Source organism: Lygodium microphyllum, chromosome 25, assembly GCF_053477565.2.
Source record: "Lygodium microphyllum isolate KBCC chromosome 25, Lygodium_microphyllum_v1.1.10, whole genome shotgun sequence".
In the NCBI taxonomy this organism is placed as follows: domain Eukaryota; kingdom Viridiplantae; phylum Streptophyta; class Polypodiopsida; order Schizaeales; family Lygodiaceae; genus Lygodium; species Lygodium microphyllum.
Genome location: NC_141159.1, coordinates 24776933 through 24849021, shown reverse-complemented (window position 1 = coordinate 24849021; position 72089 = coordinate 24776933). Strand labels below are relative to the sequence as shown.

Sequence of the window (72089 nt, the reverse complement as noted above, 5' to 3'; positions counted from 1 at the left end):
CACTAGGAGATGCTGGCAATAAATGCAAATTTTGGACCATGCTTCCTTTCACATTCATGTTAGTCATAGCTATCCCTTGACTTCCATTGCCATTGGTCAATGCCAAATTATTTCCTAAAGCTAAACCCATATTAAGATTGGTTCAAGAAGCATATGCCGCTTGTAGTATGGATTCTACTTCTTGTGCTCGTCTAATGGCAATGTCTACATCCGGCAAAGTGGCACTACTCAACTGCACCTGAATGTTGAAATCTAGACCATGCAAAAAATATTGCAGCTGGGAAGCTAGTGGGATAGGAATAGAGGGTTGCAATTTACGAAAGACCTCTTTTAACTTCTTGGCATATGCTCGAATATCCTAATGTGGCTCTTGACGTGTCACATTTAGTACACAACCAATATTGACCATCCCTTTCAGGGGCAAACTCCCTTCGAAAGACTTTGAAAAATAAATCAATCATGGTTATGGTTCTGGCCTATAGGCCATGATACCATATGGTAGCTCTTCCTTTGAAAGTCATGTTAAAGAACATCATTAAATGTCCTTCATCTTGGATACGATAGTTGAGCATCAACTTTTGAAACTCCCTAATGTGGAGCTCTGCATCTTTCTCCACTAACCTATTAAAGATGGGTAAGGGGAAGACTAAAGCTAGCAAATGTGCCGTTCCGATAGGTATAGCAATAGGTTGTGCTGCCATGGTAACAACTGGATTCGTTGTGCAGGGGTTCGTCGAACAACCGGAACTAGAGTTCCACTCAAAGTGGAGGGACTAATTGGAGGGGCAGAAGAACTGGAGCTTCCTCCCCTTAATGGATATGTGCCAAGCTAGGGTTATTAAGACCCCGCCCTTGCAAAGATATTAGGACACTCCTTTGCGGAGAGTATCTTCTATTTATCTCAACCCACCGTCTAGCTCATTCAGCCCTTTCTTGCTTGCAAAGCTCCACATGACAATCTTGTGAGTCTAGCTCACTAATTTTTGGCATACACTAGAGAATAGGTCCCAATTAATCAAGGCACGGAAACCGTCGCTTGTACGTAGCTCCCAGAAAATGCACCATCTTTCGGGACCTAAAACGGGCCCGACACTGGCTATAGGCACTAGCCGAGACATCTATAACTCTCAAAATACAACCCCACACGGCCTCACGGCAAGGAGTGTCCAAGGGACACACTACCCTAATTGCTACTATAGATATCACATTTGTAGTAAAATGTAATCCAACGATTACCCTTCCCTACTCCTCAAAGGGAGATCCCACACATCTTGGTATAATACACCAATGTAACACAACATAGGAGGTAACCCCTCGGTTGAATGGCGTGGCCTTAGTGCAGCTCTTCTACACCAAGAGGATTGGCCCCTCGATGCACTACTCTAACACAAAGAGCATGCGAACAATCTCCACTCTTATATATTTTGAACAATCCAAGAGATTTGATCTTTCCTTACCAAGCTTGCCCCAAGAAACTGTTCATCTACCCTACAGCTTGGGTTTCCTTACACACTCCATGTAGATCAATGTTTGGAAGCAATTGCAATGCGTCCAGGTTTGATACCATGTTATGCTCAATGCAAATGTGGATGACCATTTTGCTCAAGCATTTTATCATTTCAAACCAACTAGAGGAAGTGCAAAAACAACCCTTCAATGATTTTCCAACTAAGTGTACGTGCGGCATTGATAAAGATTAGCACTGAATTTCTTCATGCTACTAGTCTCCTTAATTCAAACGATAATCCATCCTATATGTTTTGCATAAACCAAATAGATCAAAATTTGAATCATTTCAACAACTACCACTTTCACAAACCCTCTTCCCTCCTACCGTTTAAGTTTTGTATTCGTTGGGTAGATATAGGGTTTATTTTTATGTAATTTTTCATACAAAAATGGATAAAAACATACTATAACATAGAAACAAGGCTTGACTGAGGATTAATCCTCATACTCCAACCTTGTTATATGTTCAGAAATATAAAATGTATTTTTTCTAAAAAAATTAGGCACAAAAATTATTATTTTTTATTTTTTTCATTTATTTCTTTAAAAATGAGATATTTTATAATTATGAGTTCTTACTTATCAAGGACACTCAACATCATTTTTATATCCATTTCTATCCCATATGATCCCAAAACACTCAACAAAAATCCTAAATTCCATTATTTTCATAAAAACCGCAACTTGCAGATTTTGCATGTATTATGGTAAATTATTATACATTGTATTTTCTAATTTTCTTTCATATTTCAGAGAGAATGCAACATAGAAAATCAAGAACAATCAAAATCAAGCACTCTCTTCAATCATTTTCCATAAAACAAAAGAACCACTCACTTATGCATAGAAATTGTGATTCCGAGGCTCATATCTCATACACAGGAGGCCATTGATCTTCTTTGCCACTGACACACTTTCTTAGCCTGATCTACATTCTCCATCACTCCAACCTTGTCATTTGCTCCAGATTCTTCATCACAACCCTCCCCCTTCTCTCTTGAATTGATGCATACGAACAACTACAGAGAGGAGAGAGGAGAGAGGAGAGATAAAGACTAGAAAATCAGATTTCTTAATCCTCCATAAAAATCAGCAAAATCACAATCATCTCCTCTCTCTCTCTCTCTCTCTCTCTCTCTCTCTCTCTCTCTCTCTCTCTCTCTCTCTCTCTCTCTCTCTCTCTCTCTCTCTCTCTCTCTCTCTCTCTCTCTCTCTCTCTCTCTCTCTCTCTCTCTCTCTCTCTCTCTCTCTCTCTCTCTCTCTCTCTCTCAATTTCCCAAAATTGAAGCGTCATTGTGCAGATTTGGAGAGGGCGCAAAAAAATTTGTGTCCCCCCTATTTGTCACTTTTTTATTAGTTTTGGCTTTGTTTATAAATCCTAAGGTTAATAACCTTTAAAATAATAGATTCCATCTCTGCCATGTTCACACTGTCCCCAAGTGAAGATCTTGGTTTTGAGCAGGCAAACAAACTCGGATTTGAGATCCATTTGGACAGATGGCCTCACAGCATTGAAATCTATCAAGTTGGCCTTCGTCGTACACTTTTTGGCTCCCAGATCCAGTAGCTGCTTTATAATGCCGAACCTTGTAGGGATTAAATGGGGGGTCAATGACCTTCGATTGACAAACTGAGACTTGCGTTGGATTCTTAACTTTGAAATGCATCTAAGAAAACTCCAGTATCGGCCATCCACCACTACTATTTGACTTAATTAATAGGCCATGCCATACCAATAAGCCTACTCATACTTATGATATTCAAAGTTGAGCAGAGAGAGAGGATGTATAACAAGTACAATTTTTTCTTCCCCACTAAACTCAATAGGGACGCTAACAAGAACCCTATGACATTGGTGGCAGTAGACCTTAATATCCCAAGTAAAAGATTTGTCCTGCCACTCAGTGATATGATAATCTTTACTCCACCAAATCACTCGACCTTGGTGGTAACGCTGCTTTAAATACAGATGTTTAAGATAAGAAATGATTTCTGCCCATCTGATTGTCTTGGTACCCAGTATAGATTTAAGTTGAATCCTGAATGACCTACAAAGGCACCAAGTCCGATGTCGGCCCTTACACACAGTAAGGCTTCAAGTTATTGAAGTTCACTTTATTTTTAAACTCTACCCCTTGCAAATCCATTAAAAGGGTTGTAGAGCCATTCTTTCCTATACGAACAATCTTATATGGGCCATCCCATTTAGGTTCTAGCTTGTTAGGAAATAACTCGTGACGATCATCATAATATAGCACCAACTAACCCTTCATAAATGTATATCTTTTAGTTCGAAGGGTCATGGAGTGCTTTGATTCTCTTCTTCCCTATTTCTTGATGTAACAAAGCCTTCAATTGTATTTCATCAAGATGCCCAAGAGAAGTGAACCTTTCTTGCAATACTTCTACCTCACCCAATGAATGATGTAGAGCAAACCTCATAGTGGGTAGCCCGACTTACAATGGTAAGACACACTCCTCCCCATATACCAACTTGAATGGGGTGTGGCATGTTGCTCTCTTATATGTTGTGTTATATGCCTAGACAACCACATGAAGTTTCTTATCCCAATCACACTTACCCTAGGATATTGTCTTGGATCAAATCCCCACAAGCTATTTTTTAGTACTCTCTACTTGCCCATTTTCTTCATGATTATACGTGGTAGTTTTATTGTGTTAAATTTTTAGACTTGCTTCCGTCAAGGCTTCTATGACCTTGTTCAAAAAGTGTGCCCCACGATCAGACACTAACTCTTTCAGTGGACCGAAATAGCAAACAATTTGTTCCATGATAAAACTAGTTGTCTTCTTGGCATTATTTTTCACCGTGGCTCGAGCTTCGACCACTTTGCAAAGTATTCCGTGGCCACAATGATATAACGCTTCCGTGTAGTCGACAAAGATGTATAGATCCAATGAAATTGATGCTCCACTTCTCGAATGGTAGTATAGCCATGATAGGAGTCAGTGGGCGCTTCATATTCTCTCTATTGTCATGTCTCTGACATGTATCACATCTCTTAACATATGCAAAATCATCTTGGAAAATGGATGGCTACCAATATCTAGCTCTCAAAGCTTTTTGTGCAATCAAACATCCAGCAAAGTGCCCTCCACAAGCAAAGTCATGGCACTCCTCCAAGATAAACAAGACCTCGTCAAGTAGGACACATCGGTGATAAACATCATCCACACCTTGTCGGTATAGTGTTCCTATAATCAAGGCAGATTTCAAGGCTTGTTGCCTAATTTTTCTCTTTTCAGGCTTTGATAAAGTAGTTTCCAACCTCTCCTATGGATAGATAGTGCGTTATGGTAGCATACCAAGATGGGATGGAGGCCATATCAATTTTGAATAAAGCATCGAGGTTACTATTTTCAACCAAGACTTCCTTTGTCTCCCCGACATCCACAAGACATTCAATGATGCCCTGCAACTTCGGCAGCTTACTCCTAATTTCATACTCAAATTCTTGCAAGATGATTAGCCGTTTTGCTAGATGGTCAAGCGGTTTTAGCTTATCCATCAATAGTCTCAATCCCTTCACCTTCATATAAAATATCACCTTTTCATAGAGGATGTAATGTCTGAATTTCTTTGTTGCAAATACCATCCCAATGCACAACTTCTCCATGTAGGTATAGTTAATTTTGAATATCCCCAATTTACAGCTAGCAAATGCAATTGGATGATACCACTTCTTCTTCCAAATTTGGGCTAAACAACAACTAATGCTATGCATTGTGGCTATTGAAAATATATAGAAGACCTCACCCCTTTTGGGTGTTTTTAGGACTAACACTTTCACTAGTTCCTACTTTGCATCCTCAAAGGATACTTGACATGGGTCACTTCAAACAAACCAACAATTAAATGATAGTAGATTCATCAAATGGAAACGTCCTCTCTGCCTTTGCATTGATAAATCTTCAATATTATCCCACTAATAATAAAAAGCTATGTACTTCTTTAGGAGTATATGGAAAACTCATAGTGACAATAGCCTTTATTTTTTTAGGATCGATCTTGTAATACTAGGCCGAGCTAACCACATGGCACAATACCAATCCATAGGGCACTCCAAAGATGTGCTTTTTTGGATTAAGAGCAATACAAAACTTCCTGCAACACTCAAAATATTTTCTCAAAATAATTAGCTATCTCTCCCTTATGGTGGCTACCCCCATATCATCAATAAAAATTTTCAACTCCTTTAGGGAAATATCACCAAAAGTCTAATAAGTTGTACGATGCCAAGAACTTGATGCATTGCATAACCCAAATGCCATAACATGATATGCAAAGGTATCAAATAAACTAATATATGGCATTTTCAACTTATCTTCCTCTACAATATAGCCATTTGGTTATACCCACCAATGCAGTCCATAAATGAATAGATATCTCTACTTGCTAATTGATCCAGAATCTAGTCATTAAATGGCAGCAAATAGTAATCTTTGATCGTATGTTTATTGAGCTCCCTAAAATCTACCCAAAGTTGGATTTGATTATTCTTCTTTTTCCTGATAACTACAAATAAACACCACTTTATGTGTTATACATTAAATATTAGGCCATCCTTATGCAATTTTTGCACCTCCTCAAATAGTCTCCGTCCCTTAGCTCAAAAGGTATAAGCATAACTTTTTTTGTCACACAAGATGGCTACCTTCCTTCAAGGGAATAGTATACACAGTGAGAGTGGGAGGAATATCCTTCAGCTCATCATAGCTTAAGGTGAAAATGTCATAGAATTCTTGGATCAAGGACACATAGTCCTTCCTTTCTTCCAGACTGTGCATAGACCCTAATTTAATTGGTTGTGGATCATCCAACGTATTGAGGTCTAACTCAATCACATCCACGTCTCTTATTCTGTCTTCTTGAGCTTCTATCTGCTCATTTATAGTCACTTGGTAGACATCCTCTACAGTAGTGAACCCTTGATCCGGCACCTAGAAAAATTATGAATAATCCTCAACCATTGTGAAGTCCAACTTTCAAAGTAATTTGAATCCTCGTCATTCCCCGACCACTTAAAATTATCAGATCTGCATCCCAGGATTCCTTCTAGCTTTAAATTTTGCCTTAAATTCTCGTCATTTGATACTTGTCTAGCATTTCCCTCGTGTTTAAATTCCGCTCTCAAACATATTGTATATAGCCCCTCTTGATGTAGCTTATGCTACCCACAAGGGAGCCCAAGGCAATGATTATTGTGGCTAGGGGAAGACTTGGAGCAAGCCCCAACAAGTCTTTTATCACTGAGAAGGAGAAGAGCACTAAATCATACCTCTCTAGGCTAATCCATGGCTGCCATTAAAACTATGAAGAACTGAAGCTTTTCTCCACAAGCTGTAAAGCAATGTCGGGTTGAGCTCCTCAATGATGGTGCAATGGCTCTGATACCAATTGAAGGGAGTGGGCCCTGAAGTGGAAGCACAAAATGAAAGCGAGATCTATGGTGGAAGGAGCAAGGGCAAGAAAGAGAAAGACACAAGATATGGGAACTCCAACCATTACAATGTGTGATTGGCCTTTCCTTTATTCAAATGTCCCTGAAAGAATAAAGTAAAGTGATAGTGATGGGCACCCGCCACCTACAATGTACAAGTGTGTAGGTAACTAATACATAGTGCATGTAACTAATGCACAATGTGGATATTATTAGTGTAACTAGTACACAGGTGGCTAGGCACATTGCCTTTATCCCCAACATTGAGGGTGAGTTTCCGATCTTGGAGAGTTGGCTTTCTTGATGGGAAGTTCGTGGAGCTCTAGTTCTTGTCTTAGCAAGAGAATGATCCATTTCTCCCTACAAAAAATCTAGCAAAGACAAAGCACTCTAGTATGAGAGTAGCTGTTGGATATACAAAGCACTCGACTCTTTATGAGACAATAACTATTGATTTCACCATGGCTATGCTACAAAGTGCACGTACTAATATGCACTTGGTGGGTGGATATACTAGGACTAGGCCAAGTATATAAGAAATAAAAAATCACTTTCTCTCAAAAAGGGAGAATCTACTTCAACCAAGCAAACTTGACCCACAATGCAATAAATAAGATTGGGATTGCCAAGCACATGACTATTGAAGAGCTGAGGTTTGTAAGACATGCAAGCATCTAGTGCTTTTTGCACCTGGTGTTGTGCTAGATAATGATAGTGTCATAGACCAAAGCACATGATAATAACAGTGAGTAAGGAGAAAACAACAAGTGTGGTTGTTCCTACCATAAAAGAAAGGATGATAGAGCCAAGACCATGTGGGCAATTAGAAGGATAGACCCAAAATCAAAAGTTTTTTGGTTTGGGGTTATTAAGGAGCCAAAATAGAGATGTGGTGCCTTAATTAATACCCAAAATTCTTCACACTAAATTAGGTTTCTCGCACCATGTTTCTAGGGACAACATGCATTTCCACCTTCAACTACTACCCCTAGGAGTGTTTGTGAGGGGTTCTTATGGTTTTGTTCTTCCATTGTTTCACATTATTAGAGTGTGGACAACACTTGGGCGATTGGACCACCTTGGCTAGCTCTTGGTGCATCGCTTGTTGTTGAGGGTACACACCCGTTTGGAGAGGATGGGATTCTTGTTGAAGAGGGATATGGTGTCCCCTATGACATCTCATGATGCATTAGGGATGTGACATTCACAATGAGGAATAAGTTCTTTTAGGCCCAAGTATTAAAGTAGAAAGATTGTTCATTGGTGGGCACTCCAAGCTGACCAAAGAGTTTAGAGACAATATAGATAAAGGTCACTCTACTGTTGACTCTATTTTGAGAGAGAAGATTGAGTATCACATGTTTTATGTGGACATGGAGAGATCTTAGGTAGCAAGGTTGCATTAGATAGTGACATTATCAAACTTTCTAAGTTGCTCTTATCGAGATTTTCAAAATAGAGAAGCAAAGCATACAATGTATCTCCCTACAAGTACTTTTATTACATCTTCTTACAAGTTTTCAACCTTGATGAGGTTGCTCATGACTTCATGCACTAGCTCTGCACCAAAGTTGAGCTATTCTAGTCATTGTCCAAGTCATGCTGCTATTATATAAACTTGGCAATGCCACGACTTTTGTAAAGCTTTACTACATTGCAATAGCAAGATTATTGCTAGTGTATAAAAAAAAAAAAGAGGTGAGAGAGGTGAAGTACCCAAGAGCACATATGCACAAAAGCAATGGAGACTTGAGAACATAGAGAGATAGGGTTGAAATCTTCTTCTTCTTCTCTCTTCTTCTTCACTCCAAAAAACTAAGTCTACAAGATGATAAAATACTAATATGAAAGTACCACAATGTATGTGCAAATGGTCACTAAGTGTAGACCTGCTAGGAAAGAAGAGGTGGCATAATGAAAGTTTCATAACCAAAGATTGACTACGAAGGTGTATCCTCATGTTGGTCACCTAACACACAAGTGAATAATATCATACCACATCACCAAGGCACATAGTGGATGCCAACTCATATAGAGCTTGACATCTCAACACTCCCCCTTAAGCTTAGCATGAGCTCGTGAACTCTAAGCATAGTCTTGAAGCAAAGCTTCTCAGCTTCCAAGGCCTTGGTAAAAATATTAATAGCTTGATCCTCTGTGTTGACATAAACCAAGTCAATATCACTTGTTAGAATGTGCTCTTGAATGAAATGGTAATGGAGCTCTATGTGTTTGGTCCGTGCATGATACATTAGGTTCCTTAGCCAATTGAATGCTACTAAGGTTATCATAGTAAATAGTAATCTTCTATGAGGTACCTCCTCCAACAAACCCAGAAGAGTCCCCCTACCCATGAGGTAAAATCTCGACCCCCCTACCCATAAGGTAAAATCTCAGCTCCCGACTCCCTAAAACAATGTTAAACCTGGTGATATTGGGAGGGTTACGATTTAATCAGCTCTATCTAGTGTTGGAAAGTGACTTTTATCAAGTCCACCCAGCCATAGGCGTTCAATCGTCAGGATCAAAGCCTCCCACTTTCCTCGATTGGGTCTACTTTAGTTTTCTAATTAACAAAGCATACTACCATGCTATTTGGACATTTAAAAAATAGCTTCCTTTTATTATTCAGTTAAAGTGGGTTCATTAAACTCAATCTTTAAAACATAATAAACAATTCAAAAATCAAGTATTTTATTTCATGATAACAAGCAGAACCATCACTCCACAGAGTGGTACAAAACCTCTTTCTATAAAAATACATTTTCCAACCTAGAATAGCACCTTCAAATCCCTTGGGATTAGGATGTATGTGATCACACTCCGTCTACGGTAGTCAACAGGGGAATTTACTGGCTCATGGCCCCTCTAATCCCCTAAGCCTCAAGAGTCATCCTACAAAGCAGGAGAACTTATCACTCAGCCCTTTGCTCTCTCAAATGCTTAACTAATCAAAAACCAAAAACACTTACCTCCCTCGAGAGCATAGGACCCCAACCCGCATGTGAGTTTTTCCACACTCCGCAGAGTGTTTAGAGAGCATTGGTTTGGGGACCCCAACGTCCAGAACCACCATAAACCACAACTCATCTGGCTATTACAAGCACAAAATCATAAGAGACATAATTCATCATTCACAAATCCAAAAGCAAACATAACCATAAAACATTTTTAACACACTTGTCAATGTATGCGATGCATAGAATCTATCCCCCTCATCAATTCCGTATCCTTTCCTAAAAAGTAATTCATAATACTGACATGTTTTTGTAAGTTTAAGTATGTTCTAACTAATCGTAATCCTTTTCTTATATACTAAACCTAATTATCTATGTTTGGCCATCCATTGTGATTATGGGTTATGACCACAACCTCGGTTTGTTGTGGAATAACCAATCCTTCGAGTTGAATGGATTCGTAGGTAACTTCCGCTTGCGCTTTAGCTTCGTGTTGAGTTCCCTCACCAACAGCGACTAGTTCCTCGTGTTGGGGGGAGCTCTCTGAGCATGACCTCCCTCAGCATCTCGACATCTCTTGGAAGCCATGGAAGAAGCTTGATGGATTTGAGCAGCGCTTCCGCGTAGATGTGGAGAGAGAGAGAGAGGATGATTGCAGCAAGTCTTTGTCGTGTAGTAATAGCAGAGAGACTTCTGCATGGGTTGTTGTTCTGACGTGATGCTCTATCCCTCTTTATATATAGTAATTGGCTAGGGGGAATAAAGAGAGAATGCTTGCTTTTAGCATTTTTTATGACATCATCGAGGATGTCAGAGAGAGGGCTCCATTTTTCAAACGTAGCATGGAGATGCGTCGTGTCATCATGGGCAGGCATCACTCAAAGGCTCATGACCAAGGTGACAAACAAGGCGGCATAGACCTTGGCAACGGGCTACGAAGGCTTTGTTGGTACCATTGGTTGCATGCGAGAAGCTCCCACTAGCTTGTAAAAAAAGTTTCTCGCAGTGAGGTCACCCATGCCGACAGTATCGTCACCCAAGTGCACTTAACTGCCAAGTGACTATCCACACTAGACTAGTTCTTTTTGTTGTTTTATACTACAAACATAGTTTTAATAATCTTATCTTGGGAGGGTTTCCCAAGCCTTCCTTCCATGAACTGGCATATAATACCTCATCAATTATCTTCATAGTTAGAGCTAGTTTTAAAAATGTGCAATCTTTACCATTTTGTTTTCAACATAAATCAATTTTTGAAATGTATACGCACATTGTTTATTAAAATAAACTAAGTAATGGGGACATTACATTCTTCCCTCCTTAGAGAAATCAAGATGTACTCATCTCGAGAGAAACTGGGGGTACTCTTTCATAAGGGTTACCTCATCGATCCAAGTGGCATGCTCTTCAAGATAATCCTTCCATTGTACTAGGTGTTCTCTTAGGATTTGACTTCTTAAGGTTTCTGCCTTGTATCTAGAATCTTCTCGGGTTGCATTTTCATAACTCTTTGGGCAGGCACGACTATTTGTTTGTCATTAAGCACATGATCGAGGTTTGGTATATAAGGTTTCAGTAGGCTTACATGAAATACATTTTGAATCTTGAGATGGGGTGGTAATTTAAGCTTGTAGAATTTCTTTACCATTACTTTGATTACTTCATATGGTCCACAGTACCTTAGACTAAGCTTCTTGTATTTCCCCAAGGATAATGAGCTCTTTTCGGGTCTTACCCTTAGAAACACCATGTCACCTTCCTTGAACATTATTATGGATCTTTCAAGATCTGCATATGAATTTTGATAATCTTGAGCAGCTTAAATGTCATGTCGGATCAATTGGATTTGTTGGTCCATCTCTTCAAGCATAGCCTTAGAAGCCTCTACCTTGAGAGTGGGATCTGAGAAGTTTAGAGGTTTAGAGGTGTATGACATTCTTGCCCATACAAGGCTTGAACATAATTTAATACATCCCTTTTCAATCCTGGATAGTGATAGCTCTTATGAATTGCATTGAGTGTCTTGGCATACCCGGGATGTCCTGCAATGAGACTATCATGTGCTTCCCATAAGATCTTGGCCTTCACTTGTGGTCCTTTTGGGACACAAAGGCAATCATGGTAATATAGAAAACCATTGCTAGCATGATAATCCTTAATCTTAGACCTTTCTTTGTCAGAGCTTCTTCCTTGAAGTACCTTAGCCATGAGTCCTTCATATTCCTTATCCTAAGAAATAGCTTGGAGTACAAGCTCAAGTACAAGGTTATCAGGTATGGATACGATTCTTAAGCTTCGAACTTCCATAATGCTGTTAAGAAAGGCTTTTCAGCTTAAGGCATCTACAACAACGTTGTCCTTCCTTGGACAATATTTGATTTCAAAATCAAACGCTTTCCATATCTCTATCTATCTACTTTGCCTCATGTTTAGGCCAACTTGGGTAAATATCCACTTAAGGCTTTTATGATCTGCCACTAAAGTGAATTTCCTTCCCAATAGATAGTGTCTCCATAGTTTCTCAAGGCATGGATCACTACGAGTAACTCAAGGTCATGAGTGGCATAGTTGGGACTTGTAGGGCTTCAATTTTTTGGAAGTATAGGCCACTAATCTTCCTTCTTGTACTAGCACCCCACTGATTTCAAGTCCACTTGCATCAGTGATTACCGCAAATGGTTGACTGAAGTCAGGGAGTTTTAGTATAGGTAGTAGTTACATCTTCTTTAAGCTTATAAAAGATTTCTTGATGCTCAATGGTCCAAATGATTACTATATTTTTCTTCAAAAGATTTGTCAGGGGTGCAGCAACAATGAGGGAATAATCTTTGATGAAGATTCGGTACCATCTTGTCAGTCCCAAAAATCCTCAAATTTCTTTTACTATCTTAGGTATTGGCCATTCTAGGATATCTTTTGCTTTAGTAGGGTCTACTGAGATTCCATTAGCGGAAATAATGTATCTAATTTTCATGGAGTGTTACTAGGGTGATCTTTAAGTGACCAACATATTCCTCTATTGATTTGGAGTACACTAGGATATCGTCAAAGAATACTAGCACAAAATCGTCTAGATATGGTCAAAAGATGTCTTGCATTAGACATGTGAATGTGGCTGGAGCATTAGTCAATCCAAATGGCATGACCAAAAATTCATAATGACTATACCTAGTGCTGAAGGCAGTCTTTGGGATATCTTGTTCCTTGATTTGGATATGATAGTATTCGAACCTTAGATCAATCTTGGAAAAAACCTTGGCTCCATGTAGGCGATCTAAAAGTTCATCTAGCTTGGCTATGAGATACTTGTTCTTGACCATAACCTGGTTTAGACCTTTGAAGTCAATGCAAAGTCTAAGTATTCCATCCTTCTTTATCTGGAAGAGGACAAGCAATCCCTAAGGTGAATTACTTGGGTAAATAAATCCTTGCTCTATCAGTTGCGTCAATTGCTCCCTTAAGCTCAATAGCTTAAAGAATAGACATTTTGTACAATTGTTTGGATACTGGTTCGGCTTCAAGAACCAATTCTATTTTATGATCAACCTCACGATTTGGAGGCAGTTGAATCAGTTCTTCTAGAAAGACATCCTCGAAGTCATTGATCCATGAAGGTAGAGTGCCTTCATCTGAGTCTTTTTTACCTTATTCAACCGGATGATATAGATTGTTCCTCAGCTAGTTGGACTCTAGTTCTTCCAACTTTCCCATATGCCTTTATGGTTTCCCAGTCTTGAAGGGTTATTTACTCTTTAGCACATAGAATCTAGGCTTTGTTCTTCTTGAGCCAACCCATTCCCAGAATGCAATCGTAGCATCCTAGTGGTAGGATTCAAAATTTTGCTTCAACTGTGTGGCTGTCTAACTCAAATTGAAGTTTCCTTATAGTTTCAATTGAGGCGATTTCCTACCCACTAGCCAATTCTTCTATCATTTTCCTTGTTCCCCTAGATTCTAGATGCAATCTTTTAACTGTTTTGGGTGCAAGAAAGGAATGAGTGCTACCACAATCAATCAAGATTATAAACGATGTATCCTTCTAAACTAGCTTTCAATAGCCTGCAAAGCTTTAGTGACAAAAGATTCATGCTTTTAGATGTTTGCATCCCCGCTAGTAATGTTGCTATTATTACAAATATATATTAAAAGATATATAATAATTATCTCATCTTATTGAAAGAACCTCTAGAAGATCGTCACAATGAAAACTTTGTTTCTTAATGCTTTCTTGATATCATCATAATCTCTACCTTTCATATACAAATCAATGATTCAATTCATACACTATGAGCCATACCAAATAACGACTCCAATTAATTTTAGCCCAGAGAAAGCCATATTTTTGGCATCCATCTTTAAATAGGCCAAAACATTTTGACCATCGTAGTGTCACCCATTCTGTAACTCTTCAAATAGCCTTTCACATTGGGTTTACCAAAATACCCTATATTATAGTAATGATCTACTATATATCAAACCGCAAAAGTCATCAAGGAACTCTCTTCCATCAATTCTTGCACTCTCTTAGTGATTCTATGCTATCAAATACTTGAGATTATAACCAAAATACATATAAATCTAAAAGAAATAAGGATAGTAGTACTACTACCCTTATCGTACCCTATACTAAGCCAAGAACTATTGTACATCAGTCCATAAGAGACTCCAATAACTCTCTCTCTCTTCAAGGTTTTTTCTCTCTTGGTATTAGCCTTCTATGAGTTGCTTCTCTTCATGAACAAAAAATATGAATATCTCCCTTTTTCTTCACATTTTTTATACGCAAATTCCATGTAGATGGTGCCCCTATTCTCTTCGCAGTTGCATTGAATTCCCTACCCTTATTCACATCTAATTTTTGCCCCAAAATCCCTTCCTAAAGTTTCCAAAATCACACAAGGCTAGGTAAGACTCTTCATCTGTAAAGTGTCCTACAAACACCTAAAATTAACCATGAACCACATGAACTTGTCAAGTAACATAAAGAGGACTAAAGTTCCACTGAGTATGCAAGCCACTTGTAAAATCTCTGTTTTGAGTCATCACAAAACAAACTCAACTCCTCATAAAGACAACCCAACAAGTATTAGTAGACATATAAGTGAAGTCCTTGTAAAGGTGGACTCTTTCACTCTTTCATCTATTGGATAGGACACCATACAAGAACGTGTGCACTCATGCAAAAAGTCATGAATTATTCAAAAAATGGATAAAATCTATGATAAATAAAATAAAAATCATCTTGCTTTCATAATACATTTCAGTAAACTAACATGCTAACATTTCTTGGGGTTAGAAAGACACTATACCCAATTGAAAAGAAAAAAAGAAAACTACGAGAATTGCCAGCCACATGCTAGTGCTGCCTCATGCTGCAAATCTGCACCTTCCTACGAAAATAAGGTTCCATGGATTTTTGTTGAGTGTTGAAATGACTTGTTTTTTGGCTGATTTTTGTTGTTTTTGAGAGCTGAATGGTTGATTTTATGAGATGATTGATTGATTTGGAAGTGGTTTGAGAGTGTTTTGGATGATATTGATTGTGTTTTGGAAGATCATGATGTTTGTTGATGGTTCTGTGATATTCTGATAGGTTCTGAATGGTTCTGTATACCTTCTGTTTTGTTCTGTTTTGGTCTGTTTTGTTCTGATTGTCTTCTGTTAGGAGGGATGGAGTATTGATTGATGAAGAATGAGATATTGTGAAAGCTTATTGAATGTTTTGTGAGAGTTTGGAATGGTTTGAGAATGAGTTATGTGGTTTTGATGACCTTCTGTAACCTTCTGTAGGTCTTCTGTAGAGCTTCTGCTTCTGTTCTGCTTCTGTTCTGTTTCTGTACTGTCTCTGTTCTGGTACTGTTCTGTAGACTGTTCTGTAAGTGTTCTGTGGAATGTATGTGTGACTTTGAGAAAAGTTTTCTAACCTTGGAAAGAGGTGAATACAAGTGCAAAAGAGCTGAAAGAAGTGGAAGAAGTAGCTGTTGAAGACTCAAGAGAAGACTAGAGTGAAGTGATAGTAGTGAGCTATGAAGAGACACTGTAGTGGCTCTGGTGACCTTTCATATCAGACATACCTCTTGCGAGGGGTATCCACGACCTAAGAGTGATTATTGAGAGTAATTTTTGAGAGATTGTAGTGAGGATATGATGTATTATTGATGGTGAGAGAGAGAGAGTCAGAGATAGCCAATTCTACTGAAACAAAGTGATTGTATATGAGAGATTGAGAGAGAAGACTATGAAGATATTGAAGATGAATACTATGTGATGTATTTCCATTCAAAGATGGTGTATTTCTTTGCTTTATTTGTTCTATTGATGGATTTTATGAAGATATTGAAGAAGATGGTTGATTCTATTAAAAACCGTGGGAGATTTACATGATGCTGCATGAAGATTTGTTGTGCCTGGTGTTCTTTTCTTCATTGTGATCATATGAAATATGAAAAACAAGCTTGTTGATGTTACAAGATAGATTTTCTTGCAAGAGAATTCCCTTTTCCTTGGTGTTCCTCTCGGGGCTCCATGTTTTTGGTGCGCAGCCGGGGAAACTTGCCATTAACAAGCACCAAAAAGAGGCTGAAAATGAAGGAATTGGCATTGCCAAGAAGAGAAGAATTCAATGGATGTTTGTAAAATTCCTTCTTCCACTGAAGAGTTGGAATTTCTCATAATCAAAGCCACTTTCCATAAGAAGTTCATCCCACAATGGCGGAAACACATCACCATCATGATGCATGCTCTATGTGGTGGATAGTTTCCTCTTCCTATTGAAGCAGCAGAAACTTGCATCTTGGTGGCAAACTGTTTGGGAACAAACTGAAGAGCAGAAACAGAGAGAATGAACATCTATGGAAGATTTGGCATTCATTGAGAAGTTTCCAGACAACATCAAGTGGGAGATTGTGAAGAAGCTTCAGGAGTCTTGGTCTGTAGAGGTTCACAGGGACAAGAAGGAAAAGAGTTGGAATTTGTTCGTGGATGCTCAACAGCAAGATACATGGGATGCTTGGTGTACTGATAATCTTCTGTTTGTTCAATTAGCAACCCACTGGAAGTTGGTAGACAGAGTGTTTTTCACAACATACACTATTGAAACCATCAGAAGCTGGCATTACTATGATGATGGCACCACCACAATGCTCAGACGTATGCATTTTGACACCTTCAGAACCGAATACCTTCCTCTGTGCAGTGGCATGAAAGCAGAATTTAGGGACGTTGAAAAGAAAGAAGTAGAAGAAATGTTGGCAAGAGAGTCCTCCAGAGACTGAAGCCTTCTGTTAACCCTCTGTGGAGCACTAACAATATAGTGGACTCAACCCCCTGATGAATGACGCAATAAAAAGGCAAGCGTTGGAACGAGTCCAGAGGTACGTGAGAAGAGAGAAAGCAAGAATCAGAGCCGAGAGCGAGCTCGCAGTAGAAGCCGCCTTTGACGCCCTTGCGGAACTCTTTACAGAAGTCCCAATGGCACATCAAGCCCTTCCTCCTCCTGCTGGAGGTCCACTTCCAAGCCAGATCCGTCCTGGAAATATTGATGATAGGCCAGCGAATGTAGTCCCATTGCCAATTTTTAAGGGAGAGTACAATGAAGACCCTGATCTTCATGTAGCAGAGTTTATGGTAGCGTGTGTGGCTAACAATGCCAGAACCCCTGAGCATTGGTTAGCAATATTCCCTGCCACTTTCAAGGGCGCCGCATTTCAGTGGTATGAGAGACAAGCAGCAGGAACTTTTGGCACATGGGACGACCTGAAGTTGGCCTTCCTCACTAAATTCAGGCGTGAAGGTTTTGAAGAGTGGATGAGAGAGGAATTTATGAACCTAAGTCAGTCCTCTGGAGAAAGAGTAGAAGCCTATGTCTCACGAATGGAATCCATCCTGAAGAGATGGACTAACCATAATCTAGATGATGGCATTCAGAAGGGAGTGTTTCTCAGAGGATTACAACCAGAAGTCCGTAAGTTTGTGGAGCTACAAAGACCAGCCACACTGCAAGCTGCAACAGAAGGTGCCAGACTGTACGATGAAGTGGAAGCTAGATTGGCAATGAATACAGGAAGAGGAGTCCTACCTCCTCTGGTGCCAGGAATGATGTACCCACCAAATGCAGTTGCAGGGACTGTTCCCTACCCCTACCAACAGATGCCCCCAGTATCACAGTACAGTGTACCAAATCCACAGTGGCCACAATCCATGCCTCAAATGGTGGTTCCACCACAACAACCATGGTCTCAACCAATTTCCTCAATGCAAAATCAGCAGCAACAGTGGAACCCTACCAACTGGAGTCAACAGCCAACAGTTCAAACAGGAGCCCTGAATCAGAACCAGAACAGAGACCCCTCTGTACCAACCCAACCCGTTTATGCAGTGATTACAGAGACTCCTCAAAACCCTCCTGCCAGTACGTCTGGAGGAGAAAGCTTGAAGGATTATTTATCCAACTCAGTTGCAAACATTAAAAAGGAGTTGATGGATGTGATTACAGAACAACTACAGACGTTGAAAGTGAACACCGCAAGCATATCCAACGTTGCAGGAGCAGGAAGAGATGTGATGCGGTCAAATACTTGGTGTGGTAAGTGTCATCAAGCAGGCCATTTAGCCACTGAATGTACACGGAAACCAACCATTCCTGGGGCCTTCTGTTCCTACTGTTTGTGGAAGAACCATACAGAGGACATTTGCTCTCTGAAGGAGATGCATGATAGGAGAAGAAAGGAAGAAGACGCAAGATTTAACTTGCTGGAATCCAAAATGACCACACAAGATATTGGACCCAAACCTAGAGAGTTTGGTCCTAATTTCGGACCCAGAAGATTTCCTTCTCAAAGTTACAGAGGAAGACAGTCTGGCGGTGGTCAGAGATTAGAAGTGGAATGTTACGGATGCGGAGAAAAGGGCCACATCTCACCAAACTGTCCAAATCCTCGACGGTCAGTGGATTACAAGCCCTTATGCAGTCGATGCAAAGGAGAAGGCCACACTACAAAAGACTGTCCAAGCCCAGCCCCAGTGAAAAACAGTGCTACTGATAGTCCGTCCAAGGCCCAAGAGCCTACCTCCAATTTGGTAGAATTGGAAGTTGCTACCATCACGCGTGCAAAGCAGAAGGAACCACCTATCCAGAAAGAAAATAACCCTCCTGCCAGAACAGTGAAGTTTAATCTTTCACTAGAAGAACAGAACGGAACAGAGCCTAACAGTGCCGTACAGAGCCCTACAGTGCCACAGAGAGTTACAGAGACAATTACAGAGACAGGACCAGAGGTCCAGGATACAGAAGAGGAGGAAGTGCCACAAGTGGCAGAAGAAGTTCCTGTAATTCCTCTGATGGAAGGAAGAGGAAAAATGAAAATAGGTGTTGCCCCATTCCCTAACCGATTAGAGAAGCCAGTGGATCCTATTAAGGAATACGATCTGGTCAGAGATCTAGATACCTTTAGACCAAACCTCACATTCCGACAATTATTGATGTTGTCTCCCAGTTGCCGGAAAAGGTTCAAAAGTATACTGACGAAAAGACGTGGTTTAAGGATTGCTCCCTCCACAGTGACAAAGTCCAACAAGGCTACAGAGCCTGTAAAAGAAGTGGATGTGGCTAACGCTTTCCTAGATCCGGGTACCCAAGAGACTGGCGTGTGGATAGAAGGCTGCTTCATTGCAAATGCACTGATTGATGGAGGTTCATCAGTGAACATTATGACGGATGTGACGATGAAGGATCTAGGCCTACAAGGTGTGCAACCAACCCAATGGCTCATCAGACTGGCGGATCAGAGTAGAATCAAGCCTTTGGGCATTCTCCCATATGTAAAGACTACAGTGGCTGGAAAAGATTATTGGTTAACCTATTTGGTGGTGAAGCCAAACTCTTATGGTACATCCTATCCTCTGTTACTGGGCAGACCATGGCTTTTTGAAGCTAGAGCAAGGACGGATTGGTTCAAAGGAACCTTGACCTTGGGTAGAGGACCCAACAAAGTGGTGCTGAAACTGTATGGTTCTCAAAAAGGACATGGCTCCACCTCCTTGGAATTATCTTCTGATTCCCCTAACGAGGCTACGGATGGAACATCAGCAGACGAAGATGCTGTCAAACAGATCCTTCCTAAGAAAACAGTGGCACATTCCTTAACAGTGGATACAGTAAGCCGACTTCCAAAGGATGCAAAGCCATTATCAATGGGTGAATACTTCCTGCCTGAACCGGGAATGACTTCTGAAGTCACTTCTGATAGTGAGATAAAGGCATGGATGTACTGCTCTCCCTGTTACATGGCCACAGCAGAGCCAGAGACAGAGGCAGGAGAGGAAACAGAGAATCTGTTCTTCTGTTACAGAGCTCCTACAGAGACAGAAGCAGAAGAAGAGACAGAAGCAGACAGAAGCAGAAGCAGAGACAGAAGCAGAGACAGAGACAGAGACAGAAGAGGATGGATATGATATGGACGAAGAAGATTATGAAAGTAAAATGGAAGGGTCTATTCCACCTGAAGAGGATACAATTGGGAAAGAAGTTCCAGAAGCATCAGAAGCCGATGAGCTCATGCTATGGGACAGAATGGCAATGGTACCATTTGGTCTGGTAAATGGATCTTCTCATATGCAAAACCTTTATAAGAAATGGATTAAGAAGAACAAGCCGTCTTTCAAGTGTGGCTCCTGCCGTCCTAACCTATTTTTGTCGAAGAAAGATGATGATGATGCACCGTGCCAACAAGCACCAGTCCCACCAACCCAACAAGCATCAGAGGGTCCCTGTTATGTGACGTTCCTGGATGTATCATCAGAAGATGAGTCTTCAAGCCAAGAGGTAATTAATTTTGAAACCAAATCCGAAACGGCGCTTATCCCATTCCAACGTCTTAAGGAGCAACCTAAGTCTCCACCAAAAGAAGAAGTTGGTTCTAGTGGGACATCAGAAGAGGACACCACTCCCTTGAAGGAGTCGGATCTGTATCCAGAAGCAGTCCGCGGGACCTTCATCCGTGAAGTAGAAGGTGAAAGGCAGTTAACCTTTGTGGATTCAAAAGGCACTGAACGCCACTTGAAGGTGGGTAGCAGTCTCCCAGAAGAGGAGTTGTCAACCTTGTACAACTTGTTGAAAGAAAATTTGGACGTGTTTGCATGGTCCTACAAAGACCTAAAGGGGATTGATCCCACAATATGTCAACATCATATTGACTTGGAGCCTGATGCCAAGCCAGTACGGCAACGACAGAGGCGAATGAACCCGAATTATTCCACATTGGTGAAAGCAGAGCTGCTGAAGATTCTGGAAGCCGAGTTTATCTATCCAGTGGCAAATAGTGAATGGGTTTCACCCATCGTGGTTGTACCCAAGAAGAATGGCAAATTGCGAATATGTGTGGATTTCCGAAAACTTAATTCCAAGACAAAGAAGGATCACTTTCCTATCCCTTTCACAGACCAACTGTTGGACACAGTGGCAGGACATGAGCTTTATTCCCTTCTGGATGGATTCAGCGGATACAACCAAGTCCAAATCGCAGAAGAAGACCAATCCAAAACAACCTTCACCACAGAATGGGGGACCTACGCTTACCGAGTGATGCCATTTGGGCTCTGCAATGCCCCTGCTACTTTCCAACGAGTCATGATGGCTGCATTTCAAAATCATCTGCACGGCTTTATTGAGGTATATTTAGATGACTTCTGTGTCTATAGTTTGATCAGTGAACACTGGGGACATTTGGAACAATGCTTTGACCGATGCCGGGAGTATGGGATTTCCCTCAACCCCGACAAATGCATCTTTGGGGTCTCTTCTGGAGTTCTGTTGGGTAACATTGTCTCTGCACAAGGGATATCAACAGACCCAGCAAAGATCGAAAAGATCGCAGCTCTGCAAGCACCCACCAACCTCAAACAGTTGAGGGGATTCCTAGGCCATGTGGGTTACTACAGAAGGTTCATAGCCCATTTTGCAACAAAGGCAACTTCCTTGCACAAGCTTCTGAGGAAAGATGCAGAGTTTACTTGGACAGAAGAATGTGACAAAGCCTTTCACACTCTGAAGCAGTGTCTGATAGAGGCACCCATTCTGCAACCTCCTGATTGGACGAAAGAGTTCCACGTACACACTGATGCATCAATTGAAGGCTTAGGCGCAGTCCTCTGCCAAAAGGGCTCCTCGAAGCTGGATCAACCGATCTATTATGCAAGCCGAAAAGTCACTGATAGGGAACGGAACTATACAGTGACAGAGCTGGAGTGCTTGGCAATGGTGTTTGCCCTGGAGAAGTTTCGCCATTACCTCCTATCTACCCACTTTAAATTCTATGTGGATCATGAGGCCCTGTCCTTCTTGATGAACAAAGCAGATGTGAAAGGACGATTGATGAGATGGCTCCTTTTATTCCAGGAGTTCGACTTTGAGGTGATTACTAAGCCTGGTCGTTCCCATGTTCTGGCTGATCATCTGTCGCGTATCCCACAAACTGCAGACGAGGAACGAGATGATCCAGACCTCCCTGATGCTTCCCTATTTTTGGTGGAAACTGTAACTCCCTGGTATGCGGACATTGCCAATCTGCTGGCAACCCAAAAGTACCCTTCTGGTATTTCTAGTCGGGAAAGGAAGAAGCTCATGCTAGAATCATCCCCATACACCCTGCTAGGCGGTGCACTGTACAAGAAGGGCAAAGATGAAGTACTCAGAAGATGTGTTGCAGGAGAAGAGATTGGGATCGTTCTGAAGGCTTGCCACGACGAGCCATGTGGAGGTCACTTTGCAGGAGAAGCTACAACCAGGAAGGCTCTGCTAGCGGGATATTGGTGGCCTACCATCCACAAAGATTCCTATGATTACTGTAAAAGATGTGATGCTTGTCAAAGAATGGGGAAACCCACCAAGACAAGTGCCATGCCACTGCAACCTATCCTTCCCTTAAAGCCGTTTGAGAAGTGGGGCATTGACTTCGTAGGTCCAATCGATCCTCCCACTAGAAGGAAACAGAACAGATACATCCTCGTATGTACAGATTATGTCACAAAGTGGTGTGAAGCTAAAGCCCTCAAGCGGGACGATGGTAACAGCGTGGCCCTGTTCATGTACGAGAATATCATCACCCGTTTTGGTAGTCCCTTAGAGCTCGTAAGTGACAGAGGCACTCATTTCCTTAACAAAGTCATGGACGAGTTGATAGAGTTGTATAAGATCCGCCATCGCAAGTCCACTCCTTATTACCCCAGAGCCAACGACCAAGTCGAAGTCACCAATCGCATCCTCTGCTCGATTCTGACAAGAACAATTACCGCACATCGTCGTGATTGGGATGATCGACTTACAGAGGCCCTCTGGGCGTACAGAACCTCCCATAAAGCAGCAACAGGACAAACACCCTTCCAGTTGGTGTATGGTACAGAAGCTGTTTTTCCTGTTGAACTGGAACTACCCTCTTTGAGAGTGGCGATCAAAGAGCGGTTGGGGGATGACGATTCACTGCAACGCCGTCTCCTGCATTTGGAATGTTTGGACGAAATTCGTCGGATGGCTCTACAGTGCATGGAAGCCACGCAAGCCCGACGTAAGGCTTACCATGACAGTTTCATCAAGCACAAGGAGTTCAAAGAAGGTGATTTGGTCCTAGCCTATGATTCACGATTTGGCAAGTTTCCTGGCAAGCTCCAACAGCGGTGGATGGGCCCCTATCAGGTACTTGCAGTCAACCCTAATGGCTCTGTCCAAATACAGACCGTTGATGCCTCCGATGATCCCTTTCTGATTAATGGATATCGCCTGAAGAAGTACTTCCCTCCTTGGGGATCTTGACAATTACGGACACTTGATCATTTCCCTCGTTGGCGCGGCACTGTACTTCTTATGATGCTACTTATGTTAGCCGTTCTTCAATCACTCCTGATGAAGTAGACGCAACCCTCTATCTCCTCAAAACCCCCTTCTAGCCTTGATCTCTTATCCTCTATTTTCCACCAGCGACAGTGGCGAGGTGGGTTCTGACACATGGTTTTTCTACCATTCCCTTGCTCAATTTGCAGAAGAAAAAAAAACAAAAAAACAAAACATATCGGTCATGGGAGAAAAGGACTTAGGTCCCTGTCATGCCGACCTCTTCTTCGAGAAAAGGTGGAAACACCCTCAGGAATGGGGGAAAATAAGAAAAAGAAAAGAAAAAAACAGAAGAAAAGAAAAACAAAAAAAAACAAAACAAATCTGTTATGAGAGAAAAGGAAGCAATTCCCTGTCATAGCAGGCCTCGTTCCAAGAAAAGGTGATAAACACCCTTGGGCGAGAAGCTGGCTGTGGAAAAGGTGGTAACACCCAGCAGTCCAGAAAGTGGATTCATTAATTGATATCCCTAGGATCCAATTCCGACGCTGCCTCCCTTGGTACGCTGTGTCATGGGTCTTTCTGCAAAGTGATTACCTGTCCTCTAGCAGACGACATGTTCCTGTCCAATACAACGCTCGATTTGATGGCTACCTCCCTGGGTACGCCTCTTCAACAACTGATGACGCGATCTTCATCGACAAACAATCGAGTGATGTGAGCTTTCATCCTAACCGGATGGGGAAGTGAGTATGGTTGCCCTCTGTATCTATCAACAGAGAGTGAGACAGAGGGTGGGGCGAGAGATCAGTCTTTTCCCTTCAAATCGAATGAGAGGTGAGAAGTGTGAATGAAGTGTTGCACGCACGGGGTGGGCCTCTCAAAGCACAAAGCACAATTTGTCCCTGTGCACTGCACCATAAGGCTCCCTGGCCTTCCTTCTCGCACCGTATGCCGACACAGGGCGGGATGCACAGTTGCACCATCAAATGCGCACAAGGCATACAATCTTTGCACAAGTGATTGTGAGGATTACATCAATGGGTTTCCGGAAAAGGCTGTCCTCCTGTATCTACCACTAGAGAGTGAGACAGAGGGTGGGCTGAGTGTGACTGGAGTTTCTTCAATCAAATACCGAGAGGTGAGATTGAGGGACGTTACGACACTTGAAGTCAGGTATATTCCCGTTTCCCTATGCACCCACGGGATGGGTCTTTACCATCAACACAAAACACATCACCCTGTTCTGTGCAATGCACCATAATGCTCCCTTGCCTTCTTCCTTGCACCTATGCCAGACGGGTTGGACGCACTAATGCACCATCAACCGTGCACCCTAGCATACTCCTTCTGCACCATTCCCCCTTGTTGATGCCTCAACCGGGTATGAGTGATGGGTTTTAATCATTCTTCCGCGAGTGATATTAGTCATGGGGCGAGTGACTGTTCTTTCATTCCAAATTGAGTGACTGTGAGTTGAGTGCAATATCCCTCATCATCGACGAATTTCCTGCGATTCCTTCCATCAGCTACCTCCCTGGGTGCTGCCGCGTGGTCCCTGCCATGACGAACGTGTGCCGAGAAGCTGCCTTGGTTCCTCCAGCGCCAACAACAACACTGGACGTGCCATCGACACTCAACCTTGATTCTTGACGAAACGGGCCAAGTTTTTCTAACCCTACAACTTCTGTTTCTTAGTGATGGTCATGTTTTAAGTGTGGGGAAGTTAGTGGATGGTCTGTGGCGTGGTCCTAGGTCCCTAATGTTCGGTTAACCCTATCCGTTAAGGTCTTAAGTGTGGGGACGCGTCCCTGCGCGTCTACGTTGCATATCCTTTGCATATGCCTTACCCTGCTCATGCATGTATACCATGACTTGCTTTTACCCTCCTGGGGTCCCTTCCCACCCGCCCGGTTATGTTCCACCCACCCTTGGGGCTGTTCCCTTGCAGTTTTCCTTCATTCCCTGATTTTGAGGTCCTGCTATGTGAATGCACCCTACGTTCACTTAAATCCAAATCCAACCTCATAGCCCTGTTCCTCCCGTTGAACTGACCATTTTTCCTTTCTACCTACCCCTGTTCTGGTGCACGGTTTTTGAGTTATTAATTTTTGAAGCATTTTACGCAATTTAGCCGGTTTTCCATGTGAACGCGCTTTTCTTGCCTCGGAACCATGCTCTGATGTCATAGCCCTGACCACAGCTTTTCCCTTGACATTTTTCCTTTTTACTCCGCATCATTCCGATACACGGTTTGTCCAATATTAATTTTCTGGGTTTTTAAGACTTTTTCATGCGTATTTTTGGTATTTTTCCATGTGAACCTGCCCTATTTGTATCGGAATTCCAATTTGATTTGACAGCCGTGTCCCCCGTGCCTTCCCCTACCTTTTTCCTTTTTCCTCTACCCTTTTTTGACTTCTGGATTTTTACTTATTAAATTTTAAATGACTTTTCGGGAGTATTTTTGGAGTTTTTCACATGTGAACCCCTCCTATTTCTGCCGGAACTGTGGTTTAACATGATAACCCTGTGCTACCCCTTCCTGCGGACATTTTTTCTTCTTACTGCATGTCATTCCGGTGACCGGTTTGTCAGATATTAATTTCCGATCCCATTTTCGGGTTTGTTTTTTGGGTTTTTCCCATATGAACGCGTCTTATCTTAGTCAGAATTATGTTTTGACATGATAGGATTGTCGGGCACATCTTTCTGCCTAGTTTTCCTTTTTGCTGCACCTCATTCCGATGCACGGATCTTTCGATATTAATTTTTCAATTGCGTTTTTAGTTCGTTTTTTGTGTTTTTTGCACGTGAACGCCCTTTCCCCCTCCCAGAACCCCCGTCCCATATTTTTCTTGTTTCCCCCCTGTCGTCCTGCCCACTTTTTGTTTTTACGATATTTCGTTTTGACATCCGGATTGGGAGTTATTAATTTTTCTTTATTTTTACATTTTTTCTCGCGCCCATTTTGCGCGTGAACGCGCCCTTTTTCGATTTAACGCGTCTCCACGCGCCCCGGTCGTGTCCGCGTACCCCGTACCGTCATCCCAGCGTCGTTTCAATCCCGTCACGGCAAATTTTTTTACCCCACCCCGCGCACGTGCGCGGGACGGGGATACGCCCCCTCTTGGCCCCGCCCCTTGCCCTTGCCCACCCCTATTTCCACTACCCACCCGCCCATTGCCCCTGCCATCCACCTTCCCCCCCGCCCATTGCCCTTACCTCTTTTTTTTTTTTTTAAGATGAAAAAATAATAATAATAATAATAAAATTTTACCCCCCTCATGTCCCCAACGGACACCCTTCCCCCCCCGAATCTCAACCACCTCTCCTCTCTTCTCTTTCTTCTTCTTTCTCTCTCTCTCTCTCTCTCTCTCTCTCTCTCTCTCTCTCTCTCTCTGCGTGCACGACCTTCTCTCTCCTCCATCTCCCTCCTCCCTCTCCTCCCTCCACCTTCTGTCTCCGCCCTCCATCGCCCCTCCTTCCCCCCATTCCTTCTCCTCCCTCCTTCCCCCCATTCCTTCTCCTCCCCCCACCCCGCCTTTCACTCCTTCCCCCCACCCCGCCTTCTACTCCCTCCTGCGCCCCCACCTCCTTCTTCTCTTACCCACCGCCGTCGCCTCCTCGCCTTCGCGCCGCCGTCGCCCGCCCGTACCACCGCCTGGTCGCCCGCACCCCTGGCCGGATCGCCGCTGATCGCCAGCCCCGCCGTCGCCTCCTCGCGAACGCCGCCGTCGCCGTCGGATCGCCCCTCCTGGCCCGCGTTCACCGCCTGGTCGCCGCCACAACCGCCGCCCGCCGCCGGCTCGCCTCTCCCCACTCCCACCTCCCTTCTCCTCCATCACCCCCACCTCCTCCTCAGGTTAGAAACTAACCGTAGTTAACCTACGTTAAATTCCTCATTAACACTAACCTAACTTAACCTCAGCTAATTAGGATTTAGTTAGACCTTACCTAATTGACTTAGTTAGACCTTAACTAACTAACCTAGTTAGACCTTACCTAATTGACTTAGTTAGACCTAACTGACTAACCTAGGTTGACTTACCAGCCTAACCTAGGTAGACTTACCTGATTAACTTAACTTACCTGACTTAAGTGACTTATGACTCATATGACTAATGTGACTAATGTGATTAATGTGACTTAATTAATCACAACATTAATTTTTCCATTAAAAAAATTTCAAAAAAATTTCTAAAAATTCCTTCTGCCAGTTGTCAATTTTTGGACCTTTGTCTGCTAGGAATTGCCTTTCCTATAATTTCAGAAAAATCCATCTTTCCTAAAATTACCCATAAATTGCCAAAAAATATGGAAAAATCATTTTAAAAATGGTTAAAAATTCTAAAAAATTCTAAAAACATTCTAAAAAATTTCCCTCACCTCCCTTTCTCATTTTCCATTTATTCCAACATAAAAAAATCACAACTAAAAATACAATAAAATAAATAAAAATAAAAAACCAACATCAATCAAATTAATACATCTGCTCAGGTGTTGTTTGTTGTTTCATCAGTGCTTTTTGCTTTTCCTTTACTGGGACTCTTCCGTGCGCATTCCTGCATTTCATACACACCCTTCCAGGTATTTATTTTCTGTTATTTATTTATTTATTTTTTTCCTTAATCACAATTAATTGTTAAAATAAACCTTTTAATTCACCCACTATGGCACGCGCATTCGTGCTAAACACACATTTATTTTTTTAAATTAAAATAAACCAGCCGTTCACTTAGCACGCGCTACGTGCGCTAAAGAGGCACTCTAAAATTTTAATAAAATAAACCAGCCGTCACATGAGCACGCGCTGGCAAAAAAGCGCTCCACATCACCTTAATTATAATTAATGAATTGCATTTAGAGACCTAGTCGGGAGTCGAAGTCCGGGAATCGTATAACTGCACCGTTTAACCTAATAATTGGTAAGTAAATTCATAATAAGGAACCGCCGTTTTCTTATTAAGGTTTATCACCTTATAAAAATTCACCCATTTTTAATAATTAATTAAAATCAACCCTTCATTAAATAACTCCCCCTTCACTGCACTTAATCCCCTTTTTAATGAACCGTTTCGTGGGATGGGTATACGCCATTTTTAATGTTATTTTCGATGGTCCAGTCTTGGTTCTATCACAAATATCGTATTGATATGTGTCGGATATGGTCTTGTTTTGGTTTCCTGTCTTTGTTACGGTTACGGGTACGGTATGCAGTTTTTTCTTTTATTGCCTGATACGGGGTTCAGGGTGTTTGTTTGATGCATCGCATGAAGCTTTCGGTCGCATTAGTCTCAAGGTCATGTCAAATTTTTTCTAGGATGTGGTTTGCTTGGGATTAGTAGGTCGGGTCATGTTTGATTGGTAATTCTCTTATCCTTGGTTTTTGTCTGTTGGTTTGCAGGCATTCTCTTTGATTGTCTGTGGTTGTGGTGTGTGTGTAACCATCTGAATGGCGCCTTCTCATGCTTCTCCCCCTATCAAGTACGTCCCACTAGTTAGTAGGGATTACTCGTCCCTACTTACTTTTGAGCCCCTCACGAAGGCAGGCCTTGCTGCTTTTGTGGCCACTCCTTTTCCATTACTTCCAGAGGATCCGTCCGTCTGTGATGAGTTCCTGGCCTCTTACAGTAAGAAGACAGGAGTAGTCCAAGGCATGTCTATGACATTGACGTCTCGAGGCTTAGGGAAGGCTCTGTCCTTACCCTTCAAAGGAGAACCTTTTGTGACCACTCGACAGCTCTTCTCTAATGAAGAGATTCTCAAGCTGTTGCAGAAGCAGACAAGGGAGGTCCTTGATGTTAAGAAAGTGATAAACTCTTCAGGAGTTTCGTTTTCTATGATCACTGATCCCGTCTGGAAGACGATGTGCCAGTTCCTTCAGGACAGGTTCATGCCTGCCAAAACGCCATCACACTATTTGTCCAAAGAGCTTTTCACAGCTTCCAGGATGGTGCTAAAAGGAGTTGCCATTGATTGGAGCACATACCTCCTTACTAAGATGGATCAGCATTTCGTTAAAGTCACGAGGGGTAATGTTACCAATGTTACCTACGGATCCTATTTGTTAGCCTTCTTGACCTATTCAGGTTTACAGAAGACTGTGCCTCCACCTCCTCCATCAGATCCAGTACCTCCTCCTCCACCTTCAGAAGAGTCAGCACCTATTGACATTGAGGATGATGATTCTCCGCCTCCCCTAGTCATACAGCGCAAACGCTTGAAGAGGGTAGCGGACAAAGCCCCTGTTGTACTTCCCTCAGTGCCTATCCCTGCTACTTCTGGTAGTGAACTCCCTGGATATCTCACTTGCAATAACCTATTCAGAGCACATAGAGAAGGATCCTTGGAGATCTCAGTTCCTTCCCTGAACAGTCTCGTCTCAGGAGATGCCATTCCTTTCCTCTGCAAGGATATTCAAAGTTCCATTGAGTTGTCAGTGACAGCCTGTGTTCAACAGCTGTACGCATCTTTCTATGAGGAGCTCATGCAGTCCAAAGACCAGTTGCATAAGGCAACATCTGAGTTAGCATCTGCTAAGGATACCCTAGCAGATCTATTTAAGCAAATGGAACAGCAAACCCAACTGGTTGCCATTCAAAGTGATGAGATTTCTTCATTAAAAACCCAGTTATTCGAGGCTTAGTCACAGGTTACTAGTCTTTCAGCAGAGAAGGAGAGGATGTCCAGTGAAGCGAAAGAATTCCAAGTTCTTTTAGATGACAAGCTTTTAGCTTTACAGATAGCTAATGACACAATGGCCAACCAAGCTTCCCAAATCCAGCAGTTGCAAGATCAGCTTGCAAAGTCCCGCTCTGTTCCGCCAAGCCCTCCTGTTTCATTAATTCCTTCTCTTTCACAGCAGGATTTGGCTGCCCTACAGAGACAGGCTACTGTGTGCCCTCTATTCCAAGACAAAGTGGAAAGATTGCAGTCCAGAATGGACTTATTATGGTCTACCTTTGAACAATTTCAGGAATATGTCTTACCTGACCATTCTTTCTTTGTCCACTACCACTTACAGAAGTTGGTCTTCTATATGAAGCTTTCCACGATGGATTTACCTTTTCCAGAGAATGGCTGGAGTGGGGCTTGGTCTGCTGAGTTGTTGACAGAGGTAGTTAGAATGGTCTTTGAAGATTCTGTCACGCCAGACACCATGCTGATGTCATACATGTATATCCGAGGAGATTTGTTAATTCCAGATGAGATAGATATGGCATGGTATGTGGGGGATGTGGTCTTACAGGCTGTTCTCTATGTCAATCATTTGGAGTTGCGCATAGCTGATATGTTCCAGAGTTATTCCTCCAAAGTGGCTGATTGTCAGGATAATTCGTGGCATCCCATGATTGATTCGGTGGTCCTCAATCAAAGACAAAACACAGCTCCTACCTTTGTACAGAGTACTAACCACCTGAGGATGGATCTTTTAACTTATCTTTCCAAACATAATCCATTTGATGCTACTTTCTTTGATGCCTATCATAGCCGATCTCTCTTAGGACCTTCTGTTTCTACCCTCCTCTATTACCAACAATTGGCTCACCGTTATGCTGTATATATTTCCCTTTGTCAATCTAATTCCACAGTAATTTTACCACTTCTTTTCCAACCTTCCAATTTCCCTCAAATTCCTATTTTCACTTACTGTTCCTTTATTGAGGATAGGGTATTTTCCCCTTCTCCACCCTGTCCTTCACCCCTCATAAATGTACCCTCCACATTTCCTATTTATCAGTTAACACCTTTCCTTAGTGATTCCTTACAAATTTCTGCCACTCCTTCTTTAACCTTTTCTTCCTTTTATGATTTTTCTTATCCTTCCCTACATCCACTTTCCCTTATTCCATTACCCTCTCCTAACACTTCCATATCTCAACCACCTCAGTTGGTTAGTGACTGTGACGGTTTTGATACTCAGATTTCCAGAAGAAGGGGATGGAGTTCGGATGATTGCCTTACAGGACCGCAAATTAATTGGCCAGTTATTCCAGGGGAATGGACAGCTTCAAGTCAAGCTTATCAAACTATGTTCATTTTGCCCAACAATATTCACAGTCTGCAGATCCCTCAGTGAGATTAACTGCTCACTTTGCTTGGTACCTGGCGTATATGCATAGGCACTCTCATACTGATTCAAAGCCTATTCCAAAGTTGTGCATGAATGTCAATGTTAGCATTGATTCCCAACAGTTGGAGATACTGTATTTTCATGCCCTCTGTTTGCCTAGCAGATACTTGGTCCTATTGGAAAGGATGTGTTGTCTCCAATTTTTCCAAAATCCTCCTAAAAACTTTGTAGATGAATCCTTATCTATGGATCGATTCCGACAACATCAATCTTTTAAGAGGGATCATCTTCATTGATGCCTTTCCAATGTATGGTGCAAGCTTTTTAATGCCAAACTCTTCTCTTTTTGAAGAAGTCATTCAGATGGTTGTGTATTAGTGTTTGTGTTGTGAGTTCATGTATGTCAAACGAACGTGGTGGTTTCCTATTGGATTTTGTGTACGAGCTATGTTTTGGAGATTTGTAGAGATGGGGTCGTGGTTGGAGAGTTGAAGCAGATGATGCTGATGAAGAAGAAGCAAACTCTTATATCCTTTATAAATTTGTGGTGATTTTTAGTTTGATAAGAGGTGTTAATGTCAAAAGAGTTTTCCTTTCTTTGTATTTTTATATCAGAAACAGGTTATAAGATGGGGTCGTGGTGGATGGATTCTTTGTAAGAAGCTATTGAAGATCAAAAGTGAAGCTTTTAAATGAACTTGTATTCCCTTTTTCCTGGGTCGCGAGGACGCTTCCTTATTAAGTGTGGGGATATGTTGAGTGTTGAAATGACTTGTTTTTTGGCTGATTTTTGTTGTTTTTGAGAGCTGAATGGTTGATTTTATGAGATGATTGATTGATTTGGAAGTGTTTTGAGAGTGTTTTGGATGATATTGATTGTGTTTTGGAAGATCATGATGTTTGTTGATGGTTCTGTGATATTCTGATAGGTTCTGAATGGTTCTGTATACCTTCTGTTTTGTTCTGTTTTGGTCTGTTTTGTTCTGATTGTCTTCTGTTAGGAGGGATGGAGTATTGATTGATGAAGAATGAGATATTGTGAAAGCTTATTGAATGTTTTGTGAGAGTTTGGAATGGTTTGAGAATGAGTTATGTGGTTTTGATGACCTTCTGTAACCTTCTATAGGTCTTCTGTAGAGCTTCTGCTTCTGTTCTGCTTCTGTTCTGTTTCTGTACTGTCTCTGTTCTGGTACTGTTCTGTAGACTATTCTGTAAGTATTCTGTGGAATGTATGTGTGACTTTGAGGAAAGTTTTCTAACCTTGGAAAGAGGTGAATACAAGTGCAAAAGAGCTGAAAGAAGTGGAAGAAGTAGCTGCTGAAGACTCAAGAGAAGACTAGAGTGAAGTGACAGTAGTGAGCTGTGAAGAGACACTGTAGTGGCTCTGGTGACCTTTCATATCAGACATACCTCTTGGGAGGGGTATTCACGACCTAAGAGTGATTATTGAGAGTAATTTTTGAGAGATTGTAGTGAGGATATGATGTATTATTGATGGTGAGAGAGAGAGAGTCAGAGATAGCCAATTCTACTGAAACAAAGTGATTGTATATGAGAGATTGAGAGAGAAGACTATGAAGATATTGAAGATGAATACTATGTGATGTATTTCCATTCAAAGATGGTGTATTTCTTTGCTTTCTTTGTTCTATTGATGGATTTTATGAAGATATTGAAGAAGATGGTTGATTCTATTAAAAACCGTGGGAGATTTACATGATGCTGCATGAAGATTTGTTGTGCCTGGTGTTCTTTTCTTCATTGTGATCATATGAAATATGAAAAACAAGCTTGTTGATGTTACAAGATAGATTTTCTTGCAAGAGAATTCCCTTTTCCTTGGTGTTCCTCTCGGGGCTCCAATTTTACAAAAAACATTGTCTTATGCAAAGAATCTATGCCCCTGAGATATTAATGTGCCTATAAGTGTTTGCATTTATTAGGTGGTCGTAAGTCAGAGTTAGCGCTAACTTTTGAATCCACTAAGATTCTTCCATAGAATGAATTTTTTATTTTACTAGATACCTATGAGATTGATTTTTTATTCTAGTTGTGGTCTAGTCGTGGGGTCAATAATTACTTTAGGAATTAAAATTTATGTGTCTTCTCTAACAAAGGAGGGCTGTCTACAACAAGAGTAATTGGAAGTGTTCCCTTAAAAGGTTTCAACAAACTAATAGAAAAGAATTATGAACCTACCAATGAGGAGGAATTCCCAATCTAAATGCATTATCATTGATCTTATAAACAATATGGAATGGGCCATAATACATTGGAGCTAATCTGGTTTTTGAATGCATTTCAATGGATTTAACCTCCTCTTTTCAATTCATAACCATAATAGCTTTATATTTTTTATTTTCTTGGGTGACATATCACAATTGTGATTGCTTGATCTTGTTAGTCAGTTCTTCTAGAATTTTTCTATGATCGCTAGCTAAGGTATCAGCAGAGTTGGAACATGAGTATCGATAATGGTCATGAAGATAGGTAATTTCTTTCCATAAATAGCTTCAAAAGGTGCTCTATTCATAGCAAAATATGGGGTGCTGATACTAGTTATTTGATCTATTGAGAATGGAGGATCTAAGAAGGTCAAGAATAGTGTTATTAGTCAATTCAATCTAGCCATTTATTCCTTGATGAAAAGTTGAGATAAAGTCCATCTTAGAACCTAGATTTTTATGCAATGCTACCTAAAAATAATTTTAAATTTGACCATCATGATCAAAAAGTATGATATTAAGAAACCCGTGATGTGGAAAGATAGTTATTAATGAAAAAGTTTAGCGGCTTGTGGAGCACACAAAGTATCTCTAAAAGCAAGAAAATAAGCATATTTGCTAAATCTATCCACTATTATCCAAATCAGGTCATGGTGCGACATTGTGGTATGACCAATAATAAAATCCATCAAAATTTGTTCCTATGGTTCATTAGATACAAGTAGAGGTATAAGCAACCCCTAATATTTTCCCTGATGATGTTTAATGTACTAGAACACAATGCATTCAAACATAAATTTTATAATATCGTCCTTCAATGGAGTCTTGTAAAAACATTACTTGCATGCAACTATGGTACACCGAATTCGTTTATATCCCTTATAAGCATGTGCGTGCATTTGAGTCATTGCAATATTTCTGAGATGTGCAATAACAAATAATTTTCTTTGATAATTAAAAATCCATTCATATAAGTGTAATTAAAAAATGATGGCATTACTATTCTAAAATCTTTGTCAAATGATAGAAAAATCAAAGTCTAAAACATAAGTGGAAATCATTGCATCAAAGTTTGAATTTCAACACTAGAAAAATGATTCAAATATATACTTTTAATTTGATCAAAACCAAGCAAATGATTAGATGATATATTTTTTATTAGTCTATGACTCAAGACATCTACAATCACATTAAGATGGCTTGGCTAATATTGAATCATTAGATGAAAATTTTGAATGAAAAAACCCCATCTAATGTGTTGATTAGAAATAAGAGATTGGTTTAGTGAATGTTTTCTTATTGATCTATTTTGAGGAGAACCTTAGATCTCATCAGGTAGTACTGTTCCAAACTTCTAAAGTATGAAATACATTCAATCATTCTTTATCATAAATATTGTAGATCTAATACTTGAAGAATACTTACATGGGTCACTAGATATTTTAAAGTATCAATGGATTTATGTTGACTAGGGCCCCAACTAAAAACAATGTTTTTATACAATGCATAGTTGAAGATGAGACAATCAATGAAATTTTTTTTAATAAATTTTAGATAAAAAACCCATTAATCTCAGGAAAGATTGAACTTCATGCACATTCTTAGGATTAAGCCAATGATAGTTTAAATTTTCTTAGGGCCTACCGGGATACCTTCAATAAAAACTATGTGTCCCAAATATTTGATTTGATTTTGAAAGAATGAACTCTTAGTAGAATTTGCATACAAGTGATTTGTATGTGGCAAATCAAACACAATACTAAGATGTTTCTTATGTTCTACTCCTAGCTTACTAAAAACAAGTATATCATCAAAGAAAACAATCACAAAACCTTGATAATCCAAAAAGATTTTATTAACCATCCATACAAATATAGATTATGCATTAATGAGACCAAAGGGCATAACAATAAATTCATAGTGACCAAATTGTGTCATAAATACAATCTTAAAGGCATCAGCTAAATCCAAACAGATTTGATGATATCTTGATTTAAGATCTATCTTGCTAAAATCCCCCCCCCCCCCCCCCCGCTAAATTTATCAAGCAAATCATCAACTCTTAGAATAGGGTATGGATTTTTAATAATCACTTTGTTTAAAGCTCTATAATCAATGTAGATCTTATAGCCATTATTTTTCTTTTTTACCAATAAAATAGATCCACCAAAAGGGAAAAAAATAGGATGAATCAAACCCTTGTTTAATAATTCAATTCCTTATCTTTGAGTTTCTTTTTTATGTAAAGGACTACATCTATACGGAGCTTTTTGCAATGGAGAAACCTAAGGAAAAAGTTCAATTTTGTGATATAGGTCTCCTTGAGACTGTGGCGATTTGGGTTGATAATCATTTGCAAAGCAGTACCTATATGAATCTAAGAACTTTATCTAGGTAGTGATCACTGTAGAAGATTCAGGAGTTTTTTCTTTAGTCACAAAAATCATACATGTCTTGTGTTGTTTTCAAAGAGCTTGTTTTGCTTGTGTGTGACTAACAAGTGAAAAAAAAATCATCTCAAGGTCAGTAGTCAAAGAAATAATCTATTCTTGGAATTAAAAAGTGATAGTGTCAGTATGATAATCAATGTCAAGAATTAGGACCATAGTCAGATACCTCCTGGATGTTTTACAAGTGAAAAAATGGGACCAATGCCTCCATAGCAGAAGTTCTACTATATATAAGTGGAGGCTTTGGTCCCATTATTACTACAAATTTTTATTATGAATATCTATTTTAACATCATGTAATTATGATTATGATATCCTTTATATTAATGACATAGGGTCTTGGCTACCTTATGTTAATGATATGTCTGGGATTGTATGATAATGATGATTAAATCTAAATTCAAATTACCAAAAACCTTAGTGTTCATCTTTTTTTCCTCCCTTGTTTTGTTCTTATCGTCTATTTCCTTCCTTTCTAGTAGCTTGTTTCCTTTCCTACTATTATTAACTATGTTTGTAACTTGTAATCACCTATAGCATGCAAATGACATGTAAAACATTGTGGGATTTATGGAAAGTGTTATAGATATGTGTGGGAAAGAATAATAACTTGTAAGCATCAAAATATGGTTATATAATATCTATGATGAAACTATAATACATGTAGGTAACTCACAACATGTAATCCCTATTCTTTGGTCTTGCTTATACATGTAACCCTTTAGATAACCAATTTATTGTTGTAATATACAGGATCTCAATCCCTACATCATCTAAATAGGAAAACCTCTAAGATACATACACCTGCAAATATTTTTTCAAGCTCTAGATCACCAAGGGTGGGCAAAGTACCTTCTGAACCAGGATTATGCACCCCTTCAAGAAAGAGGCATCTCTCTTTTGTCTTACTATTTCACCTAGCATTTAATTTTTTCTCTTAGATATTGAACATGGAAATTCCAATGCTAGGCTAAGAAAATATGAAGGAAGTGTAGGGGTGAAAGGAATCCTTGTGATTTTCAATGCTGTGCAAGGAATTAAATTATACAAGGGTTGAGTAACAAGGAATGGGATAGGGGTTACCAATTAGCAATGACTCACTACTTTTATAACTTTCTCTTATACTCTTTGATATATTTTCAATTAAAGTTTTTCAAGAATGACATTCAACCAAGCCAATGTCAAGGTTAGGCATTCAAATAATCAAAATGGATTGTTTAATGCTTGAAAAGAGAGTTAAAATCAATTTAATGAAGTAGGATAGGCATTCATGTCATGATTCAATCCTAGGGAATCCATTTTATGGATTTGATGAGCCCTTGAGATCAAATTAAGTGATGTTTAACAAACATAGGATGAGCTTTCCATCCTTTTAAACCCTAGACATGGAAGTTTAGGACAATGTCTTTGAGGTTCAAGCCTCCAAATCTTGAAGAGGATTTTGGAAGAATGAGTGGGTAAATGCCTTCAAGGCTAACAAAAGGACCTTCTAATGCCTAGAAGCAATTGATAGATTCAACATAGAGGTGAAACCATGATCGAGTTTAATATATTTGCTACTCTCCTTATTTAAACTATTTGGAGAATGAAACATAATGCTCAAGGAGTGCAGTATGGCCTTCAATGTTGACAATAGAAAAATCATTGCAATTTGTATTGAGGTGCTACTACCAACATCGACACAAAGCTTAACCAATATGGTACTCTCCAAGTGATATTTGATTAGGAGAAATAAGATCAAGGGTTGGCTATATCTGTAGAGGCTTAGGGAAAGAGACATTGGAGATATCCATTGTGCAAGCTTGCCATGCTTGAAAGAGCAAAGAGAAAACCCTATTTGTGAAAAGTAGTGATGAAGATAGTCTCCATTACGTCCATTAGACCCTTATTTGACCACTACTCTTCAAAATACCTCTAAAAAATGGTCATGACCTACTACAATGTTAGGATATCACAATTTTGCTTTAGTTCTTAGCCATGTCCTTCAAGATTAACCATGGAATATTTAGTCATAGTTACAATGTAACCAAGCATTGTGACTAAATTTCTAACTATAGTTCCCTACTCTAATGTGTGTAACTAGATTGTGACATGAAAATGACTCCACGATAGGACCAAAAGTCAAGCTTTGATGCCAATGTAAACGAATCCTACTCTAATCCAAAAATCTTACTAAAGTACTCCTAATGAAATAGAGAAATACGAAAGAATTGCTCTAACATGGCCATGCCACAGTTCATTATTCAGCACAAGGTAGCCATGGCAACAAACTAAGAAAAGCATAATAAATTATTCTCAATACACTACACAAGGCTACCCCTAGATCATTGGAGAGCTTCATTAGGGTTGTCTTGTAGAGCCTTTGTGTGGCATTTTCTACCATGCTTATAGCCCTTGCCAAGCTAGTGTGGATGGTCTCTTGCAAACCTACATATAAAGTACTCCATTGGCCCTATATTTGATGCTTCAATTTCCAACTTTCACATAGATGGATTTTATCCTTCTTTTGGGTCACTTCAATTGTAACAAGTATGAGCTAGTCACTAATCTCTATCAATTGTGTGCTTAATTCCATAGTTTCTATCTCGTAGTTCTTGAGAGCTAGATATTGCCCCTTGAGTTTACATCGAACCTCACTCATTGTTGCGGCCTCCTACTTCTTAAGTTGATCTTGGAGCTTCTTAAGCATTGAGTCACACTCCTTTAGTTGAGTCTGAAGCTCTTGCATCTATTTTTCCTAAAGATCTTTGAGCATTATGTCCCACTCCTTTAGCTAAACTTGGAGCTTCTCAATCTACTTTTCAAATTCTATCAGGAAGGTTTTGCATTCGTCTCATGTCTGTTCCAACCTATCTTGGAGTTCTTGATTGGCCTTGAGTGCATTTACCTTTCTTACTCTTTGCACAAATGCTCAAGGGCCCCAATTCTTCCTATTGTGCTCTGCCCCTAGAAGATTCTTATGCATTCTTTGAGGTGTCTGCTGGGCGAGGGCTCTATTTTGAATTAGTGATGGTGACCTTAGGTGTGGGTCTTGCTTTTTGCAAACTCATTGACTTGCATCTACATGGTTTCTGTTGAACAAGGAATCTCTTCTAAATTAGTGACAATGACCTTAGGTGTGCATCTTACTTTTTGCCAACTCACTGATTTGTACCTACATGGTTTCTACTTGAGCAATCAACCCATGAAGGGTCATTGAATCAATGGTTGGTTCTTCTCTCACCTTTTCCTTCCCTCTACTAGAGTTGCTTTCTCCTTTCTAGACTATGAGATTTGCTAGTTGTTGTGCAATGGTCTAGTTCTTGCTATGTATGGATTCTTCTATAAGTGCTCTAATGGTTCTTTTGTACTTTTCGTGCGACTGCTTCATTTTTTCCTCTAATAACTTTCATTCCTTCTGCAACATCTTCTCAACAACATCGACAATCAATCACACATTTTTAGTGTCTCCTTCGTCGGAGCCCTCCAAGAATGAGCTTAGTTCTTTCTCTTTTCTCTACTTCTTTTCTTGCTTGGGTCATCACTAGAGCTAGGATTCAATGTCTCTCCTCTTCAACTCTTTTTTCTCTCTATGATGTTCTCATATGAATCCTTGGATAGTATAGATGGCTCTATGTGTGGTGGCAGGATCTCATGGAAGGGTACTCCTATAGTGATAACAATGAAGCAAATGGGTATGCTGCTATAGTTGATGATGTTGTGCCTAGTCTCTATGCAATTAAGCTCTACTTTAGGATCCTTTGAAATAACCATTTCAATCTTGGCTAGAGATTCAATGACAAGTTCCATCCATAGATCGTTTAAGTCATGCTTAACTGAGCTTCATGTCAATATAACCTCTAGGACCCATTTAAGGATCTTGGCTCTACTAGTCAAGGTTTTGTTGTAGGTGAAAAGATGATGAAATGGCTATGTTGTCACCCTATCTTTTCTTCTAGAATTGCTCTTAGGAGAACTCCTTCATTAGCCACCAACTTTACTGAGCTCCATTAATTCTCATTACTAAAGTTTCATCCCATCGAGACTTGGGGGTTTTTTATGTTTTAATATACTTTCTTGATCCAATCTTGAAGCCTGAGGTCTCTTCTACTAACTTTGGAGCGATCCCAATGCTTGCCTCATGTTTATTGTAGTTCCCATTGGTTTTTCAATTGTATATAAATCTAGCTAATTTGTTGGCTAGGTTGTAGTTTTAGATCAGTCTAGTGTAAGTTAGGATGTGAATGTGGGTTGATGTGGCTTTGATATAGTCACCAAGGCCACAATTGGCTATAAGCTCCCTAGCAATTTCATACTTGTCAACCAAATTCTCAAGGTTGGTCAACACTTGAAACTCTAGATGGCCCACTCTCCACGTGCTTGCCTCCAAATTTAGTTCATGTCTTTATCAAGTAGAGAATCCCAACGTATCCTCATTCACTAGATCTGATAGGTAGAGATGGTGTTATGGGGACTGAGAGGAATGGTGCCTATGCAGTTGCCATTTATAATAAGCAAAAAGTATTTTTGTGAGCCTTTTCTATAAAAACTTTGAATTGCCAATATTTTACTTTTCTTATCAAAACTAAAAAAGTCAAATTGCACAGCCTAGAATCCCAAGGTGCGCCCATCTTTTTACCTTTACATCACCACTAATCATTAATTGTTTTGGTCTAGGTTTTGATTTCTTAATTACTCCTTGGATTCGTGAAGGTAATTTAAGGCATGATTTTCTAGTCTCTTGATCTTTTCGGTCTTGATTGTACTCGTCTTCGCAATCCAGTCTTGGTCTCCTCCCCTTGCAAAATTGGAGCAAGCTTCCTAACTTGGGAGAGTAGGTCATAGTGTGTGCAAATAGTTTTATGTTTTGGTAGTTTTATTACTATTTACAAAGGAGATTGGATTTTTATTTATGTACAATAGAAGAGGGTTCAACAATCCACCAATCATAGAAGTTGAAATTGCACTCCCATTAGCTAAAGCATCCATGGCATTAGGTAAAATTAGTAGTTCACAAAGATAAGGCATGATGTCATCCAAGAGCGAGGAGCCATTGAACCAACTTGTAACATGGAGCTCTTCTTATGTCATTAGTAGTCTGGTGATAAGTGGTTAATGAAGTAGCTGCTTGGGGGTTGCTAGCTTGTGAGCCTCAATGACGATATGTGAAGATACGGTCTCACAATATGAGGGATCATATTTGAGGGGGCTGATGATATTGTGTTATTTGACTATGGAAAAGAACCTTGTTCCCTAAGGTAACAGTATCAAAATGGATGGTGTATCATCTTTTGAGAAAGCAAATAGTCATACTGCAAAGAACGTGTAGCCTATCAATATCAAAAAGGTCTTGAAGGGGTGTTGTGTCTATAAATAAGGAAAGTATTCAGTAGGCTTTTGCCTTCTCACTGCACTGAAGACACCTCTCTCTTCATATGATCCACTTTTATGGAGAGATTCTAATCCACAGTTTCTAGTTGACCGGCAGTTTCTAGCATATCAGCTGACTTGGGAAATAGCCCTCCGTTCCCTACTGCTATTAGAATCCTTTAACCTTCTTCACCAGTAATCCCCACAGGAGCACACACCATCTTGGAACTGGTGAAAGCGATGAGCATCTCTAAGAACGATCTCCCGCCCTGTGACTTTGGACACGAACTTTGTAAAAGAATGGCAATCACCGCAAACTCTCAGGTTCTTGATGATACGAACAGGCATCCAACGTGGTATCTTCATAATGCCAAAGGCAATGGCCAGCTTCTCGCTGTGATGAGCAAGGAGATCTTCTGGATCCCCCTCATGCAACACAAACCGAGTATCAGGCTCATACCCAGCTTCTTTGATTTGCATAAGCAAAGTGTTCAATGCTGCATGAATGCTTTTGGTTTCTGAATGAGATGTATCGTTTGCTACGAATGGATGCAGCTGGTTACCAACTTCGATCCAGCTGCATCCTGCATCTTTCACTAATTGCAGACCCTCTATCCTTGAAATCGTCTGTACTCTATCTTTCCACCTACCAGATGAAGCATAGATATTTGCTAGCAGCACAAGAGCTGCAGCATTCTCAGGTTCTAAATTAATGACACGCTCCGTTACATTTATGGCTAACTCAGTATCTCCATGGATCCTACAAGCACCAAGTAATGCCCTCCAAACTACAGCGCTAGGCTGGGGAGGCATTGTCTTAGCAACACCCTCTGCCTCCTCAAGATGACCAGCACGACCAAGTATGTCAACTAAACATGCATAATGATCTGCTACTGGCTTGACACCATAAGGTCCACTCATCAAATAGAAGTAATGTAAGCCAAGATCTAGAAGCCCTGCATGGCTACAAGTACACATCACATTTAAATAGGTAACGTGATTTAGCTGCACACCTTCTTGTTGCATTTGATCAGCTAGTGACAAAACTTCCTCAATGTTACCATGCAAAGCATATCCTGCAATCATTGAAGTCCAGCAGACAACATTCCTATCTACTGTCCTATTCAGTACCTGTCTTGCATCAGTTAAACTGCCAGATTTTGAGTACATATCCATCAGAGAGCTGCTAATTGAATTATCAGACTCGAGCCCACCTTCAATAACATATGCATGGATCAACTTGCCATGCTCAAGGGCTGCCATGTTGGCACATGCATTTAGAATACTCACGCAGGTCACTAAGTTTGGACTTACTTTGCCTTTTAGCATTTTTCTGAACAGATGGAGTGCCTCCTCAGAATTTCCTTGCAAAACATACCCAGTGATCAATGTAGTCCATGAGACAGTATCACATGTGGTCATTTTGTCAAACAACACTTGGGCATCTTTTATGCTCTTACATTTTGCATACATATCCACTAAGGCACTTACCACCAAAACTTCTGAATCAAGCCCTTGCATCAGGGCTCCCACATGGATGTACTTACCATGTTTTAAATCCTGTTTCATACTACATGCCTTGAGAAGGTTTACAAAAACCATCCCATCTGGTTCAAACCCTTCTTTTTCCATTTGTTCGAAACAAAGGAACACCTCATTAGCATACCCTTTTTCAGCATAAGCTGCCATCATAGAAGTCCAAGATATTACATCATAATTAACCATGCCCTTAAAAACTTGGTGTGCATCCTTCACACTCCCACATTTTACATACATATTCAGGAGGCTATTATTAATTACAACATCACATTCCACACCATCTTCTAGTATTTGAGCATGAACCTGTTTACCCTGCTCAATAGCTCTAAGGCTGGCACAAGCATTCACCATATTCAAGAGAGTGACTTGGTTTGGCTTGACCTTTTCAATTAGCATTTCCCTGTACAATTGTAATGATTTTGTAGCATCCTCTTGCTTCATATATCCTGAAATCATCGTGGTCCAAGATATAACATTATGCTTATGCATGTTGCTGAAAACATTATGAGCATCATCTGAGCTGCCACATTTAACATACATGTCTATGAGAGCATTTTCAACTATAATATTTGATTGGATCCCACTCCTCATAATGCAATTGTGGATGTGTTTACCCTCCTGCAAAGCACTTGAGGCAGTGCATGCCTTAAGAATACCTACATATGTGACCTCATCAGGCTTCAAGTTACTTAAGTCCATCTGTCCAAACAGCTGTAGTGCTTTTTCCATTTGCCCATGTAACACACATCCACAAATCAGTACGTTATATGTAACAAGATCACGCTCACCCATATGGTTGAAAACTTTCCATGCATCATCCATGCTTCCACATTTGGAGTACATATTGATAAGGCTGCTTCCTATTTGTACGTTTGACTCATGTCCATGCTCAACGATGCATGCATGTATGTACTTGCCTTGTTCCAATGCCAATATCTGAGCACATGCATTAAGAACACTCATAATTGTTACCTCATTTGTCACTACACCTTCACATTCCATTTTGTCAAAAATTTTAAGGGCTTCTTTGGAACGTCCTTGCTTAGAGTAAATCAAAATCATGACAGTCCATGACACCACATTCCGTATAGGCATTTCATTAAACACCTTGCATGCATATTTTAGACAGCTGCATTTTCCATACATGTCAAGAAGTGTGTTTTCTACAAAGACACTTCCTTTCTTCCCACAAGTATAGGCATAACAGTGGGCCTGCTTGCCAAGCTCAAGGTTTCTCAAAGTGCAGCATGCTTTCAGTATATTAACAAAAGTCACCTCATCAGGCTCAATGCTTGCATGCATCATGTGGAAGAACTGTTGCACAGCTATCTCAGCCTGTCCTTGCTTTACATGTGCACCTACAATCTTATTCCAAGCAAAGACATCTTGCTCATGCATGGTTCAAAGTGTCTACATTACCCAGTCAGAGCCTTCTTGACTAGCAACATCTGTTATGCACAACTGGAGTATCAATCAAATGAAGTCATGCCAAAACATATTCAAATCAAAGAAACCATCCTGAAAATAGTCCGCTACAGCAAGCCCAATACATTCACCTGTCTCAGTAAAAAGGATTCACTACAGCAAAGTGCATTGATGTATTATCATGACGTAGAATGTAACTGTAATCATGATGTACCTTTTACATAAGAGCACTAGTCTTGGTGTTCTTTGAAGAAAAGATCACCCATTCCAATCATTCAACTGAATGATTGGGAGGAATACCCTTGCAGACCTCAAAGAAAACCCATTACACAGGCATGCCATTCTTCCCATTCACAATCACAATTACAACATAGAAGCAAAGATATTTGCTGTCGATATTTGTTCATCTGCAGAGCTTTAGAGACAGTTCCAACTTCCTCTTTACCATTTCATAGGTGGCCTGGATCTGCTCCAACGGCTATGTAGTTGGTGTAAATATCAGTTTGCATGACTCAATCTCTGAGCCTTCTTGTCCATCTTTTCCAATAGCTAAAACTCATTATCTGTGATCGCACAATTGACATGATGCTCTTACTATGCCAAACATTTCTGGAGTCAAAGCATACTAAAGAAGCAATCCTTCTACATGAAAAGGACTATTTTCACTTAAAATAGCCCTTTCTTTGTTTTTCAGAGAATTCACTCAAAATAGCCTTGACTGATTCTAGTTGCAGAAATCAGCTGGTTATTATAGAACACTGATCCAGCATCCATCTTGGAAACAAATTACTATATTCCCATGAATCCAGTGTTCTACTTCAAATTTCTTATTTCCAAACATCGAAGACCCTTGCAAGATTATAATACAAAGAGTTGTGCTTAACCATCAGGTAAAAAATATTCATTCATAAAATGGAGGCAACACCTTTATGCATCACTTGTTAAAAAAGGATCAGGTAGTTGCACGAGAGATATGGGAAAGGGTCACATTAAATCTCAACCAACCAGCTCAAATGGTTCGCTAAACAAAATAGGAGACAGAAGACCAACATTTTGAGGTGGGGACTTGATACTCTAGCATACCTTGCACGATAGAAGATGTTGAGATATGGATTGCGACATCTTGGGCCAGTAGTAATGCAGCATGAGCTTGTGTAATACCTTATGGAAGCAGAGGTACCCTGAAGGGGGGTGGCTGTGATAAAATTCCAGGTAATGTTGCTATAGTAACTTGGCACATAGATGCGAGGCTCTTGATTGTGGGTGGCATAATGCAGGTCATTATTCATCACTATGAATCTCTGTGGATGTTCGTGTGGTTGGGGAGACCGCAGCCGCAAAATGATTTGTTTGATGAGTGGATCATTATGTTATAATGCATCCATCTGAGTTATGTGGACAGGGAACGACATGGGTGGAGGGGTGAACTGCATGGCTTGATGTTCAAAATCAGGAGAGGCCATCGGCGATGAGGTTATGTGATCCTTTGCACTAGACCAATGTAAACTTGTACTCCTGCATGGCAAGTTCCCAGCGTAGTAATCTGCCTGGTGGATGATGTTTGTGGATGAGTGAGGCCAATGGTTGATCTGTCTCTACTTATACTGTTGTGCCATGTAGATAGTGATGAAATCTGTGGAAAGCCCACACGATTGCCAACAACTCTTTTTCAGTTGTTGAATAATTTTCTTTCAATTTGGTGAGGGAGCAGCTAATGAATGAGATTGGCTGCCACTATTGAAGGTTGTCTTGCTACAATAGAACAGCCCCTAGACCCTGATTCAATGCAACGGTTTGTAACTTGAAAGGTTTGGAGAAGTCAAGATGAGCTAAAAGGGCAGTGTCCTGAATGACTTGCTTGAGTTTGATGAAACTCTGGTTAACACGTTGAGGTCCATGTGTATCTGTTACCTTTCTTAAGGAGTTGACGGAGAGGGAACGTTATAGCAGCTAGATTGGGGAGAAAGCCGCGAGAGAAATCAGCCATCCCAAGGAAGCTTTGGAGGGTTTTGACAGAGGCAGGAGGAGGATAGTTCTTGATAGCTATAATTTTAGATGGATCCATCTGGATACCATTTGCAGAGATGATAAATCCCAAAAACTTGAGCTTAGTACTACCCCATCTACACTTCTTAGCTTGCAGCTGTAGGTTATATTCATGGATCCACTTGAGTACTTGCCCCCCAAAACTTGCAAGTGTTGCTGCCATGTCTGTGTGTGGATCAAGATATCATCCAAATAGACCAGCACTACACCTTGAGTAATCAGATCTTGAAAATTTGTATTTGCCATTCTTTGAAAAGTGCTACCAGCATCTGACAAACCAAATGGCATGTGAGTGAATTGAAATAATCCCCTGTGAGTTCGGAAACTTGTCTTGTGGGTATCTTTTGGAGGTAATGGTATTTGCCAATACCAAGAAGCTAAGTCTAGAAAGGTGAAGTACCTGGACTTTCCTAATTGGTCCAATAGGGCATCTATTCTGTGAAGTGGGTAAAGGTCATGGACAGTTACTTTATTGAGAGGTCCAAAATCGATACAAAATCGATGAGTGCCATCATGCTTGCGTACAAGATGTGGCTCACACACCCAGTTATTACATGCTGTGTGGGAAAATTGATTTGTGAGTTGTGAGAGGATGGTTGAAACAGCTTGAAATAGCTTGAAGAACTTCTATAGGACTGTGTGGACATCTTGCAAGCGTGTGTGAGAGCTTTCTAATGTGCATTGTGTGTGTATGATAGTGAGGTTTCGATGTGAGCACATAAATAGCGGTATAGGTAGTGAGGCGGGTAAAACCAACTATTGTGAATCAAAATGTAATTGAGCCCTGGTTTCTACAAACCAATCACAGCCTAAAGTCATGGGAAACAACTGCCTAGGTAAAACATAAAAGGAATGATTGAAAGTTTTATGAGCTAAAAAGAAAGTACAATGGGCTTGTGTATGAGAGTGGTGGACCTTGTGGTTACCTCCAAACAAGACCTTGATTGGAGGTGCTGTGGATGTGTGCAAACTGAATTCTTAAACCAACTGTGCACTAATGAATGAGATACTACTGCCTGAATCCAAAAGTACTTTATAAGATGTGTTACCTATATGGGCTAATGTGGAATATACCATGCGGCTGGAAGAGGATGCGGCTTGAATCTGCGGGCCATACTCTTCCACGAGTGTCCCATGTTGAGCTAAAATATGCATTACTTGCTGATTAGCCTCTTAAACAGCCCCAAAACACACTAAAAATGCTCTTTTAGAGTAAAACCCTAAAACGGGGAGTGGTTCGAGAAAGTTCAGTGGAAACCCTAAAATGGGATAGTGGAAACCCTAATTTTTGGGGCACCTTTCCACATCTATGAATAGACAGGCTACCCCCATTCAGCCATCATCCTTGTTTGCAAGTCACACCAGCCCACACACCCTCTGCTGCTGTTGGCGCCCAATTTCCAGCCTGCAGCACACCTCCATCTACTGTCCAACCATCATCGATTGCAGCCACATTATCTTCAGCCTATCCATTGCTATAGGCGACAGCTCTCAGCTGTTGGCGACTGCTCCAGACTGTCCCAGACTGCTGTTCAGTCTACTGTCCATCATCTCCAGGGTCAGCCAGCCTGCGTTTTCAACATTGCAGGCCTTGACACTCTCAGACATTGTTTCAACCTACTATTTACAGTAAATTGTGCTCAGTTTCCAACATTCGATCGGTGGTACACTACTGCATTTACCAGTTTCCAGCCTCCAGACTCCTACATTTTGGTGACCAGCCTGCTGCCATTCACTATTCAGCATTCCTACACTCTCATTGGTGGTCACAGACTTGGGATCCGTCTTCAGTGGACGTCACACTCCGACATTGCTCTACCCTTGAGCACACTATACACTCTTACATTCATTTACAGCATTCATTCACTTCAGAATTGTGTTCTCTCTCTCCCTTCTTTTGTTTGTGTTTGAGTTTTGAGTTTTGCGTTTAGGGTTTGAGTTTTGCCCTCTGTGTCTATGTCTGTCTCTTTGTGTTTCTGTCGTGGTCGTACACTCCGTGTGTCCTCAGTGAAAACCCTAGCAATTTCCTTCACAGTCCCACACCTAGATGTTTTCTAGCAATTTGGTCAGAGTAGCAACATCATCAAGTTGGACTTAGGCATTCTGGTGGTGGTGGTGTTGCACATGTAGCCATTTGCAATGCCATTGAATCTAACCATAATTGTTATAGTAGAAGCGCTTTGGGCGGCCTTTTGCATCCCATTCAAGCAATGCGTGCCGATTCACTTGGGTGTTCTGAATGCTGATGTCCATGGAAATGGGATTGGACTCTATTGGGTGGCGATGTGTAGTTGGTTGAGGGGTAAGGGTTGTGGAAAGAGCCCTCAATACGTTGTGCAATCTGAATTGCAGCGTGAAAAGAGGTAGGGACCTTGATCCCAAACACATCTAGAGATGTCATGGTGCAAACGAGACTAGAGGAAAAATAATTTCATGTCCTCAGACATTGTGGGATCTCCCTGCAATAGTAGCTAGTTCATCTTCACCGCAAATTGTGCGATTGGCTCCAATTGTTGTTGCTTCAAAACATGGAGCTATTGTAGTGCCGTCTGTGTAATGTTTTGATGTGCAAAATTCTGGATCAGCAATGCTTTTAAAACTAGCCAATTACCTTTAATCCCTTCTTGTTGTTGGATGAGCCAGGTTGCGGCGACATTCTCCAACAACGTGCAGAACTCCATTGCTTTCCACTCCTCAAACCAGCTATGATAGCTAGAGACATTCTTGAAATGAACTAGCTACATCAACACATCCTTGGTTGGCAATCCAGAAAATGGCTTGGGGCAAATCTTGGAATCTGGCCAGTGAATGTGTGACGCTTTGGATGAGAGGAAATTGAGCAGGGTCTGGTTAGTGTTGTTGACCTATAACAATATATTGGATACTGCCCGAAACATGTGCTCCATTTGTACGGGCTATGTAGTGAACTCGGGATACATAGATCCATCTTCGTATATAGGAGAGTGAGGAGCTTGGTGTGGAGAAATTGGACAACTAGTGTGCCAAAAGGGACTGGGCAGATCGAGCAAGAGTTGCCCGCCGTCTCCACCAATGTGGAGTACACAGAATAGAAAGTGACTCCTCAACCGCCTACCCTCTCGGCCTCTGTCTAGTTCTATTTATAGGAAGTGGAATACAAGCCCAAGATAGGCAATGGCCAAGATTGACACTAGTCGTTATTGGTTATTAGACTACCCCACAATATCAAAAGTAAACGCCAATAATTAAATTAAATTCGAGTATATAAGGACTATGTATTTGAAAGTGACAATGACTTAGTAAACAAAAACTAAAATCAATGAATTTACTATCACATATATTGAGAAAAAAGGTCTAGTAAACTTTAAGGTTCTCATTTACGATGCAAATAAGTTCAAATGGAAGAGGATGAGAGAGACTGTGTGTGACTCAGAGAGATTATCAATTCAATACAAGTACATTTTCCATCAGTGATGTGCCTTTAAGTAGGATATTGGAGTACACATGTGCATGCCTTTTAGGGTCATACCCAAATGGCCTACAATGGCTTGTAGAAAAGGAAAAACGCCCCTACCTTAGTGTAGAGGCTCTTGACCTTTAGAGTGTCTCAAATAGACTAGGAATGTTCTCATTACATTATTGCTTATTTAAAATCGTTATGGAAAAACATTGAATAATCTTATTAGTAGATAAAGTTGGTTCATTTAAGGAATTGGAGGCATTAAGAAATACATAAAGTTATTACTAGTTGTGTTTTCCTAGAATAGCATTGCGCATGTCCCCAAAAGAAAAAATTACTTAATCTAAAGGTATTGTAGTATTCCTTAAACAACATAGCTAGGTGTTAGATGTTGAAATGTCAGTTGTTGGCCCCAAAGGATCATACCATAATTTAGTGGTAGCTACGCTACCTAATATTTGCTAAAGACCTTCAAGTTGCATGGAGAATCCAATCCTTACTTATCAAGGATACTCTTAACTTCCACAACTATGAAAACATGAGTTGCCAAGTACTTGGTATGTGAGAGTATCCAAGGTTTGAACACTACCATGTGAATTGAGACTAGAATTATAGTATTTGCAATAGTCAAGGAACTCAATCAATAATTTGTCACCTTGAAATTGTACTCTATGCCGATGCTTTAGGAAGGAGAATACCAAGTATGGTGGGGTACAATTTGTAACTCTTATTTGTTAATAAGACAATTTGTAGGTATTTTCCATTTGTACCTTTTTTTTTGGTAGACCTTTCAACATTGGGTACCAAACAAAAACATAGTGTAGAAGATATCTATAAATAAATGGAAGATATTTGATGAACATCAACATCACATATTAGATAATGACCGCTAGATCATGAACATATCACCTCATGTCCGAACCAAAGCTACAACATGCTAGCATTGTTTGTGATCTCTCCAATGATCTTTCTCATACACAAACCTCACACAACATGCACACACTTCCAATATAAATGTTCATCGGTCTTTTAGAAATAGGACCTCCAAAGTAGATTACAAAAAGGGTGGTTGTGCATAACACCTTATGATGAGTCTTCTCGCTAGATACTGGTTTGAAATTCACGGAAAGACACTTTTGTTGTCTCAACATTTAGGATCAAGGATGTGCGTGTGTGTGTGCTCACTAGATCCTTTCTTGAAAACTATTATTCTCATAAATCAAACATTTCTAACTAAACGGGAAAACAACAGCTGAGTGTTAAAAGGCACATTTGAATTGAAAGCAATTGTCAACCATCAGTGACAACATCTCAAACAAAGGGAAAACAAATCAATCAGGCCTAAACAAGTTTATGAACCCTAATTAGGCCTTCAAGAGAGGTAGGCCAAGAATGTGGCTGGCCAAATAAAAAAGATAGGCCGAAAAGGCCAATCACAAGAACTAGTTAGCCGTCATCAGGGGTTCCTAGTTTCCTTTGTAGCATTTGAGGTACCGCACCTTGCCACATGACTTTAATCAGGTCCGCTTTGTTCATTGTGGTTCTCATGATCATCAGAATTGTCAATAATTCCAGCTTCATGTCCAACAGCGCCTGTGTTGTACTCGGGCTGAACATTAAAGAAATTGACAGGAGCCTACCCAGTCATGATATGATTGTATTGATCAAACAACGCACTTGCCACTTGTTGAACGGCATGCAGTCGCCCAATGGAGCTGTAGAAATGATGAAGGGAGTTGGGTCCCATAAATGGTCGCAAGTACTGAGTTTCATCATTGAAAAACTGATGAGCAGAGCATGTTATACTTTGTTGATGGTGAGAATCCGATGCAGCAAGCTGTGACGATCAATTAAATGGTTGAGGTGCTAAAAATTCCTAGCTGGGATTGAGAGGAATACTGATAAGGATGAGGGATGGCTGGAGCGCCTGGAGGTGGAGGTTGCCTCGGTTGCCTCGGAGAGAATGTCTTATAATCAATTTAGTATGTTTAATAATAAAATATGATTTTATAATTCTACTGTAAAATATTACACGGCGCAGCGAATAGAATCTGAGAAAGAGATAGAGAGAATACACAACAGATAAGAGGAGAATCAATAAATTCTTTAACTCCAAACAACTGATACAAAGATGGCTCTGTTCACCCGTGCGCTTCCACTGTGTGAAGCTTAGATGGCGATCTAGACAGAAGATAGGTGAAGAGCTTAAGGCTAGCTGAAACAACAACTCTGACTAGGTGAAAGATGACTGGAAGATGGCTGCAAAGGGGTTTAGCTTTTATAGCCCGCGAAGGTCGTTAGGTCGGCCTGCTGACCAACCTACCATATGAGCCTCCACTAGTCGGCCAGGGAATATTCCCTTTACCATCGAGCCGGGGGCACTGCCCTCGGATCCCCGCCAGGGGGGCCGCTGGCCCCCCTGGGACCCCCCAGCCAGGGGCCACTTCTGCGGCCCCCGGACCCCACAATAGGAGCCCCTTTTAACTCCCTTACACCACAACTCAATGCAATGCGCCTCAAGTTGCTACCAGCTTAACCACTCCGTCTAACCCAAAGATTAGACCCACAACAGTCACCTTTTTGCCATCCGGTCACATAGACCTCATCTAATATACAAGTCAGGACTCAACCAATGTCTGGGCTCACATTTGGCTTCTCCTCATAATGGGGGCCTTACAACTTTGAGCACCATGGATCATTGGTAGCACCTAATGAGGGTGGGGCATTGATCATATCTAACACCCCCCCTCATAGTTCCACTATCCCATCCTCCATCAAATCACGCACATAGTGATACTGGATCTCTATATGTTTGGTGCGTGCAAGAAACACTGGATTTTTGGCAATGGCGATACAACTTTGATTATCACATCTCAGCACAGTTGGTTCTTCATCCTGCACTCCCATATGCCATAGAATCCTTCTCAACCATACGGCTTCACATGCAGCAAAACAAGCTGCCTTGTACTCTGCTTCGGTAGAAGACAATGCCACTGTTGGCTGCTTCTTACTAATCCAAGAGAAAATTCCTGAACCCAAAGAGAAACAATAACCAGAAACTGACTTCCTGGAATCAATGTCTCCTGCCCAATCTGAGTCACAGTTCCCCACAAGAGAAGTTCCGAAACTATATGTGATACCATAGTCAAGAGTTTTCTTCAAGTATCTGAGCACCCGCATCCCAGCCTTCCAATGACTCTCATGAGGTTTGTTTGAGAACCTGCTCAAAACACCAACAGTAAAACTGATATTTGGTCTGGTGTTACACAAGTAGATCAGACTGCCGACCAACCTCCTATACCTCCAAATGTCTGCTAGTGCTGATGTATCCTCGACGGATAACTTTGCATTCACCTCCATAGGTGTAGCTATCTCCTTGCACTCAGTCATGCCAAATGCCTTCATCCCTGTAAACATACAAGTTAGCATCTGAGGCACATCTTTTGAAGTTTAGGTTTAAAAAAAACCTATCTATCCGCTGGTACCATGCTCTGGGGGCTTGTTTGAGCCCATACAATGCCTTCTTCAGCTTACACACTTTGTTCTCAGAATGGGGAGCCTCAAACCCTCGTGGCTAAGCCACGTACACCTCCTCCTTGAGGTCACCATTTAAGAACGCTGACTTAATATCCATTTGGTACACTGGCCACTTCTTGTGGGCAACCACTGCAAGTACCGTGCGAATAGTGGTTATTCTGGCAGTTGGGGCAAATGACTCTTGAAAATCAAACCCTTCAACTTGTGAAAATCCTTGGGCAACCAGTCTAGCTTTGTACTTTTCTAAGTACCATCAGCCTTGTACTTTACCTTCCAGATCCACTTGGTGCCAATAACCTTCCGCTTTGCTGGTCGATCCACTAGCTCCCAAGTGTCATTCTTCATTATGTTGTCATACTCCGCCTGCATAGCAGCCTTCCATGATGGATCTGCAAGTGCTTCTTCTAAGTCAGTTGGCTCCTTTACTTCTCTCATAATCTCAACCATCAAGGCCATATTGACTATGTGAGCAAAAGCCCTCCTTTGCTCCTCTATTCTCTAAGACCTCCTTGGTCCGTTTGCCTTCTCCTCAACAGATGCAGGCATAGGATTATTGTGGCCATAGAGCTGCTTCACCTAGCGCGGCAATGGCTTTTCCGGTGGGGTGATGTCAGGTTAGTGAACTTTTTCCTCATCATCTGAAGATGATGCTTCCTCCTCCTTAAGGATAGGGATAGCTCTCGGGACAGGTTCATAGTGGACTACTTCTTCGCTTCATGATAAAGTGGAAGAACTTGCCTTCTCCTCCTCCACTGTATGCGGCTCCTCCTTGAACACCACATCACGGCTCACGATGATCTTCTTTGCCTCTTGGTCATATAATTTGTAAGCCTTCTGCTCATCACTATAACCCAAGAAGATACATTTTCTGCTTTTTGGTTGTAACTTGTTTCTCTTCTCATCTGGAACATGTGCATAACATTCACATCCAAAAATTCTGAAATGTGAGACAGATGGTTTCTTACCAATGTAAGCCTCATGAGGTGTTTTTCCCTTGAGAGCCTTTGTATAGCTCCGATTTAGAATGTAGACTGCAGTATTAACAGCTTCAGCCCAAAAATGGTTAGGCAATCCCTTGCCCTTTAGCATGCATCTTGCCATCTCCACAATGGTGCGATTCCTGCGTTCCACAACACCGTTCTGCTGAGGTGTGTGAGGCGTCGTCAATTGACGCTTGATCCCTTTGCTCTTGCAAAAGCCTTCAAACTCCTTTGAGTTGAACTCACCACCACCATCTATTCTAAATTTCTTCACACTTTTTCATGTTTCATTCTCAACAAGTATTAGCCATTCTTTAAACTTACCAAAAGCTTGAGCCTTATCACGAAGGAAGTACACCCACATCTTCCTACTGTAGTCGTCGACAATCAACATAAAATAAGAAGATCCCCCCAAGGCCTATGTAGGCATCTTACCACACAAGTCAGCATGCACCAACTCTAGAGGAGCCTGTGCTCTATTCTTGCTTTCTTGTGGAAATGCCTTTCTCTGTTGCTTGCCCATCATACAAGCTTCACATGGTTCCTTCAATTCAGTTATTGTAGGTAGGTGAGCAACCATACCTTGCTTTTGCATCTCCTTTAATACTGCAAATCCAATGTGTCCAAACCTTTCGTGCCAAAGCTTACTTGTGCCCACTCCAGCGGTGGCTGTAAGAGCACTTAGCTCATACAGGTTGTTCCTTTTTTCTCCTTTGCCAGCAATTGTGCCAGCACTATCAATAATTTCTGCACCTGTCTTCTTGAACCTCACTTCATGACCGAGATCAGTTATAGCAGCAACTGATAATAGATTTCTCCTGATTTCGGGAACATACAATACATTTGAAAGCTTTTTGACTTCACCATTTGCAGCAACAAAAGAAATAGTACATGTGCCCGCAACAGGGCATTTAGCGTCATTTCCAACCGTCACAATGATGGATTCTTGTAGAGGCTGCATAGAACTGTATAGACCTTTCTTGTTGGTCATGTGACGGGAGGCCCCACTATCCAACACCCATGAGTCAGTGGTAGATTCTTCTTGCACTGAGGAGCACACTTCCTCAATGGTCGCCATGAATAATTCCAGCTCTGCTTCAGCCGTATTGGCTATCTCTTTCCCTTTACTTTTAAGGGTACTATTCTTTTCATCTGCCTTCTTGACACGGCAATTTGCAATTGCATGTCCTTTCTTCTTGCAGTAGAAGCACTCTCCTTGAAACTTCTTCTTTCCGCCCTTCTTCTTTTTGTCACCATCATTTTTGGTGAAGGAACCACCTTTGCCTTTTACATTGGCAGAGAATGCAGCATCTCCATTGTTGCTTCCTTCTCGGGCTTTCAGCCTCAACTCCTCCTCCATTAATAATGCACAAAACTCCTCAAAAGTCAAAGCTTGAGGTCTCACCTGAGTATTAAGGGCAGTTACTAGTCCATCAAACTTTTGTAGACAAATCCGAAGACACCTCCGAGCTAGCTCTTCGCTAGTCTTTTGTATCCCAACGCCAGCCATCTGGTCGCGCAGATTCTTAATCCGAGTAATGAATGCTTCAACCGTCTCTCCTTCAGCAAACTTCTCCGCTGCTAGTTGATTCTCCAAGTTTTGAATCCTCGTTTAGTTTCGTGTTTCATACTGACTCCTTAGTATTCCAAGCCTCTGACGCTTTGGTTGTATGCTGAATCAAAGTCAGAACACTGTCAGAACAGCTTGTAACTAAGGCACACAATGCATCTGCATTCCTTCGTTTCCAAGCTCGTAGAAGATCTGCATTCAGAGGAATCATCACACTAGGATTTGATGGGTCGGGGGTAGGCTGTGGTTCTGCGTCAATCCCCAGCACAGTCTCCAGAAGCTCATAAGAATCAAGGATAGTTGTAATTTTGAACTTCCACAAGGTGTAGTTTGTACCATCTAACATGCCTTCGCTGAAGGTTGGTGGACGAATCCTCAGTGTTTGAATAGCCGGTACAGCAACACCACCTCCTGCACCGCTTCCTGATGCGCCAGAACCGCTTCGGGAAGTCGACATAGTTTCTCTTTGTTGTTGAAACCTTTGCCTCTTGCACACTCTCCGATCTCTAGAGCCCCCTGGGCTTTGATACCATGTAAAATATTACACGGCGCAGCGAACAGAATCTGAGAAAGAGATAGAGAGAATACACAACAGATAAGAGGAGAATCAGTAAATTCTTTAACTCCAAATAACTCATACAAAGATGGCTCTGTCCACCCGTGCGCTTCCACTGTGTGAAGCTTAGATGGCGATCTAGACAGAAGATAGGTGAAGAGCTTAAGGCTAGCTGGAACAACAACTCTGACTAGGTGAAAGATGAGTGGGAGATGGCTGCAAAGGGGTTTAGCTTTTATAGCCCGCGAAGGTCGTTAGGTCGGCCTGCTGACCAACCTACCATATGAGCCTCCACTAGTCGGCCAGGGAATATTCCCTTTACCATCGAGCCGGGGGCACTGCCCTCGGATCCCCGCCAGGGGGGCCGCTGGCCCCCCTGGGACCTCCCAGCCAGGGGCCACTTCCGCGGCCCCCGGACCCCACAATAGGAGCCCCTTTTAACTCCCTTACACCACAACTCAATGCAATGCGCCTCAAGTTGCTACCAGCTTAACCACTCCGTCTAACCCAAAGATTAGACCCACAACAGTCACCTTTTTGCCATCCGGTCACATAGACCTCATCTAATATACAAGTCAGGACTCAACCAATGTCCGGGCTCACATTTGGCTTCTCCTCATAATGGGGGCCTTACAACTTTGAGCACCATGGATCATTAGTAGCACCTAATGAGCGTGGGGCATTGATCATATCTAACATCTACTTCCACTGATGGACACTAAGTATGAATAATACTTGATTAGGGTGGCACTAAAACAAGTAATGGCTATCAAGGACCCAACAAAATGGTGCTGAAGTTATATGGTTCACAAAAAGGCAATGGATCCACCTCTATCGAAGTCTTACCAGACTCCTCCAATGAAGTAATAGATGGTACATTAGCACACAATGAAGTTGTCAAACATATCTTTCCCATGAAAATAGAGACACGATCCCTGACAGTGGGTACTATAAGCCGACTTCCAAGAGAAGCAAAGTCCTTGTTGATGAGTGAATACCTCTTGCTTGAACCAAGAATGACTTTTGAAATCACATTTGACAGTGAGATAGAGACCTGGATGTACTATTCTCCTCGTTACATGGCTGTAGCAGAGCCAAAGATAGAAGCAGAGATAGACAAATACAGAAGCAACGCAAAAGGCAGAGGCAAAAGTAGAGGATACAATAAAGAATCTGTTCTTCTCTTATAGAGCCCCTATAAAGGAGAGAGAAAGTCAGAAGAGAACAATGATGATAGTGCAAAAGAAGATTATAAAAGCAAATTGGAAGAATCTATCTAGCCTGAAGAGGATACAAATGATGACAAAATTCCAGAGGCTACATAAGCTGAAGATCCCATATTGTTAAATAGAATGACTCTAGTATCTTTTGGATTAGTAAATGAATTGCATCGTATACAAAATATCCATAAGAAATGGATTAAGTAGAATAAGCCTTCCTTCAATAGTGGCTCTTGTCACCCTAATCTACCCTTCTCAAGAAAAGAAAATGACGATGCACCTTGCTAACAAACACCACTCCTACAGCTCAAATGGTTCTTGTTATGTGACATTCCTAGAGGCCTTCTCAAAAGATAAGTCCTCGAGTTAAGAGATAAGTAACCCTCCCATAAAATTTGAAATAGCCGTGGTACCATTTCAACATTCCAAAGGGTCAGTAGAGTCCCCATGGAAGGAGGAAGTCAATTCCAGCAAAGCATAGATAAGAAGGCCACTCCCTTGAAAGAGTCAAGATCTATACCCAGAAGCAATCTGTGAAACCTTTATCCGCGAAGTGGAAGGTGAAAAAAATTTAACTTTCATGGATACAGATGGTAAAGAAAGACAAAGATTGAAGAAATAAATATATTGACTGTGCATTAAGATGATAGAAAAGTGTTCTTTTGTAAAGAGCTGAATTGGGGGCATATAAAAGGGCAAATGATATATGTATAGAATATCATTTTTTAAACACAATAATACAACTTTTTCCTTCACCTCTCTAGCTATTCCTATCCTTTCATGGTTGCCAGCCATCTCTTTCCTTCTTTTTTAACTTTTTCTCTCTATTTCTAGTGTTTCTCTCTCCTCATCTAGACTTTCTCTCTCATTTGCACTCTTTTTCTCTCTTTCCTATAGTCTTCTCTCTCCTCTCACGTCCCTTCAAGACAAGTGGTATTAGAGCATTGGTCTTTGATCCATTTTCTCCTCTTTTTCTTCATATTCAATCTCAATTTTCATCATAAAAAACCTATTTTAGATAGGTACTGCAAGTATAAGACATGGATAGCAGTGACTTGCAGAACAACTACAGTTGGAAGAAGACAAATTTGGTTGGAAGAAGACAAATTTGGGGATCTTTGAAGGTGGAAGGGATAGATATGGAGGCATTTAGGTCAAAATAGCAAGTTGTCACTCAATTCTAGGCATTTTTGGGTAGCCAGTTTGGTAAAAGAGGACTTAATTGAAGCAAAAAGAGAGACTAGGACTACTTGCTTTTGAAAGAAAGCTTTTTCTTCATTCTTCCTCCAAGCTTTCATGGTGGATTAATCAGCATCTCTCTCTTTATGTGCATCCATGGCCAAAATTCATGCTCTAGCTTGATTCTTCTCATCATTTCAAGCAAGATCATAACTACTTTTGAAGGCAAAAGCATCACGTGAGCTACAGTAGTATTTCAAGCTATTGGCACCAAGAATAGGCTGATTTAAACCAATTTTTTATGGTTTCTAATGTCGTAGAAGTGGCTTGAAAGGCCTCGCATCCAGGTCAAATTCAAAAGCACCTAAGAGCACTCCTCTGCTAAAACGCTTCATGTAGTAGCTCCAAAACCATTGTGAACTCGCATTCACAGAGGTGTGCTCCTCTGTTTCACGGGCCTACTCATAAAATAGTGAAGATACCACCATTACATCATCCTGCTCATGAAGCTTATGGGGCATTCAAAGTTAAGGGCCTTGGGCTGATGGGGGACCTGCTCATGAAGCTCCAGTGAGATGCTCTCATCATGGCATCATTCGTGAGAAGTATCATGTTGCTCATAAGGATGCGCATGCTACTCATAGTAATGATCAAGTGGTTGATGATATCGATCACTCTATTGCTGATAATGATGTTGCTCCCCATGTACATACTGGTATACATTTGCATGATGTTGCCCATGTACATAAGGCTATCTAGATGGTTGTCCATGTATGTGACCAAAATGAGCTCATAAGAACATACATAGTTATCATATGCATGTTGTTGCTCAAAATATACACAATCGTATACATGCTGACCATAAGTAGGCACATGATGCTGCTGCCTTTGCACATCCAAACCATGCCAGTGGTCATGGTACTCATAATTTCCATGAGAATGCCCATGTTGCTGCTCATAATTATGCTGATCTGTCCTTTTAATTGTAGCCATTTGACCAACTTGAGTCATAAGGGCTGCAAGTTTGTCATTGATTGCCTTGGTTTATATGCTGGTGACTGAGATGGTTGAGATCACTCGGTCCATTTTAGACATGAACTGATTGTATTGCTCAATTAGTTGGTTGTGGCTCGCAGCTAGAGAGCTTCTTCTCGCCGTAGAGTAGCATTCAATGCATTCATTTGGGGATGCCAAGAGTGAGAAAAGGAACTGGAACTATGAGCCGGGACTGATTTGTTTTTGCAGATACTATTGTCTCTTTGTTGGTGCATTTTATCCATGAAGTCCTTATGCCTTTCTCCATCCCTTGCATGAAGCCACCGTGAAGCATGGAGCAAAGCTCTACATTCTTGGGTCACTAATCTTTCTTTTATCCTTGGCCCCTGCCATTGAAGGTTCAGTCCACACAAACCCCTAGTTACAAAATCTAAGATAACTTTGGCTAGGGAGATCCGATCAGGGAACTTTTTGATTAAAAACGGAGGGGAGACTGCCCTCTATGAGCCTATGTAAAAAGTTTTATGACAGAAAATATTCAGAATTGGCTATGAATAACTTTCTGTGGCTGTACAAAAGGGGACTGCAGCCTGTCCCGCAGGACCACTGCACACAAAAGTGGCTATAACTCTCCAATGAGAGGTACGATTGGGGAGCTTTCTAGCTCTAGTCGAAGATATCGATCCCCTCTACGCAAGGAGTATAGGTATGTAATAACAGGTCTTATACAGAAAACTCTGTAATAAGAAATGTGTGGCTGAGCTGTGCAATCCAGCACCCTATTTACAACAGTGAGAGGCCTGTTTTGAACAATCGATACCTTGCAAGGTCTAACCAAGTTATCAAACTGAATGAGGACCTTTGGGAGACCTATGAGCATCCTGGGAGACTTGCAAATACTTCCCCAAACCACAAATACCTTTGTAAACACCTGTAGAAGTCTACAGTAGCATGTATAATCCTATTATGAGCTGAAAGTTATCCTATAAATCATTGTGGGTTGGAAGTCGTTGCCAATATGATCCAAACCATTGCCACCATGGCCAAATGCATTGCCAACAAGAGCATAACCTTGTCAAACATGATCATCGCATGACCAACATAAATATCACTGCCTAACAGGGGCATATACTTGCCAAGATAGACACAGGCATACCACTATGAGTACCATTGTCAAGTTCATAAACATCTCAATGTTAGCATGAGTAGATGAGTATCACCATAAGTGTCATTGCTAACAAAAGTCAATGTATCAATATCCTTTGCAATTAAGATAGAATCTTTGAGGCATAAGTATACCACATCCATAGTCCAATTAGCATCAAAACACCTATCATGCACTCCCATGTATACCATAGTTGCAATGCTTCATAGTAGTGCACTTTCATTACTTGACAAAGAGTCCACAAGGAAGATTGAAGCCTCAATAGTGACAAAGTGCTAAGCTATCCAAAACTCAAGGAAGAGGAATGTCCAAGATGCAAGCACTATGAGAGATGCTCAACAATGAGAATGAAGGTATAGAGTCAAATTCCCCAATTTGTAGTTCCTAATAGCCTTTTGATACTGTAGAAGAGTGCCAAAATGGAGATGTGGGCAAATCTTCTTTTTATAGCTATGATAGACTTCAAGCAAGATCCACAAACCCAGCTCCCTAGAATAGATCCACTAAAGAGAGAGTCGTACCTTTCACCTGAGATTTCAAAAAGGAATTTGGAATGGACTTCAAGCAGTTCTATGAGCTGCCAAAGTGGAAGCAAGATATGCAGAAGTGGGCTCTTGATCTTTTTTGATTTACTATGCAGCTTAGCTGCTGAAAATTGCTATTCAATGGAGGGCTTGAGTTAGCTCAGGAAGGGCTTGTTTTAAGCTCCATGGCTTCTTAAAAAGGGCCCAATGCTGATCCATACTAATTGCTACAACTCCCTGAGAAGAACTCACACCTATCTCTAAGATCTTCCATGATCTTCGAGCGACTTCTTTTTTGTCCTTCTCGAAAACACAGTCGTTGCTCACATTCTTCAATAGCCTTCTTCAGCATGAATTCAACAAGCATAGGAACTTCTTCAAGTGTCCTATCATTCCTTGTAATGAAAGAGACCTAGGAGAGAGAGGGAGAGAAGGGACAGACTGCAAAGGAGAGAGAAAGAGGAAGAAAATGAGAAAAGAGAGAGAAAGACTAGCAGAGGAAAGAGAAAGGTAAGAAGAGAGAGAGAAGGAAAAGGAAAGCCATGAAAGCTAAAAGGAAGGGCAAAAGAGAGACTTGATTATTGATAACTGATGCCCTAATTGGATCTCCCAACACCTTAAATACCCCATCAGTATAACTAGGTACTCCCATATTAACCCATATCCTACTCATCTATCCCCATTCTTTTACATTTCATCCCGACCCTGAAGGTTTTTGTCCTCAAAAACAAAAAGAGAACTTATTGGTGTGGCTCACAGCAGAAGAGGGGGTTGCAGAGCACTACTCTATTTAGCATTACAAAGGAGAATGTAGGTGTGGGGAAGTACAATATAAATGTGTAGATGATGTATGCGACATGTGCAAGTTGATAGCGTATGAGTTTGGCCACCAATTCTTGACAATTAGGGATTGACAAACAATGGACAGCATGTTGTCCAAAACAGACCTACTGGAGAAAACTGGTCATAACTTCCTATGGGCAGCTCCGATTGAGGCGTGTGACATGTCAAAACGAAGCTCATGAAGTGTATTTTCAGCCCATATAGGTGACACTTGATTGTCATTAATGCAGGGTAAAAAACTGTTCTAAAACAGTGTGCTATTTGCAAGTTGTCTGCAATGCAGACTAGGACAAGTTAGCTAATCCTCAATCAAAATTGCATCCTTAAAGTAGGCGGAGAAATGCACTGGTGAAATGTTGATCGGGGTAGGTCTTTTTGAAGACCATTCCATTCCTCGGGGTCAAATGGATAACCTACATAATAAGCATCAAGAGCATAAGGATCATCCATACAAGCATGGGCCACCGTACTACCTCCGAGGTCAAAAGGATAATTGTGATCCAATGCATCCGCTGTATCATAGAAGTAATTCATGGTGTCATCTTCAAGCACTGATGGTGGCACAAGATCCTCACCGACCCATGCAGTAGCATGCATTGACTTGTCCATAAACTCATTGGGAACCACTGGGCCAAGTAAAAATGGAGCAGATGAGGTTGCAATCACTACATCATTCACTGCATCAACCCCTAGGCATTTCATGTCCATGAGTCCCACATGCGTAGCTACTACTAGGCATTCAAAGTTAAGGGCCTTGGGCTTATGGGGCATCTGCTCATGAAGCTCCAGTGAGATGCTCTCATCATGGCATCGTTCGTGAGAAGTATCGTGTTGCTCATAAGGATGCGCATGCTGCTCATAGTAATGATCAAATGGCTGATGATATCAAGCACTCCTTTGTTGATAGTGATGTTGCTTCCCATGTACATACTCGTATACATTTGCATGATCCTACCCATATACATAAGGCTGTCTAGATGGTTGTCCATGTATATGGACCAAAATGTAGATCATAAGAACATGTATAGTCATTAGATGCAGGCTATTGCTTAGAATATTCAAAATCATTATATGCATGCTGACCATAAGTAGGTGCATGCAATTGCCTTTGCACATCAAACCCATGCCAGTGGTCATGGTACTCATAATGTCCGTGAAAATGCCCATATTGCTGTTCATAATCATGCTAAGTCGCCCTTTTAATTGCAGCCATTTGAGCAACTTGAGTTGTAAGGGCTGCAAGTTTGTCATTGATTGCCTTGGTTTGCATGTTGGTAACTGAGATGGTTGAGATCACTCGGTCCATCTTAGACATGAACTGACTATGTTGCTCAATTAGTTGGTTGTGGCTCACAGCTCAGAGAGCTTCTTGTCGCTGTAGAGTAGCATTCAATGCATTCATTTGGGGATGCCAAGAGTGAGAAAAGGAATTGAAACTAGGAACCATGACTGATTTGTATTTGCAAATACTATTGTCTCTTTGTTGGTGCATTTTATCCATCAAGTCCTTATGCCTTTCTGCATCCCTTTCCTGAAGCCACCGTGAAGTGTTAAGCAAAGCTCTACATTCTTGGTCACTAATCTTTCTTTTATCCTTGTCCCCTGCCATTGAAGGTGCAGTCCACACAGACCCCTAGTCACAAAATCTGAGATAACTTTGGCTAAGGAGCTCCGATCAAGGAATTTTCTAATTCAAAACGGAGGGGAGAGTACCCTCTACGAGCCTATGAAAAAAATTTTATGGCAGAAAATATTCAGAAATAGTTGTGAACAACTTTCTGTGGCTGTACAGAAGGGGACTGCAGCCTGTCCAGCAGGACCATTGCACACAAAAGTGGCTGTAACTCTCCAATGGGAGCTCCGATCAGGGAGCTTTCTAGCTCTAGTTGAAGGTATCGATCCCCTCTATGCAAGGAGCATAGGTATGTAATAAGAGGTCTTATACAAAAAATTCTGTAATAAGAAATGTGTGGCTGAACTGTGCAGTTCAGCACCCTGTTTGCAACTATGAGAGGCCTGTTTTGAATAGTAGATACTTTGTAGGGTCTAACCAAGTTATCAAACTGAATGAGGAACTTTGGAAGACCTGTAAGCACCTTGGGGGACTTGCAAATACTTCCCTAAACCACAAATACCTTTGTAAACACCTATAGATGTTTACAACAACATGAATAAGCCTATTATGAGCTAGAAGTTGTCCTGTAAATCATTGTGGGTTGGAAGTCGCTGCCAATATGACCCAAACCATTGCCGCCATGGCCCAATGCATTGGCAACAAATGCACAACCTTGTCAAACATGATCATCACATGACCAACATAAGCATCACTGTCAAACAAGGGCATATAATTGCCAACATAGACACAGGCATACCACAAAGTTGCAATGCTCCATAGTAGTGCACTTCGGGTTACTTGACGAAGAGTCCACAAGGAAGATTGAAGCCTTAATAGTGCTAAAGTGCCCAACTATCCAAGACTCAAGGAAGAGGAATGTCCAAGATGCAAGCACTATGAGAGATGCTCAACAATGAGAATGAAGGTATAGAGCCAAAATTCCCCAATTTGTGGTTCCTAATAGCCTCTTGAGGCTAATAAGCATCCACCTTTGCAATGTTGATCCATTGTAGCCATAGATTACTATGAAAACGCTTCAGGATTCAATAGCCAATGCCTAGCACTCACTTACTGACACAAGTTGTTAAACAATTTAAAGCTTTTGATCTTTTCCATGGAAACTTGAAACTCTGGTGCTCCAATTCTAGCATCCTATTTGGACCTGATTGCGTCAACCTACCATAGGCCATTTCCAACTATAGAGGCACTCCTTGCAGCTCACAGAATGAAGATCCTTTGATATTTGGACTCCTTATATGCCATGTTATTGAAGATGCATCAAAACAGCCGTTGAAGTTGCATTCTGGAATGGAGTTCTTGAAGGGGCACTCCTTGCAGCTCACATCAAAACAGCCATTGAAGATGCATTCTGGAATGGAGTTTTTGAAGGGCTTTCCAAACAACCTCCAAAGTATCAATGGATCATTGGACTTCTCAAAGAGATGAAGGCAGAGCTAGAGGGCTGGGTTCTGAATAGTTGGAAACCAGCAAGCTGAAGTATCCTCCAACAATGAAAGGCGGTCAGACCAAAGATGCCAGTAATGTTCGTGATTACTTACGCCAGCACAATAGGAGAAATGTATGCATCGATCTCTTCAGCACCAGTATTAGCATGTGTATACTATCAATGGTCTGCTTAGATAGCAGCAAAATACTCCTTGCTCAGCTTAGTGTCGGGCTTCATTGTCTTATATGCCATGTTATTGAAGATGCATCAAAACAGCCGTTGAAGTGCATTCTGGAATGGAGTTCTTGAAGGGGCATTCCTTGCAGCTCACATCAAAACAGCCATTGAAGATGCATTCTGGAATGGAGTTTTTGAAGGGCTTTCCAAACAACCTCCAGAGTATCAATGGATCATTGGACTTCTCAAAGAGATGAAGGCAGAGCTAGAGGGCTGGGTTCTGAATAGTTGGAAACCAGCAAGCTGAAGTATCCTCCGACAATGAAAGGCGGTCAGACCAAAGATGCCAGTAATGTTTGTGATTACTTATGCCAGCACAATAGGAGAAATGTATGCATCAATCTCTTCAGCACTAGTATTAGCATGTGTATACTATCAATGGTCTGCTTGGATAGCAGCAAAATACTCCTTGCTCAGCTTAGTGTCAGGCTTCATTGTCTTCTCACCAGGTTTCCGGCCTGCAGGAGACAGACCTCAACAGGTTTGTCTTGCACGTATTGAACAGCCTGGAGGGTCCTAAGGGTCTCATCCACACTATGCCTGATTGCAAGATTGTTGATGGTAGCATCCTGAATAATGCCTTCCTTGTCAATGATAAAAAGACCCCGAAGGGCAACACCCTGGCCAAGAATGAGGACGTTGTAGGCTCTTGAAATGGTTTTTGTTAAGTCAGCAGGAATTGGGGCAGCAGGAGCAGGCACCACGCCTACTCGTGTATTTGGCAGTGCTCCTACATTTTCAGTTTCTTCGAGCAAATTATTGAGGCAATGACCCATCCACAGCCCATTCCACTGGTCAAGCTTTTTCCCATGGCCGATAGAGGCATGGTATAGCTCATCAAGCCTGTTCAGCTTTGATGAAGATAAAGTCGAAGGTTCAGTGAATTTGTGAGAAACATTCAATGCCTTTGCTGATGATTTGGTGGGCTATGGGTATTTGATATCATTGTCTTTCAGAGGCCAACGACAAATTCCCGCTATGAGACCCGGGAAAAGAATTTCCCTCCTATTTGCGATCCAGATAATAAAGCCGATGCTGCATGGTATGTAACAATGATTGCTTGCATCTACAAGCTACCTGTGATGAGGATGTGTGCATCAGAACGGAGTGTATGGCAAAGCAATATGTTGTCCAGAAGTCTTACATAGCTACAACTCCAGACCTTTTCCAAGCATCAAAACATAGCTCACATGGCAAGTACCATGGGCCAAATGATTTTCTGAATCAAGGGCCTTGCTGAAAAAAACTGACAATTGTCAACAGAGCCACTATGATGGATATAGGTAAGTTAGCTAGTTGAGAAGCTTCCACCACATTTGGCATTATGATTCCAAGGAACAACACACTGCCATACTTGATAACAGTAGCACCCATACCTTTATTGCTTTTTTCAATTTTAGTAGCAGTAGACTTTTTCAGTCTTGTGCTATTTATAGACCCGACACTGGCCCACCAAGGAGAGAGCATCTATTGTAATGCTTCCAAGGTCCACACTTCGCTTCTCAGTAGTCATATCCTAGTTGATATGAAACCCTTGACTAGACTTTTTTGTTGGTAGTAAGTGAGCAACAAAGGACTTACACAATGAGCATTCTAAAGCTATACCATAAAACCATCATGTAATGTTACCTGGCGTTCTTTTAGTTTCAAGCATTCTCGTTCCTTTGCAAGCGGTGAGCCACCAGGCATGGGCTCAACTTCAAGAGGGGATGGTGTTTTAGTTGATGCAGGTGCTCTGTTTTGAAACCATGCAAGACAAATAACTTAACAAACTAGCCAATCAAGTTTCAATATAAGACTTGTGATAACCTTCCATGAAAATAACTTCCAACCTTTCATGCATTCAAATATGTCCTATCCAGTCCCAAGCATTTTTAAGTTGTTACTTACAAGTTCTTTAATAGCACTACAAACCCTCCCAAGGTCACAAAAGAGACAGTGTTAAAGAGACTACAAATACCATTAATCTTCCACTCAACAAAGAACTTAACAACTTCTAAGAAATATAGGCCTCAACAATACTGGAACAAAGTACCTGGCCTTTGAAAAGTTCTGAGTATCCAAAACAAAGAAACTATGATCAGCATATACAAGAGCTGGAAAAACCAAAACATCTGATGTAAGAATAGTGATTGAAGAGAAACCTTACTAATGTATTATTAAAACTAAAGAACTTTATGCCTAACAACTTTAAGCTTCTTCTCAGTGTAAGGACTCACTAATGTTATCTCAAAATAAAACTTACCAAGCTTGTGCGATGTTGCAAATCGTCAAGCAACAGCATCAGGATATGAGATCCCATTTACATTATGTGTGGCAAGGTAGGAGCATGTGTTTGTATTTGTCAAGTCATGGAATCCAAATGGCGTTGGTCAAGGCAAAGTTGCAGCAAATACAAGAGACTCAAGCATGAAAATCCGCACAATACCATCATTACATGCACAAGCAACGTGCAAACTTGAAATGGCTAAACCATGGCCTTGTCAAACCTGCAACAAGCAGCTGAAACTATTGTTGATGTCTGCAGATAGGCAACCACAAAAGATCCTTGCTTACATCCGAGGATACCTTAAGATTAACCCGTTTTTTCAATGCAAGTCCATGATGTAGAAGGCATAGTATTCCTGTTGAACATCATATGTGTCAACCACAATCCTCAATTCACTAATTATACAAAATTAGCAGCAGAATTGAGAACAGTGCCAAACAGAAAAAGTTGGTTAAAGCTTGCTTGGGCATGCCTATGCAAGTCAAGGCATAAACCAGTTGGACATCTTCATCTCGTGAATCTTCTAAAGATGTTACTGCCACAAAAGAATTTTCATGCAGACTACCAAGATGAACATTTCTCCCATCTAGGACCGGACCTGAGCCTATTTCAGATCGTTGCCGTCCAACCTGATTGTCCAGTGTTTCAAGTGATTAGCATCTGCTGTGACAAAAAAACTTCCATCTAAAGCAACATGGATCCCACTTATTGGCATGGATGCAGTTTTTGCTCTGACTTTGGCTATCAATGCTGCAGACTTGAAATCCCAGAGGCAAACTATACCATCGTGCGGAGTTCCAGCTGAAACAATATGTTTTCCTGGGCACAAAAGGTAGCATAAAAATTCAGCTAGAGTTTCCATATTCATTCCTATTATTGACGCATATGCTTATGCCAGTATTTCAAAAGCATGTTGCACTGCAAACTTTCACCTCCCAAAAAATGAATGCCTACTACTACTATTGATATGGAGGTCTGCCAACCAAGCCAAAGCTCTAACTCACTGTTAGGAGAGAACTGCACACATGAAACTCCATATTTGTGCAATTTCAGCTCAGCTAGGCAAGACCCATCGGTCACATCCCAAAAAAGAGCAGCTGGTTGATGCCCAGACTAAAATAACAAAAAACCACCCAGCTTAGTGCCAGGAAACCTCCAGCCCTATAGCTCTCTACATAAGGACTTTTCAATTGACTGTTGGTGGAGGACTGAAATCGCAGTCATTTTGTAGATGATATATACCTCTCCAGCAGCAATAAGTTTGCCTCCATGAGGTGAATAAGCAACACATGCCAATGTTTTTGGAGTCATTGTAACATCGCCCATTGCAAAGTTGCAAGCCCACCCATTTGCATTGCCAGTTGTGAGCCCAATAACCTTTTCCAGTTGAAGCTGAAAATCAAGAAGGCATCATTGATATAAAAGTCTTAGTAAAATTATTTTTGCGCAGAAAACACAAGCTTGTGCCACTTCTTTGTGTCTCCTAGCTGAGTTATCAGAATACACAAGTTTGTGATTTGGCAACCTCAATATACAGCAAGTCAACATTGATAAATATAACATCACCATTGAAATATGCAAGTTTGTCTGCACACTAATGCATTTCAAGTGCTTCTCGTTCGTTTAGCTTCATTCCCTCAATGTATACATGCATTCTTATGTGCCAAGCATTCCTTAATTGTCTAGATTCTGTGTGTACATGACTTCATATGTGTACATAGGCCTAATTAGAATAACAATAATGGCGATCGATGCTACCTTTTCAAAGGATTCAGGACGGCGAGATTTGCGCTTGAGAAGCCTCATGCTGTGGGATGAGGAGTCTGTCTGGAAACAACTGTGACCGCAAAGGAGGTTATGCCATAGCAATTGAGAAAAGAAACAAACAAGCCTTCCTTCTCGCGGTTGCAGAAATGATTGCAAGGAAAGATGGAGGAGGCATGCTCACCGTAGGTAGAAGAGGTCGTCAATTGCAGTGAGACAGTTCTCGAAGTCCGCGCGGCAGGATAAAAAGGGTGTAGTAACAGGCAGCACCAGCAACATTGCCTTGCCTGATGAAAGGAAAAATGGCACAACGCTAACCATGCTTCAAAACCAAACCCAAAGATAAGTTAACCGAAATCGCAAGTACATTTACACCACGCTTTAGAGTGATCGGTTCTAGACACATGCTATAAGGCTCTCCTGAACATCGAGACACACACTCCGTTAATACATCTATTTCCCAGCCTTAGGTTCACAAGATGCTAGGATTATGTTTGTCCAAAATAGGAGCTCAATGTGCCAATCATAACAGCTCAACACACTTAGACCAAGTATATCAGTCAATTTTTTTGCCACACTACTTATTGAGTTCGAGTGGGGAGTTTTATAGCAAGTGGCTCAAGGGTGTGTCAATAGCCATGGAAAGGGATAACCGTTAAGGCCACTAAAGCCATTATTGCAACATTAAGGCCGGCCTAACACATGGCCACTCTTCTTGTGCATGCAGGAGAGCTTATTAGCAAACGAGAATTTGGGTGGTTGTTGGGAAGAATGACCATAATAGAAAGAAGAAGTTAGTAACTGAGGAGATAACTATGGAGCTAGATTATGTAGGTGTTACTCTATTATAGTGTCCTGCCTTCTCATCTAAGTTGGTTGTCCAACATAAGTGTGTGGATTGGATTTCTTTCCTTGATATCCATGTCTAGTTGGATGGTGTAGTGCATATTCTTACAAAAATACTAGGGCATATTCTCTATGTGCCTACTATGGCCTCCTCCTATGGTACTCTTAGACCATAAAGAAAAGCTTATATTCTTTGGGAGAGGCATCAGGAGCCATCAAAATGTATGGAGGTGTTTCACCCTTATGGGATTGAAGTGGTTTTGCACATTAAATTTAGATATTTTTCAAATGCATGTTACATCTGCTGAATTGGGAGGGCATTATGCTAAGGATGATTGTTGAGGCTATTGAGATCTCTCACCATATTTTAAAACTTGAATATACAAAATTTAGGAGAGCTCTTGAGAAAGCATGAATCATGAAAAAAGCAAGAGAGAGTACTTGACACAAGATTGGGCACAATGCCTCCTCTAAAACCCTAAGAGTACTTGACTTTTATTAAAAAGTGATTGAGGTTCGGGCCTCCCTTCCTCTCTCACCTTAGCATTTTATAAAGAAACACAACTAAATTGACATAGTCACTGATATTGTTATACTAGCATATATTAGAATATGCTTGTGAACACTCACCAATTATCTAGGTTTTTGGAAATACGAATACCAATCTCCTCTGCATTGGGCACCATGTCAGGACCAAGTCTGAATCCCATTGATGGCTTGTGCAGACGCTCAATTATTCTTTTGTATTTACATTCTTGAAAAGGACCCCATATCAATTTATCATTCAGTGTACGACCATTGAAAAAGGGGAAGATTGTAATGCAAGGGGGCTCAAAAGTAAAGGCAATGCATCGCACAATTGATGCATTGACCTTGTGCATCCCATGCTCCACTTGAAATTGTTGTAGTTTGGTGTTGTTGGAGCCCTTGTACACTTTAGCACAATATGCTAAATTTGAAGGAAGACAACTAATATTGTCTATGGCAACTTCAACACACTATCTGAAGGCACCTTGGCCAATAACTCTTCTTGGCTTGATA

General features: G+C 41.0%; 1 protein-coding gene across 11 annotated transcripts; it reads right to left on the bottom strand.

Moving 5' to 3' along the window:
• Window positions 1-28251: 28251 nt before the first annotated feature.
• Window positions 28252-70558, bottom strand: LOC148013990 (pentatricopeptide repeat-containing protein At2g03880, mitochondrial-like). 11 transcript variants are annotated; one of them, XM_087666734.1, is made up of 10 exons: window positions 70387-70558; window positions 70197-70275; window positions 69681-69830; window positions 69222-69257; window positions 68911-69067; window positions 68738-68793; window positions 68415-68658; window positions 68205-68265; window positions 67799-67904; window positions 44785-45378 (listed from the first exon to the last, which is right to left on the bottom strand). In XM_087666734.1, exons 1-7 carry the CDS (start codon window positions 70521-70523, stop codon window positions 68653-68655), a joined length of 621 nt encoding a protein of 206 aa, XP_087522860.1. In that variant the 5' UTR covers window positions 70524-70558; the 3' UTR covers window positions 44785-45378; window positions 67799-67904; window positions 68205-68265; window positions 68415-68652. The 11 variants fall into 11 exon arrangements, with proteins under 11 accessions (XP_087522857.1, XP_087522858.1, XP_087522856.1 ...); XM_087666731.1 differs by lacking the exon at window positions 44785-45378 and adding an exon at window positions 28252-28315 and having other exon boundaries at window positions 68415-68793; XM_087666730.1 differs by lacking the exon at window positions 44785-45378 and adding an exon at window positions 36958-37419 and having other exon boundaries at window positions 68415-68793.
• Window positions 70559-72089: the final 1531 nt, after the last annotated feature.

Excerpts from the sequence above, each read along its gene's own strand:
- LOC148013990 (XM_087666727.1), bottom strand. The coding sequence starts at position 44,788 with ATGCATGAGCAAGATGTCTTTGCTTGGAATAAGATTGTAGGTGCACAT.